The sequence below is a fragment of the Dipteris shenzhenensis genome, chromosome 19 (assembly GCF_047967505.1).
Source record: "Dipteris shenzhenensis isolate YYH24624 ecotype China chromosome 19, Dip_SZ_1.0, whole genome shotgun sequence".
In the NCBI taxonomy this organism is placed as follows: domain Eukaryota; kingdom Viridiplantae; phylum Streptophyta; class Polypodiopsida; order Gleicheniales; family Dipteridaceae; genus Dipteris; species Dipteris shenzhenensis.
The window spans coordinates 19308469-19371604 of NC_141614.1; the positions used below are offsets into that span (position 1 = coordinate 19308469).

A 63136-nucleotide genomic window follows, 5' to 3' on the forward strand; every position below is an offset into this window, starting at 1 on the left:
ATTTGTTTCATGTTTCATGCAGGAAGGGGCTCGGGCTGTGCATCTTTGCTGCTTTTTTTTAAAATATGTTGTTGTGAAATTTTGTTGCTTTTACTAGAGACTTGTTTGGTGCTTTCATTAGTAGTGGCTATGGTTATGGCAGCTTCTGCTCATCCCTTCATCCACCCTCAGCCATCTCATCATTGGTTCACCCTATGGCCCCGATTCCTCTCCTCTTTGCCTTGCCTTTCTAAATTGGTCAGAAGTTTGTAGCTCCTCTAATCGTTCCGTATTGACAAAGAGAGGCATGCCTTAAAAGTTAGGCATAGGTTGTAATATCTATCTATGGACCCAGCTTATCAAGGAACTCCTCGGTTACGCTTTCAAGACCGTAGTCTTCATTCCTCATGAAAATCAGAGTCTTCATTCCTCATGAAGACCAGAGTCTTCATTCCTCATGAGGTCTCTCCAAAGAAGTGGCTTAATGCCTGAAATGGTACAAGTTGTTGAGGACTGTGCAAAGAAGAATCGGTTGTACTATGCTTAAATTCAATGAAGGAACCTAATCTATCCAACTCAGGATTCATAGAATATACACCGGGAAGAAGACAAATACTTCTATATGTGATTCAATATCATCTCGTCGATTCATCCTTGCTTTGTTTAAGGAAGCTACTACGAAAACAAACTTGTCTCCTTGCCACGATGGGTCTTGTTGGAAGTGCTTGCAATTCCAAGGGAATATGCAAACATTAGCTTCTAAAGCAAGTAAATTTTTTGTGCAAAGTAGGGAATTCTATAACAATTCAAGAAGGTGGTTTAACCCTTCAAGAGGTTGACATAACCAGTTTCTCAAACAACGCAAATCATTGTCTATCAATGAGACGCCTAGCCCTGCATGTGAGAATAATCCGTAGCTGACTATAGCTCATTGCGCATACTCAGTGAAGCCACGTTGAATCTTTTCATTATTGAAAAAGAACAAGTATATAATGAGTTTCATATAGGAGGAGGATCTTGAGATATCCAGCAAGCATGTGCAATGGAGGAGTCATTAGTCAATCTATAGAAGAATCGCCAATAGAACCCTTTAGGACTATTGTATGAGACATTTCTAATCACATACACATACTACAGCAGAGTGCTTTAGGACTGTTGTACGAGACATTTCTAATCACATACACATACTACATTAGGGGCAAGATAATAGCATCTTGAGGTTCCAAGATTAATCAAAACAAAGCTTGCACTCTCTCAATTAGAACACAAGAGACGGTGACTTAATGGGGGAAGGTGAGGAATTGGGGAAACACGTGGCTTAAAAAGAGTAGGGGGAGTAGGTGGCTACTTCTATGCAACAACATTCCCCTAGATTACCTTTAATAGCTCAATGATAGACTTTGGAGCATGCTGGCATCTCTCTCCATTCTCATAGAATGGTGAACTATTGTTTCAAAGGATTGATCTTGGTTTAACATGATTGTCCCATTCTGTTTTTGTGTTTTTTTGTAAAAAGAATTGATGTAAACTCTTCCTTTGTGCCTTGGAGTATATACTAAAGTAGAACTCAATACAATGCCTCGGCTTCTCATTCCATTATGGGATATTTATACAAGTTGGAGAGCTTCTCTCTTTGCATTTAGGAATTGTAAGACATTCTCTCTCTTACATGTAGAACTTGCATATAGAAGTTGCATGTAGGAGTTGCAAGTTACATGTAGGACTTGCATGTAGGAATTGCATGTAGGACTTGCATATAGAACATGCATGTAGGAATCGCATGTAGGATTTGCATGTAGGAATCACATGTAGAACTTGCATATAGAACACGCATGTAGGAATCACATGTAGGACTTGCTTGTAGAACACGCATGTAGGAGTTTCATGTAGAAATTGTATTTCCATAGGTTCTCTTCATATGGCATACTAACCATCTATGTATTCATGATAATGTTATGCTATGGATTTAGCCCTTCTTCTTCTTTTTGCATACAAGGGGCCAACTTCATACGTTGCAGTATTTGTGCAAGGATTTGTTGACATGGATTGAGTATGTGTTCATAATTTTTTGAAAAGAATTGACACAAAGTTCTCCTTTCTACAAAGTTCTCCTTTCTACCTTGAAGTATTTCCATGAGGACTTGCTTGTATGGGATATTGGTAAACTATGTGTTACTTATAATGTTGTGTTGCAGATTTGACCACAAGGTGCCACCTTAGTATCTTGGAATATTTATGCAAACATATTCTCACATGGTATATTTGTTAATCACCACCACATCTTACCTTTGATTAAGAAAACTAGAATGTACCCTTTTTTTCTTCTTCTTTTTGAACTCAAAGTGTCAACTTTCATGCTTACTATTTCCTATATGTGCTTCAAATCTTTCATCCTTGTAACCTTTGACTGATAGGTTCTCATGTGAGATTGATGATATTTTTGAAGAATCATAGGACCAAACATTATGGGAATTTCAAACTCAAAAAGGTCCTTTTGCATTAGGCCCTTAAGATATCTCCATAAGCAAGATTAGCAAACTAGCCTATAGGAAGGTTTGGCATGTGAGATAGGTTCTCATGTGAGATTGATGAGATTTTTGAAGAAGAGGAACAATCATAGGACCAAACATTATGGGAATTTCAAACTCAAAAAGGTCCTTTTGCATTAGGCCCTTAAGATATCTCCATAAGCAAGATTAGTAAACTAGCCTATAGGAAGGTTTGGCATTTAAAGAATAAAGGATTCCATATTGGCTTGTCATTGGTGGAGAGCCTTCTCTTGGTCCGTAATCCCTCCCACTTGCCTCCCTCTTTTCCCCACCACCACTTGGGGCATTTAATCATCACCATCACTTACCTCCTCTCAACCCCACTACCACTTGGGGCATTACTTACCCACTTGACTTTTGGCTAGTCCCTCATACCCTCCTCCCTCTCTTAGGGGCCTCATATCTTGTAGAAATTTTTCTCTCCAAAAAAGTAAAATTTTCCAAAAGTTTCCTCACACTCCAAACATATCCCAAAAGTCCTCTCAAGCTATCCCCATTCACTCATGACCTTTGCTTACACCAAAAGTGCTATTGTTGTAGTGCAAAATCCCATCGAACTTCTTTTTTCTCTCAACTTTCTCCCCTCAACATATTCCTCCTCTAAACCTCTTCGTCCTCTCAACGTCTTCCTCTTTGCTTGCTCCCATTCTTTTTATGATTGTGAAGCACTCCTCTTCTCCTAAACTAAAGCTATTACTTCATCTTGTGTATGTCACATTTTGAAGGACACCAATGATGTTTGGATTGCTTAAGAGTTTAGGCTAATGTTGTGGGTTACAATGCAACCTTCTAGAATAGGTCCAATCAAGGTTGTGCACAAATGCATTAGTGTGTGTGTGTGCGTGTGTGCACGCACGCGTGTGCGTGTGTGTGTGGGCACACACGCATGCATGTGCATGCATGTATGTGTGCATGTACAAAGAGGAAGATTCATGGGAAGATGCACTAAGATCTTTGCAAGAGCAACCATAACTATCACTTGGAACACAAAACCCTCAAGCTACATTGAAAATAGAGGTTCCCAAGCATGTACAATAGTCAAGAACTTGACAACAAGTAGGTATAATAGAGGGATTGCAATCAAACCAATTCACATTCATTTCTCTGAAGGCATGTGCTTGCATAGCAGCCTTAGATTAAGGAGAGTAGATTCATACTTGCATTATTGAAAGTGACCTTGAAAGTGGCCTTGATATAAGTAGCCTTACATCAAGGATAGTAGATTCATACTCGCATTATTGAAAGTGACCTTTAATGTGGCCTTGATATACTTGCCTATAAGTAATTTTCCTAAATGCACCTTAACTTATGAGACCCCTGTGTGGTGCAAGTATCACTCACACTAATATTGTCAATAAAAGTCATAGTAATCTACTTTCTTCCTTGTGAACATCATGATATTTTAATTTATTAGGAAGGATCCAATTATTAAAAAAGTAGCTCTAGTGATGATTGTTGTGCATTTACAATAAGCGATATAAATATTATCCATAAATTCACCTGAGGTATATATCAAAGCACAACGATTGATTATAGATGGGTTCTTGAATATGATTTTGAATTCATGTTTTCTTTAGATATTTAAAAAGGTTCACCACCCAAGGGTTAGCACTCCTAATTGTGGTAAATGTTCTACAGATAAAACCTTTCACACATGCCACGAATCTCATACACCCAGCAATCACCATATTTTCACCCATGAACATTCATGATAGTTTAGCATGGTGGATTTGCTCACATCCAATCACAAACAAGACACATGGATAAGCTTAATGAAAATAATTTAAGAAAAATCCACTTGAAGCTTATGTAGTAAATGGGCTCCAATATTCCATCTTGTATTGTTTCATTGTACTATCCACACATGCATGATTACAATTATGGGCACACTCAAGCCAGTGATTCTATTCATCTAACTAACCACCAATATTCATATCCTTTGTCATGTCTCTCCCCTTTGAAGAACCACTCTGTACCTTATAAGTTCTTACTCTCTCTCACCCTTCACTTCTCCCATCATTTAAAAGTAACTCCTCCACTTCTATTGCATCATCTCATCACCCTCCCATATATATCTTCACTAGCATGAAGCAACAATATCATAAAGGTGACAACAACAAAATCTAGGAAAAGAAGAAGATGGAGCAACACTAGGTGATAATGCCTCAACCATGCATATCAACACCATGATCTAGTGAGTGGCTTAGAAGGCATACCCAAAGGAGTTTTGCAACTGCCCATTTCTTGAACAAAGTGGTTGCAAATCAAGCCATTGGTTCCTTTGATGAGACCACTTCCACATTCATGATTCAATGGATATGTGATTGTAACCCAATCATCATTTTAAGGGAAACCAATTCTTGTGGTGTTAGACAAGGGGTACAATGCTTTTCTCTCAGGTAAGCTTGCAGTTCCATTTTTAAAATTTTAGCAAAAAACGTGTAAGTGAAGAGACTTGGCAATATGTTACTAAGATCTCTCTCATTGAAAAGGCAATTAAATCCTCAAAAATTACAATAGCCAATTCGAGAGAGTTGGTCACAAATGATATCAAGAGTAGGCAAACAAGGTTAAGAAATCAATTTGTGTTAGCCCGCACCAATGCCTTCTTACACAATTCACTCTTACAAGCAATGCCAAAAGCAACAAGACAATATAAATGCACAACAAGAATGAGAAATGTAAATCTCACGAGTACATAGTACTATTTCTTTTAATTATGCCACTGGTAGTTTCTTCAAAGCATATTACAATTATTTCTTTGTAAAACTATTTAAGTATTTATACAAATAAACAAATTTTTTACTTGAAAATACATGTAAAATTTGTAGTAGAATTCTATGTCAATAATTAGTGAAAACAATTCTTTAGTCCTCCAACATTAGCTCTACCATTGTACCGTGACTTCAACATGACATTTAAAAAAATCATGTGAACAATAAACATAGATTAAGGATGACACTTATGAAGTATAAAATAATAAAACCTACATCCTTTATCATCAAATGATTGTGGCTTATAAAGAATTGAATCCCAAGCATAGCCAAATCGAGACCCCATGAGACCATCCTAGCTAAAAGTTTTAGTACTAAAGATTCTCAAAAGTGCAATATTTTGAAAAGATCAAGAAAGGGGACATAATGAATGAATTCATTCTGGTCTAAAACCTCAAAATCTAATCCATATATCCATTCATCACTGCCACTCCAAAACTCCATAAGACCATATAGACCATGCTAAGATGTGGGAGTTTGAACATTCTACTGAGGGTCCTGAGAAGAAAAACTAGACTAGCTAGTCTAGCCCTTCATTTCCTAAATCTTTAAAGAAAAATTAGCTCAAATAAACAAGACGATCTAAAGCCTTGACCATATCCTCCTCAAGATCCACAAATTTTCATATCAATTCTACTCCCTCTAGGCCCAAATGATTGGATGATAAAGAAAGTGAATAATACATAAAACAAAACAAATATTTCATGGTTCCATATGTGGGAAAATTGAGAGTTAAGATTACAAGATATTCAGACCAAGAGAACTTTCTCATTGAAATCTTGAGGGATTAGATGTGATCCTTGTCATGCCTTGGCACCACTACAAAAAAGAAGTATATTCCCACGATGAAAAAGATCATATTCCAACATCGTGAACATCTAACGGTGATTTAGACTAGAGTAAGTGGGGAACCAATCCCTATTGTAATTTATACTCTAGTCAAAAAGATTATTTGCAAAAGTGTCCATGCATTTTTGTTAAAGGATGTTTTTAACATCAACCCTATATTTGTAGTCAACACTAGCTCCTTAAGTCTGTCCTAAACCCTTTTCTTTATGATCTTCCCAAAGGACTTCCTCTTGACACACCTAGGGATTAAAGGATAGATCTTGTACTTTCCACTTCATCTCCAAATATTCAACCTTAAGGTCTCATATAGCCTTTGCGAGAAGAAATCAGACACCAACTACAAGATCTTTTGAGTCAAGGTCTTATTCGGCCACTGTCTTTTAGAGCCTTGGTCCTTTTACTAAAGGCAAGAATCTTCTTGGACTCTTTCAATTTGAGGAAATTTAGTCGATTCATGCTCTCTAGATGATGTTCCCCATGCTCCTTATAGTCATGTACATGCCTCATGGATACTTTTTGGGAGACTCTAGCATAGCATTACAACCTAGCATATTTGGAGATCTCGATGCACATAGGCTTTTAAGATCCACCTATCACACAATTTGGCCAATGTTTGGATAGATATATACACACTTTGATGGATATTTGGGTGCACATGTAGAGTACTCCTGGGAGGTTTGGAGGATTGTTTTCCTCAGGGTATAGTCCCTGGCGGCTAGGAGAATTGTTTTCCTTAGGGAGAGGAGGGGCTCCCCCTTTCTTCTCAGATTTTACCGTAGGGTTGAGGAGACACTTTTAGTGAAACCTTGGTATTTTGCTAGCTCTTTTGGTGAGAAAATTTTGGCCCATCTATGGATTTATTTTTTCATGCTTTATAGGATGTATTTCCATCATGAGCATTGCTCTTGGAAGACACTATCTCTACAAAACTTGAAGAGTTGCATCTTTTGAATTTGATTGTGCCTCATTCTTCCTTTGAAGCATGTGCAAGATTTAGCACATTTTGATTCTCATTAATTAGTTTTTTACAATTGCAACCAAGATGTCAGAGCCATGCTTGACAATGCATGTTAATATCCACAGAGTACAGTCATCACAGAATGTAGGGTAATCAATGATTAGAGGTGATTAGGCTTCATGATTTACTTGAACCGTTGCAACCATGGAGGAAGTACAGTGCAGGCTCCATAGGGTTTGAGCCACAAATAACCCAAGCGATTCCAGGCCTCACGGGTTGAGCCACAAATAGCTCAAGATCGACCTTGTCACTCCAGGTTTTGAGCCTCATATATAGGTTTTGAGCCTCAAATGGCTTAGGACTTGGAGGCGTGAGGCTAACACAAGTGCTATTTGGCGCTCTTATATGGTTAACACAAGTGCTATTTCTGACACACAAGAGTGGAACAATAGAGGAGAGATGGAAAGGATAGTAGAGATGCCTTGGCACCCTACGAGCCCAAGAGCCTTATGAATGTAAAGAAAGGGAGAGTGCAAAAAGGAAAAGGGTTGTATAAAAGGCCAAATGGTTGACTTTGGTCTTCATTGTTGTATGCACAAGTTTGGAATACAAGCTCCCTCTTCTCGTCCAAGAGTGTCTTTGGGTGTTCTCTTGTTTGCTTTGTAGTGCCTTTGTGTCTGCCACTCCATCCCCCTTCACTCTCTCCTTCTCCCTTCCTTCTCCCTCCCTTATCTCCTCTCTTCTTCCTTCGCCCCCTTCCCTCTTTCTCTCATGGAAACACATTGCAACAATCCGGGAGCCGCTTGAGTAACACATGTGGACGGCTCGTGCCTTGCCTTGCCCTCACAAGGAGTAGCTTGGAGTGGAGGCTCCATTGGCATTCCTTCAAGATCCCCACGATACATTAGTCACCGTCGAGACCACACATTTTGGGCACCGCTGCTAGGGAGTTCAAGGTATGCTTTTGCATTGCATTTGCTTTCTTTTGTAATCTACCCATTGCACATGGCTTCAAGCTTAACTTGGAGCTTTGTTAGTGGAGTTTTAGGAGAGGAACGAGGAAGGAAGTGTGAGTTGGATGGAAAAGACAAGGAAAACTATCATTTTATATTGAAAAGCAAGGTTTGTTAGTGTTTTTAAAATGATAGGAAGGTAGTTTCTCAGATTGCTAAGGAGTGTATGGTGTCAAAACTCACAAAAAACAACCAAGAATGAATGCTAAAAATCAAAATCATTTTGAGTGTTGGCAATCACCTCTTTAAGAAATCTCTCATTTTGCACTCAAATGTTGTTTTCTTTCTTGTTTTTTGCATTGTGTAGGTAGACTAGGTAGTTTAGCATCCTGCCATCACAAAAAACCTTGAACAGAAACTCCAAAATTGTCAAGAATCATCAAAAATCAATCGACAACATAGTGTATTCCTATCCCCACGGGTTGGCACGTTAGCGTTATCCCCACGGCCGTCGCCGTAGCACTATCCCATCGATCAAACCTACATTGACCCATGGCCTTAGCCCTTATCCCCACGACCTAACTTCTGATCCCCATCTAACCCACCGCCCTAATTAATGTGTCAGAATCAGGTATCCTGTCGGTCTGATAGTCGTTGACCCATGGCCTTGAGCTCATGCCCACGACCGTCACCATAGTCTTATCCCCATGCCCGTCACCATATTTGTAACCTACCAATCGGCGCCTTAAGCTTACCCCTGCAACCATTGTCATCCAGTATCCCACCGATCGCCCGACTAGCACCTTAAGCTTATCCCTATGACCATTGTCATACTGCCAACCCCGCGCCCATCGCCATACCATTATCTCGCCGACCTTATCCTCCCTTCGCCCATAGTCTTAGCTCATCCCCATGACTGTGGGGATATCACCTGTGTCCTATCCCACCGACACGTCACTTCCCATCCCTACAACCGCCATCGTCTTAGCTTTATCCCTATGACCATCGCCATAATCCTCTCCCTACAACTGTAGGGATATCTCTGGGGTAGTCCAAAAAAATACAAAATTAAAGTTTTAGCCAGAGTGTTCCCTTTTCGAGGTCTTATACAAGGCCCACCTCACAATCCTCTCAACTGTAGCTTGCAAAGATCCACCACATGATTCTCTCAAGTTGTGTTTGTTTGTACCTACTTTACCAAATTTATCTTCATGTATATATGCCTCTATGTCTCAATGCTTATGAGTCAACTTCCCTAAATCGTTCAATACTCACTTAGGCGTTAGGATGTTTGAGGACTTTTAGAAAATACTAATGCTCGTCCAATGCTTCTACTAAGCACTAAACATTACTAGATGCAATTAGTGTTCCTTATAAGATATGATGCACTTGAGATTTGGAAGAATTTTGTCCAAGGAACCCACGCCAAAGGACAGTGCTTCGAGCTACGCTCAACCCACCTTTCACCCCAGTTGGGGATTGGTCCAAATCGAAAGCTTGGTTCCTAGCTCCCACTCCATAATAGGACGCCGACAGGAGGATCTATCTAGCTCCGACGAGACGAAGAGCTTGAACGAGGAGATGCAAGACCCCGCAAGTCCGAGGGCTTTCGAAGCTCCCTTTACTAGCTCGGCTCCTCCCAACACTCTTGCTCCTGTAGAATCCCAATTAAGAGGTACAATCACCAACATGTTTGGACGTTTAGGCCGAATAGATTCAGCAGACATGGAGAACCCCTTTCCCAATATGTCTGTGGGAAGGGAAGGATAGCAACAAACAACTCTTGAACCGTAGATAGAAACTGAAACCACCTTTGTGGACCCAGGGCCCACAACTTTCCCAAGGTACCCTTAGTGGGAATGCATGGAGGATGAAGACCCATGGATGAGGGACTTCATGGGACAAGACCCCAGCCGGGGAGATGCGAGAGGCTCTCAAGGGGGGGCGTCTTATGAACTCCCAACCTTCCAGGTGCCTCCGACCTTCGTCGACTATGTGGCACCCCAAGTTCCATCGTATCGCCCAATGCAAGGAACCTCCATGCAAATGCCCTGTGATCCACCCCCTTTGGGAGCCCGATTGTTCCCTCCCTATGTGGCTATAGCCTCCCGTTGCCTTGTACCGGGGCACGCTGCAAAATTGTATGGCCTCTGCTGTACAAATTACACCCCTTAGTCATACAACATCTGTACTTTAAAGCTGGAAAATGAATCAAGAGAATTTGTGATTAAAATTGCAGCAGCTACATTCAAACACAGCAATTATTAAGAATTACGGTATCAAAAGGTTTGGTAAACATAGTGATGACACAGATTCAGGAAGTGGGGGGTATTTTTAATATACTGCCTGTCTATGAGGAAATTTATTGCTTGCTTAGTGTGAACAGCACACTATCAAATTGGTATACACTCCAAGCGGGGATGGGTGGGGTTGGGCTGCCTTGTTTACTCAAAAGACAGTCTTAACACATCCCCAACTCTTTCACAAGCCTCCTTTCATAGCACTTCCAAATAGACTGGCAAAATGCATTTTAAGGCCACCAAAGAAGACCTTTCCTTGCACTGCAGCAACAGCGAAGAAGATGCTTTATCAAGTACCAAATGTTTATGCTTGAAGATAAAAGTATCCTATTGATTCAATGATTCCAATCTCTTCTTCCTCCTCATAACAATTTCAGCAGCCCAAGATTTCCCAAGATCAGTTTGGAACTTCCCTACACATTGTACAAAGGCATTCATAGTCAGAACACTTGTGATTGAATCGCATAACATCAGCAGACCTTTTCATAATCTTGCCAAGATTTTAACTTCCCTTAACAAAATACTATCTTCTAATGCTTAGAAGTACATAATTTTTACACATCTCCTCATATATGATTTTACTACAATCATACAGGAACTTACCTGCAGTCGACTGATAGAAGTCGTCCAAAATCTTTCCCTGTGCTGTACAGCTCAAAATTATAAAGTTAGAAAAAACAGCCTGTATAAAAGAAGCATTCAAAGATGCTGAGATTGATAAAAGAAGCATCCAAAGAGCTGGATTGATACATCCCGAAAATAACATAATTTAAAGCCCAGATTAGGACTTGAACGACATTACTTCAAAAGGTCATGTATCAATTATCTCAGGAGTATAATACTTACTTGTTTCATATTCTAGGGCTTGTAAGATCATCTCCACCTGCATAAGATCATGGGAGGTATTGGAGACTTCTTTGTGGAAATATCATTACTTCCGGCTACCAGAATAGAGACTTAACAATCAACAACCAGAACAAATACAGCTACTATCCCAGTTCATAGAGGCATGTACAATCGCTCAATGATTATTTTGTGCACAACTGATCAGGCACGCACAACTGGTCAGGCATGCACAACTAATCAGGGCACGCTTTGTGCTTCTAAAAGGTAGACAATGCACCCTTTGATATACAAGCTCTAGATGATTGTCTTGTTGTCTCCTACACACTTTAGATCATAGTACCAATACAATGGTTCCATTAAGGTGAAGCTCTTGTAAAGGTCAATTAGGGAAACCTCACCAGCCATGAGAGGATTTTGAAACAGTAACCTTTTTTGAGTATGTGAGAATGTTTAAACAAAAGATAGGGTACTGGAGAAGTGTTTGGCTTCTATAGGAAAAGTCCTTGCATAGGTTGCAGATCTACCAGTGATTGTCTTGTGCATGGACTAGTCAACACAACATATCTGTGGTTGGCTTGTGGCAAGTACTGGATGACATGGGTCTCAATGTGAAGAACCACACCACATTCTATTGCCTCCCAAGCTTTGGGGGGAGTACTTGGGAGGTAGAGTGTACGAATCCCTCTCTATTGTGGTGCACTTCCTCTTCCAATGGTTAGCTACTAGTAATGTATCCGAATTGGCCAGGCAAGTGCGAACTGCACTAGATGAAATTAGAACAAGAGTAGTGTTAGCCTTGTCTGGTTAGTAATATAAAGGCATAATTATTGGCCTTCGAGACAGAACCAAAAAAAAAAAGGAAATCTAGTTATGCAGCTTGACCTATGAAAATCAATGAAGAACTACAGAAAAGGGAAGTTGGCCACTGCGAGCAACCAATCAGTTGGCATGAGAATTGTCTTTGCTTCACAACAGCAAAGAAGTGCTGGCACCCTATAGTACGCCATATACGCTTACGAGCTGCATGAAAAAACCCCAGCTACCCCCTTCTACTCCTCTTCTCTACTTGCTCAAGTCCCTTGGCCCTCATAGAGGGCTTTTTGCAAGGCTATGGAGAAAACCCCCCTTCCGCAAACATGGGTTCCGACGAACAAGTCAGCAAGGCTATTGATCAATATGCGTGTATGTGTATGTGTTTGTGTGTGTGTTCACAACAAAAAAGTGTGTATGTGTGTGAGAGCGTGCGTGCGTGCGGTCTTTGGTGATCCGTCTCTTGCCAAGTATCACTTCTCCCGGGCGCCCACAACGAAGCCTCAAAGCACATGACAAAGACAAAGCAGTGATTCAAGAACTTGACTGAAGTTATTGTTGGATTATCCGTTAACTGTGAGGGACAATCAAAGCTGCCCAATTGATGGTCACCATCCTAGCTGTGGGGGTGAAGGTCTCGTCGAAGTCAAGTCCTTCTGAATGTGCATAGCCTTTCACCACCAATCTCACTTTGTACTTGTCCAAGCTCCCATCTAACTTGAACTTAAGCTTGCACACTCATTTAGTCCCAATTACCTTCCGCTTGGTCCTTTTGGGCACTAAATCCCAGGTGTCATTTTTCAAAATGGCATCCATCTCTGACTCCATGGCTTCCTGCCATTCTAGAATATCCTTCACTTCCTCAAAGGAACGGGGCTCCTCAAGCTGAGCCACCATAGCATAGTTCACGGAGGGAGTCTTCATGTTGCGTTGAGGCCGCCGCACTCAAGAACTGCTCTCGGGAATGTCCGTGACTTGAGAATTTGCTAAAGTCTTCAAATACCACTGAGGTAGGATGGAGGTGCCTTTGCTGGAGTTGCCTTGGGAGCGCTCCTCCTCCTCCTCCTCCTCTGGGTCTTCAATCGTCTCCACCTCTTGGATGGTGACCTTGGGTGGGGGTAATGACGAAAGTTCAAGAACCTCTTCTGCAGGCTGTGGCTCTGACTCCTCAAAGATCATGTCCCTGCTGATAAGGATCTACTTCTTTTCCGGGTCAAAAAGACAATAGGCCTTGGATTCTTCATTGTATCCCACAAAGAGACATCTTCGGCTATAAGAATCAAGCTTCCTCCACTTATCTTTATGCACATGAACAAATGCATTAGAATCCGTAAATGAGATATTGTTGGATTCTTACCATAATAAGCTTCGTATGGAGTCTTGTCATCAACAACCTTGGTCTTGGTTCTGTTGAGGATGTGAACAACAGTGTTCACGGCTTCCCTCGCAACATGGTCAAACCTGTCTCTATGACGGTCCTATGCTTCCTCTCAGCAACTCCGTTCTGTTGAGATGTGCGAGTTGTCTCTTGATCCCGTGCTTCTTGCAAAATCCATTGAACTCGGTAGAAGTGAACTCCCCCCCCTGACTGTGCAGAAGGCTCGCCACTCTCCTTCTCTACTTGGGCCTTACAATCTTTGAATTTCTCATAAGCCTGAGACTTCTTGGCCAGATAGAATACCCACGTCATGCGACTGAAATCATCCACAAATAAAACAGAATACCGCAAACCTGCGAATGAATTTATTGACATTGGGCCGCAAATGTCGGGATGAACCAACTCGAGCGGGTTCTTGGTTCGTGATGAGGCCTCCTGTGGGAACTTATCCCTATGTTGCTTGCCCTCCAAGCAAGCCCTGCAAACACGATCATTGCCTGCAATCGGTGTAAGTCCATCCACCACCTTTGACTTTTGCATCTCGGCGAGAGTGCCATAATTGACGCGATTGAACCGCTCATGCCACACTTTGGATCTGCCATGGTCCCCGTGCACCAACAGAGCGTTGAGCCGATATAGCCCATGCTTCTTGACTCCTTGAGCCACCACCTTTCCATTTGCCTTCGATGTGGCAGTAACTTTGCGGTTGTCGAATAAGACTGACATGTTGTGCTTGTCCATCTGACTGACTGACAAAAGGTTCTTGCACAAATTCGGTACGTACACCGAAAATCAGCTCCTCGTTTCCTGTAGTCGTGATGAATGGAACACTACCAACACCCTTCACAGGGCATGTTTGGTAATCGGGATGTGTACCTTCCATGGATTTGAACCACTCCTTCTCGTTGGACATGTGTTTTGAAGCTCCACTGTCCACGTACCAGCCTTCCATTCCTTCACTAACTGCATAGGCGATAAAGAGAGCGCCGATCGTGACATTTGCCGATTCAGTCTTTGGCTCCTCCTTGGATTTGGACTCCTTTCGGTTGAGGTCCACCTTCTTGCGGCACTCCTTAATGGAATGACCAAGCTTTTCACAGTAGAAGCACTTCATTTGTCTCTTTTTCTCTGCATCCTCAATATTGTTGCTCTTGGAGTCTTTGAACTTACCCTTGCCGGGCTTGTCCCTTGCCAGGAGACCCTTCTCGTCCGATTGAGTAAATAGCTTTTCCCGAGCCTCTTCCTGTAATAGTAAAGGGTCAAACTCTTCGAAGGTGAGAGGCTTGGTCCTCTAAACTGCAATGACCGTAGTCACGAAACTCTTGAAACTGCGAGGTAGCTTGTGTAACGTCAGCAACGCTAAATGACTTGAGTCTACCTTCTGACTAACCGTTGTGAGCTGCTCCCTTACCACCTTGACTTTCGTCAGAGGGTCATGAACATTGTCCCCCTCATTCATACCCAGATAGTATAGTTGATGTTGAAGAAGCAAGATACAAGATGTGTTGTCTATTTCGTACAGATCCTTCAAAATAGCCCACGCCTCTACAAACGTCTCGGCTATCTGGATGTGCGGAAGAACAGAGTCCGCCGTGGTCCCTATGATTAATGCTGGGGAGTAGACATCTCTATCTTCCCAACTTTCAAGCTCCTCTCCATCTACTGGAATGAGAATCTTCCCCTTGTTGTCCAACAGATCTTCCGGCTTTGCCTCCACTCCCGTTGTCAACTTCCACAACTTCCGAGCCACTAAATGACTCTGGATTTTCACCTTCCAGATTGGGTAGTGTGACCCATGTAGATTCCCTAACTCTCCAAAGTTCGAGATGGTGAAAGAAAGAAATCTGGGTAAGGAGGAAGGAAGAGAAGGGGCTGAAGAGGCAACAGTTGAATCCTTGTCCTCCATCCTTGCTGTAATAGCAAACAAACTAAAAAATGAATTTGCAGTAGAGAACTGGACCACGCAGCAAACTTGTGTGTTGATTGGAGTCGCCTTCTTGCTGAGGAACTCCATTCTAGAGCCGGAAACCCTGCTCTAATACCATGTTGGAAAGTAGAGGATCAAATCACTCACTCCTCACACTCCTGATCACAGCTCAAACAACACTCAAAGAGAGATAGAGAGATAGAGACAAAACTCAGATATATTCTTCCACAACAATGGGCTGACAAAAGCTCAAGAGGTGAGCAACGAACAACAAAGAGATGCTGAACCCAAAAATGAGTCTACTCCTCTCCCTGCACGCTTGCTCGGGTGCTGGCGGTCAGTACTGGTGATGAGGAATGAGGGGGAGTGGGGGGGCACATGCTCGTGGTGGTTTATGGCAACCCTTTTGAGGAAGATCTAATTGTTAGTAACAAAGTCCAAAAATTTGAAGATCGTAGTCCCATGACTTTTTCCCTATATTTTAAAACAAATAATGCTTTAAAAAAGCCAAAATATACTTGATATACCCACTTGACATACAGAGTAATCCAGCTCCCATTATTATATTTTCATCTCTTTGAAAATAATATTGCTTAAAACCAAAATGATGCATGAGAAGATGAATGCTCTTTTAGAGAGGTGGCATGTCACACACACACACACACGCGCGCGCACACTTTTTTTTAGAGAGTTCTTCCGGGCCTCATTGCGGCAGTCCTTATATGATGCCTTGCATGAGGAAGATTTGGATATTTCTTGCATTCAGATTTTCTTTTCTGATGGATAGGGCATTGGCTCTTTTCTCGAGCACTGCCCTGTTGTAAAATGGATGTTTCATAACACACACACTTTTTTTTTAGTGAAATCTTTATATTTCTGTGTGGGAAACCTCAAAAGAGGTAAAAACCCACCAATAAGTACAAGAAAAAAGTTTTTACAAGTAAAACCTCAGAGCAAAAGTCATGAGGTAGCCAAGTAAAAAGTTACATATCAAGCTGGAGGAGAGTCAAACACAGCATCCTCCAGCTTCAAATTGTTCTGCTGTAAAAACTGATGCAGTGATGAAACCACACCATCAATAAAAACAAGCTGTTTTTTGCCCTTGTGATTCTTCTTGATATAGGCTGGTACCCGAAATTTTTGAATCAGAGGGTCAAAAACCTGTTGTAACATAGGATGAAAAGATTCCAGTAAAAAAGGTACTTCTGCATCCCTGACAGAAGAAGACTCTGGCACAGGCATCAAAGGCAGAGAAGCTAAATCAACATCCGTATCTTCCGATGAAGAAGCTGCATCTGATGAAGCAGGGTTCAGCATTTGAGCTTCATTCGGAGGATCAATCTGAGTCAAAGCAGGGGCAGTATCCTGAGAGAGAGCATGCATGTCATCCTGTAAATTGCCCCTGCTGAGTAGAAGAAAACTGATGGTGCTCAACAATGGTGCAATCCTGAGCTTCTTCAGCAAGAGGAGGATTTGCCTGTGATTTATCAACCTTCCTCCAGTAGTGCTTCGGAGCAGTAGAGGCTTCGCCAAAGAAGCCATAGCAGAAACCGGAGGAGAAGGGAGAGTAACCTTGATAGCTGAAGAAGGAGCAGGTGGTATGGGCCTGAACATAGAAGGGCAAGCACGTGCAAAATGACCAACCTGTCGGCACCGATAACATGCAGTGGGGAAAGATGCAAAATGGAGCTTGATGCGCATCGGATGAGCAAATCCCAAATCAAGATTCAAAGTAGATGGCACGGGCTGCGTCATATCCCACAGGATGCAAAGACGAACATCACGGGAGGCTTGCAAGAACTCCTGTCTCGGAATATGGAGAGGCCTTCCCAAAAAAGCTGCAAGAGTTGGAAGATGCTGAAAAAGAGGCACAGGCAACGCTTTGAGAGTAATCCAAACCGGACAGTGAGTCAGAAGTGTTGCAGAAGGATCGAAAAGCAAATCCCTGGGCATAACATAGACGAAGAAACCCGCTCCAGGAACGCCAGCATCATTGACAAGGCGCTCTACCACCTCAGTCGAAGTGCATTGGGCATAGTAAAATCCTTTGCCTAGAAAGACAAAGGAAGAAATACAATCCAGACCCACTGCAACATCAGCCCAATGACGAAGCTGAGCTGAAGATAAAACCCTGCCCATGAAGTATAGGCAAACTCCAAATTGCTGAGCCTGTCGAAGACCAGAGACCAAAAGGGCAGAATCCAAGGAACAAACAAGCGGGAAACTCAATGAAGGAACTTCTGTAACAGAGGCAGAGCACAATTGTCGAAGAAGATCCAGCTAGAGAGAAGAAGAAGGGCCATCAGAATTATCCAGCTTTGCTGATTTGATGAAAGGGGAGGCAGGCAGACCACCATGCTTTCGCCGAAGGAACACACAAGTAGGAGCAGAGGCAGAAGGAGGTCCCGAGGCCGAGAAAACAAAAGAGAGAGGGGACTGCACAGGGGACTGTACAGGTTGTTCGGTCTGCCGTACAGACTGTACGGTCGACCGTACAGCCTGTACAAAAGTCCGTACAACAGGAACGGAGGGTTGTACGGGGGGGTCCACAAGGTATGGAAAGAGTACGGGAGACTGCGCACGAGATTGTACGGGCGGCGGTACGGAAGGCAGCAGCCTGCACGTCAGCGGTACGGAAAACCGTACAGTTGACGACAACTGAACTGAAGACAGAGGAGCCGGCAAGGTTAGGGATTGTACAGACGACGATGGTACGGACTGAAACACGGAGGGAGAGAAGGAGGGCTCCATCGCACCACACACACACACACACTTCATAACACACACACACACACACACACTAGGAGGGCTTGGAGCCCTCAAACTGGCCGACTAGGGAGTGGGCTCCCTGTCAAGAGACCAACTAGGTCTGAGCCCCCTAACCAACCTGTTTGGTCGATTATTTGGGGTTGTATATGGCTGACCAGACCAGGCTGGTCTGGCCTATAAATAGGCCCCTTTGTGGGCCTTTTGGGCTGCTGATGCCAGGCCCAAGTGTCCTCCATATGCTCTCCAGCCGCCCCTGTGTCTGCGGGCACATTTCCACGCATATAGCCAGGTATGTCTTCCTCCATCCCCCTATTGTCCTCTGCTCCCTTGTCCCCTCAAATCAGGGGCTCGCTAGTGGGGACAGTGACATTCTAGCATGTGTATGTATGTATACACACAAATTTATTTATTTATTTACTTATTTGAATTTATATTGTGTGTGCGCGTGTGCATCTGCGTGCGTGCATGCGTGTGTGTGTGTGTGTGTGTGACTTTAATAATGCGCCTCAATCGGGTGACAACACCTCAGGCCACACTCATATGTTGGCTTCTGAAACACAAGCAGCCTGATTGATCTCTGGAAGGAATTACAGCCCATGCTTCCGGGTTATACCTTTTAGCATAATGCTCAATCTTCTTATCAGGCACGCTTGGACAGATGGTATCAGATTGATCCACAGCATTGTGATGCCTTTACTTGTCAAATTTGGGTTAATCATGCTTTCACACATTCGGATCATGCTCCTCTTTGGTTGAGGCTTTCCTTACATGAGTTTCCCACTGACAGATTGCCTTGCCGAAGGCTTTTGCTGATTAATAATAGTTATCTGGAGCATGCTAACTTTAAAGCCTTGGTCTCTGATGCTATTCAGCCTCTCTCTCGTCAGATACGCATTGGTTTGGATTATGCCTGGCAGGCTTTTGTTGCTCGGATGCAAGCAGTTATTCGATATTATGGCAAATCCTATATGCAAGCCACAAGGGAGACTGTAGCACATGCCAAATTTACATGTCAGAGTTTGACTGAGCTTGCTCATCTTCGCCCTTTGTCTTCAAAGGAAAGCATGCTCTTATGTCAGGCTCAATTCTCTCTTCAATCTAATGATCGCAGAAAGCTTGCTAAATGGGAAACTCAATCCAACAACGGGCATTTTTGGATAAAGGCTGCTCTTCCAAGCAATTTTTTAAGAGTTTACACTACAAAAGACAGGCTGCCAATATATGTTGGATCCGGATGCCTGATGGTTCTTGGTCAACATCTCGTTCAGAGCTTGCTGATTTATGTGCGCAACACTTCTCCACTCATTTTGGGCATCTGGAATCTGGAACTTTCTCCTCGGGTCGTGTCTGCACGTCAGCTTCTTTTGCAACATATTCATCCAATTCTGTCTGATGCTCAGGCTTTGGAACTTGAACATCCCTTCACTGAAAGGGAATTGTCTGATGCACTGAGATCCTGTGGCAGATGGAAATCTCCAGGATGGGATGGTCTCACTATTGAATTTTTTCTTGCATTCTGGGATCTTCTTAAATTCACCTTGCTGCAAATGGTAAATACAGCATGGCAAAATCAGCAGATGCCTTTGTCATGGAAAAAGGGTCTTCTCAAGCTGATTCCAAAAAAGCAGCTATGGGATTCACTGGGTGATTGGATCATGCTCATGCCAATCATTTAAAAGATCATTGCCAAAATGGTGGTTGATCGGATTAAAGGTTATTTGCATGATGGGTTGCATCCCTCCCAATATGGCTTTGTTCCACGTCGCCATATCACAGATAACATTACCAATGCTTATATTGGGATTGAATATGCCAAATACACGCAGCAGAATGTTCTACTCTTGCAGGTAGATATTGCAAAAGCCTTTGACACAGTTCAATGGGATTTCATCTCGCAAACTATGCGAGCTTTGGGGTTTGGACAAAAAATGCAGCAGGTTATTTACTGGCTTTACAGAGATAGCAATGCGGCTTGCATTATCTCTGGGGATATCTCTGATGAGTGGACTCTTCGTTGTTCGGTCCGCCAGGGATGCCCTCTCAGTGCTTTACTGTATGCCACTGCTACTCATCCTATGCTGCAATATATTGATCATCTTGTGGCTATAGGATCACTTCATGGCTTGGAATTGGATGCTAATCGCAGCATGGTTGCTCAAGCTTATGCTGATGATTCTTTCTTTACCCCGAAGAATATGCCCCATGATCTTGGTGCCTTGATGCAGGCCCTCTCTATTTATGGTTTGGCAGCTGGTCTTCATGTTAATTTTCATAAGTCTAAGCTGCTCCCTTTGCATTCCAAAGACTGGCATAATCTATTATGGCCCGAGGATATCATTCCACCCACTCAGTTTGTTCGTCATCTTGGTTACCCTTTGGGGTGGGAACTCACTCGCCGACAACAAACTGATTGGGTTTTGGCTAAGCTTCGGAAAAAGCTTGAGTATTGGAAACTGGCAACCTGGCCTTTGCACGTTCGTCTTCGAATGGTGCAGTCCATCCTTGTGGCATATATTCAATTTTACTTGCCATTGATCATGTTCACTAAGGCAGATCTTACATCTTTCATGTCTGTCTTTATGGAACTCTTTTGGCGATCCAAACATGGCAGAAAAAGTCTCAGGCTGCTTTCGATGCATCACATTTGTTCTCCCAAGATGCATGGTGGATTGAACATCACGGATATTCATGTGCATATTCTTGCCCACAGGGGGAAAATGTTGCTGCAATTTCTGCAAGGTGATCATCCTTGGGCTCTTATGATTAGGACTCTGGTCACTCATATCAATATTTCTGTGTTTGGTCATTGGCAACTCGATCACTGGGATTTCTTTTTTGGCTGCACTGATGGCACTTTGCCTGGATGCCCTTTTGTCTCCCGCTTGCTTCTTGACTGGAAGCATGTTCTTTCTCATCTGGAATGGAATGGACGGCAATCTTTGCTTGGGAATTCTTTGAGACCTGAAAGCATTCACTGGTCGAAAGTCTTTCAGCCTCCCTTGGCTTTACAGGAACCTCAACGTTCCTACTTTGTCTCGTTTAAAGGCATCACCTCGGTTGCTGATGTTATAGATGATGCTGGTACTGTGCTCCCCTTTTCTCTAGCAGCCACTACATATGGATTGGGCTCTCATTATCGTCCTTTGTGGCGACAAATTACTTCTATGCTTTCGCCCTTTGTTCCGATTCCTCCTTTGGAACTCCAGGACCGACTAGAAGATTGGACTTTGACTTCTCCAGGGTCCTCTGCTCGTCCTTTGAGGCTATCTCAGATTATTGTACCTGCATTGTATAAAATCCTTTTGCCTCAACCTTGGGTTTCAGAGAGAGGTGATTCTGTTTGGCGAATGCATCGCCCAGCCAAGTGGTGGAGGAAAAGATTACAGCAACTTTGGGCCTATAAAGTACCGTTTCGGCAACAGGTTTTCTTTTGGCGAGTTCTTTTGGGAGTGTTTCCATCTGGACAGCTATTAGCTCATCGACACATTGCTCCTGCACTTTGCCATAGATGTTCTACTTCTTCGAAGACTGTGCCTCACTTGTTTTGGCATTGTCCGAGCTCTCGTGAGTTTTTTGATCTGCTTCGACACAGCACCTGCGAGCGAGATTCCCATCTGTTCCGTTTGGGAAGTTCTTCTGGCTATTTGGGTTTCATCCATCTAGACCGGAGTTTCATCTTTTCTTCGTTTGGGTTCGCTGCTGGGCACTATGGACTTTATGGACATATAGGAATTGTAAAGTCTTTGGTGATCCTACTTTCTCTCTGTTTGGCTTTTTTAGGCGTTCTCTGCAGCAATCTTTCTTTGATTGCTTGCAAACCCGCTGCATAGATCATGAGGTCTTTTTGACATATACTGAAATTTTCAGTTGATGTTATTGTAGCACCTTTTTTTGAGGTTGCTACTCATATAATATAATCAATCAAAGATTTCACCCAAAAAAAAAAGTGTGTGTGTGTGTGTGTGTGTGTGTTTGAGATTGCTAATGCTTATGTTGGGATAGAATATGCCAAATACACAAAACAAGATGTACTTTTATTACAAATAGATATTGCTAAAGCTTTTGATACTGTTCAATGGGACTTTATCTCGCAAACCATGCGTTGTTTGGGATTTGCAGAAAAAAAGCAGCATATTGTATATTGGCTTTATTGTGATAGTAAAGTTGCTTGCATACTATCTGGGGGCATTTCTGATCAGTGGACTCTCCATTGTTCAATACACCAAGGATGTCCTCTTAGTGCAGTCTTGTCTGCAATTGCTACACATCCGATGCTTTGCTATTGATCATCTTGTGGATACAGATGCTTTGCGTGGTTTAGAGATTCAAGGAACTGAACCCATGATTTGCGCAAGCTTATGCTAATGATTCCTTCTTCACTCCTAAAAATACTCAGAAGGATCTTTCGCAACTCATGAGTGCTTTGTCTCTATATGGTTTAGCTGCTAGCCTACACGTCAATTTCCAAATGTCTAAGTTGCTGCCACTGCATGCTAAAGATTGGCATCATCTTTTGTGGCCAGGGGAAGTTGTTTTGCCTACTCAGATTGTTCGTCATCTTGGACATCCCTTGGGATGGACGGTCACTTGCCGCCAACAAACGGATTTGGTATTTGAAAAGCTTAAAAAGGAATTGGAAAATTGGAAATTATCTACTTGGCCACTCCATGTTCGACTTCGTATTACTCAATCCATAGTGGTTGCCTACAAACAATTCTTTTTGCCATTGATGATGTTTGGCAAGAAGGATATTACATGTTTTATGTCCACTCTTATGGAAACCTTCTGGCGGTCAAAACATGGTCGTAAGAGCATAAGATTGTTCTCCATGCAGCACCTCTGTTCACCAAAAAAATGCATGGTGTTCTGAATATTCTGGATATTCACATACACATTTTAGCACATAAAGGCAAGATGATGCTGGAATTTATGCAAGGAAACTAGCTCACATACTTATCCACTCATGCAACCTTCTCAGTGGGATTTTATGTTTGGATACATTGATGCAAAGTTAAGAGCTGTCCTTTGTTTCCCTATGTTTTCGTACTGGAAGGAGATTCTCTCTCACCTTAAATGGCAAGGTCGTGATTCTGTGAATGGTGATTCCCTAAGGGCTGAGAGTTTACATTGGTCCAAAGTGTTTGATCATTCATTGGCCTTGCAAAAGCCTCGGTGCTCTTATTTTATCAATTTTAAAGGGATTTGGACTGTTGCTGATATTCTTCAACCTGATGGTACCTTGCTATCTTTTCCTTCTGCAGTCATAAGATATGGTTTGGGTCTACATTATCGACCTTTATGGCAGTTCCTGACTTGAACTTCAATATCGTCTTGAAGATTGGGCTTTACACTGTCAGAGCTCGCTTACTCGTCCTTTCATGCTGGCTAAGCTTTTTAAGGTTTTGATGCCTTCACCTTGGATTTCAGATAGAGCAAATCAGATTTGGTGCATGCATGGTGATGCCAGATGGTGGCGGAGGAGATTAAGACTGCCAAAGTTCCTCTTCGACAACAAGTTTTCTTGTGGCGGGTGATGCTTGGTATCATTCCATTTGGTCAACTATTGGCTCGCAAACATATTGCTCCTCCTATTTGTCACAGATGTCAAGCTCCCCAGGAACCTTTGAGGAACCTTTGGCTCATCTTTTTTAGCAATGCCCAGACAGTTGTGACTTTCTTTATTTCCTGCAGCAACGCCTAAGGGCTTGCTTTCCTACAGCTTCCTTTGGAAAAAAAATTCAGCTGTTCGGAATCCACCCAAAGCGGCGAGGATTTGATCTCTTTTTCACGTGGGTTCGTTATTGGGGACTCTGGAGTCTTTGGAAAGACCGTAATCATAGAGTCTTTCGAGATCCCACTTTCTACAAATTTTCCTTCTTCCAGGTGTCATTGAGGCAATCTTTCTTTGATTGCTTGCGTGCTTGTCAAATAGATCATACTCTTTTCTTATCTTATAATGAGATTTTCTGATCTCGTAATTGTGACCCCTTTGTTTGGGGACTGCTCATTGTAATATAAAGCCTGATAGATTTCACCCCAAAAAAAATAAGTGTGTGTGTGTGTTTGTGTGTGTGTGTGAGATGTAAAAAGTTTTTCTTATTATAAATTCAGTGGTTTCACCAAAAATATGTGTGTGTGTGTGTGTGTGTGTGTGTGTGTGTGTGAGAGAGAGAGAGAGAGAGAGGAGCACTTGGAGAGATCACGTTTCTGATTCTCCCGGCCCTTGTTTAGCCTTGGCATACCCCTGCCATAGCCTGACGAGGCCACTTGATCAGTCCACTTACCTCTAGAGCCTTTCCCCACTATGCGCTCTCTAGATACCCTCCTTTTTTTTTGTCTGTTGCCACGTCGATGGGCTGTCTTTCCTTCCCTTTTTCCTCCACTTCTCTCCACCTGCTCTGTGTGTGTGTGTTGGGGGGAGGGGGGGGGGGTGTAGGAGACAGTGAGATAGAAAAGGGCTTGAATTTTGGTGCTCGTTTTGCAGCACCTTACCTGTTCATTTTCAGCAAATGCGTTTATATATCTCGGCTAACCGTGTCCGTTTCAAATGCATGTTTTCTGTTCATATCCAGCCTCTGCAGTGCCTATCCTATCTCCTTCCATAATTCCACCCTTTTTTCAGCTGGTTCTGAGTGCTGTTTTTTTCCTTTGCCAAGTTTCCTTTGCTATGATTTTACTCATTCTGTGTGTTTCCGTTACAAGAATGTGTAACAGGTGGTGTGTGTCAAAATGGCTGCAGCCTGCATAGACACAAGTTACACTGGGAGAAATCATCACAGCACAAAAAGCAGAAATTTGTTGAGAATATGGATAACCCTATTCATGCCTTGCATGAGTCAATTGTTCTACATGAAGGGTGTCAAGACACGAGGAAAGGTTGGATAAAGCCTGCCCCCACTATTGGCATTTCAGTGGAAGTGGGGGAAATAGTTGACTTGGTTCTAGTATATGCAAAGAATGCAGTCATTATTTTGTTTCAGGTTCACGAGGACTTTGGGGGGCGGTTTTGTAGAAAGAAAGAAAGTTTATTAAAATCTTCGAAAGACCGATGGGTCTATGAGACTGTGAAACCCTGGTACAATCAAGCTGTGAGGGTGGAGCTACTAAATGAGCATCCACACCAATGCATAATGTAAAAATAATGCAGAATGATAGTTCTAAGTATTAAGTACAACATAGTCATGTCGGTGATCGAACTACAAATCAGTCACATCGTCATCATCATCATCCTCATCAGGACATCATAGGTGAATGAAGCACTGGAGGCAAGAAGTCGGCGATACAGTGCTGTCAGCCACTCGAGAGTGCGGTCCTGTGACGTCTCCTGGTCATAGCTCTACGCCTAACAAGGGCTACAGTAGCCCCTGCCGGACAGGCTCCGATGGTTAACATGGAGGAGATATCCCCAAGTGTAATCTGTGCGTCTACCCTCTGTCTGAGCTGTCGAGTCATTGGCTCTGAGTCCCAATCATATCGAGGTCTCGTCTCGGGGGGGGCCAGGAGATCTGGCTGAAAGAACACTGTGATAGAGCTTTGGGAGGAAGAAGTCTACCAAGGAAGAAGTCTGCTCATGTCTCCGTAATCGAAGTATCCTCTCGCGGTGCCTAACTACCTCATGATTCATGAATGAAGCCTGCCAAGCATCTCTGATCTGGATAGGAGAGGAATCGGGATAGGGCCTCATAACTATCTTTGAAGAGACAGTAGAAACGCCCGCGGATCTTATAATAGATGGGACACTTGAAGATGAAGTGCTCCTCTGTCTCAACCTCCTGCATATCGCATAATGTGCATAAGCGCCTCTCCCTAGGTAGACGCTCTGCCCTGCCGCTCTCTATATGAAGTCTATGTGAAGAGACCCAGAACTGCCCAATAGAGATCCTCAATGAGTGGGGTAAGTGGATCCGCGTGTACCCTGGTGGATCAATGAAACCCCATAGAGAAAAAGCACTTGCACAGCCAACGATATTTTTGAGATTATTCTGGCTGAGGAGAAGTATAAACAAAAGCTTTTGGAGTATTCTTCTTTATATTATGGGCAACAGATGGTGCATGTCCTGTCATGGTCTCCTACACACAATTATCAATAGTTGATCAAGCATAGATGTCCTATATGGGTTGAAGATGTGGACTTACCCCAATGCTTGGAACTTTGTTCCTAAATATTGCAGCTTCATTGGGCAAGGTTGTTTGCCCGCCTCACCAGAATCGGAATTCCAATCGCTTTTGCATCTTATGAGACATGGATATCCCCATGCCCCAATCATATTATGTTGTCGTCAATAATGTTGTGATGTGAAGTGCTTTTTACAAGCTTAAATGGGGCCTTTTTGCTGGTGCATGTTCGAATCTCGCAAGTTTGGGCACATGACATCACAATGTCCTTCAGCTCTACATAAGATGCCCCCTAAGGCAATTTCTGCATTGGTACAAAATAAGGATGTTCCTGGGCCTTCTGCGCCTAAAAATTAAATCTAACCAGTCCACCTCTGTTGTTCAATGACTACCATGACCTGCACTGGCCCTGTTTTGACCTGCCCTACTACTCCCACTTGCTGCTGTTGCAGCCAGACTGTTGGCAATGCCCCATGCAGTCTGCTGCTGTCTGCAGAGCCTATAAGGCCTGCCTTTCAGCAGCCTTGGAACTGCTATTGTACATTGTACCTGCCCCTTCTGTGGGCCTTTCTGCCCACCATGTAGGGCATAGCAGCAGCCTGTTCTTGCTGCCCACATGGCAGCCTGCATGCTGCCAGCCCTGCTCTCCATACCAGATCTGCCTCCATGGCAGTCTGTCTCTTTGCCCATGTGGCATCTCTCAGACCTTCACATGCCGCTAGTACACCTCCCTCATGTCCTCCTCATTTGGGGGTTCACAAGTGGGGAGGTGACCCTGATAATCCAACAAAGTCTTAGTGATCTATCTTGGCTTGCCTCCAATCAGAACAGCTTGTCATATATAGGCAAATTAAATTCTAAAGCATGGCCCTTTCCATAAATAGGCAAATTCAATAGCAAGTGTGGCCTTTTCCATAACAGCCCCAACTATCTTCTGGCAGATAAATTATGGAGGTTCCCCTTTCATGTCTTCAATCACCCACACCCAGTTTGAGATTCTGCAAGAAGTTGCCTTCCTTCTCAAGAGTCCTTATAAGGATTCTCCACACAGCGTCCTCCGAGGACCCTCTTGCTTGAGAAGTATAATGCACTTACAGAGTCTTAAAGCTTGTTTGCCAGTCCATCAGAACATGCATGAAAGGTTTGCCTTAAACATTGCAAGACATACTTTTCAAAAAGTTTTGCCCATTACAAAGTGACTCCAGTTCTAACATGGTCAGAATCCTATGAAACTCTCTTTCAAAGTCAAAATACTTACCTTGTCAAAATCTTTAACAAGATTTGCCTCTAATGAAGCATTATTTTCATACTCGAGCCATAACTCCTTCACTTCTTCAGCTGCAAATGCAACATTAATTTCATCAGCTTGAAAGATTTGATTGAATGTAGAACCAGTTCATGTAAGACAACTTTAGATAGTAATCTCTGTTTGAAAGAAAGGTTCAACAATCACACAAATCAACTAAGTACAAAACTGAAAATGAGCAACTGCAGAGAAAAGCAAAAGCAAACTTAAAATCTACTCCTCAAAAGAGAAAGACGTATGGGTATATGTCCTGAGAGTTTGCTGCTTTCCAATGTACACCATACACACCACAACAAATGCTGTTTCAGAATGGAAAAATATAACTTTGATTGAGATGGCATGGTGCATGATGAAGGGTAAGCCTTTGCCCAACAAATTCTGGTTGGGTGCCATTATGTGTGCAAATTATGTCTTGAAAAGGTCATGAACTAGGGCATTGAAGACTATTACTCCCTATGAGGCTTGGACAGGTCGTAAGCCAGTTATTTCACACATGAGACTGTTTGGATGGCTTGTTTATGCACATGTTCCATCTCAATTGCACAAGCTTGAGGACAAGGCCCTTAAATGAATCTTGTTGGTTACAATTTAGAAAGCAAAGGCCATCTGTTGTACTAGCCCAAGTATTGGGAAGATTATCAGTTTGATATTGTCTTTGCTTCTGTTATGCCATTGTTAAACTGTCAGCTATTCATCTACTTACTGAACAGTGATTCTCACGATGGAAGCTGTTTGGGTTGTGTGAAAGGAAAATGGAGCCTTTCTTTTTTGTTTGGGGTGGGTGAGTAGGGTACTATTTTGTACGTTATGGAGGGAGGCTGGAGTGAGTTGCCATTTACATCACAGAACTTTTAATTTTAGGCTAGATCATAGTAGCTTTCCATTCCTTGTAGAAATGCAAAACAGGAAAAAAAAGGAACACTGCTTATTCAAGCCTGCAGGTTGCCAGAATGATTTGCTGGCATTGTGTCAGCTGGAGCACCTGCAATTCTTGAATGAACTCTCATAAAAGAAAACACAAATCTATCTTCCCTTGCCAGTTTGGGGGGATATACAACCAGGACCTGCACCCTCCCTGTCAGTGCGGGGTGTGACCAGCTTGTATCCACTTTCATTCTCAGCCATAGCAAAAAATGTTTGAAGCATGTAAAGACATCTGACTTGGATTTTAATGGATAAACCCAAGTATGATGGGAGAAGTCATCCACAAAGTATGAATATCCACCAATAGTCCACATTGGACCAAACACATCACTGTGAACTTAAATGCAACTTGCCAGCTTCATCCACACTTCCATCTTTAGGGAACGAAAACTGATGCATTTTTCCAAGTAAGTATCCCTCACAAATATGTTCGGATAATGCATGCGTCTTGGGAAGATCGACAACATATTTTGTGAGTGTAACTTGACCAATCTATCATAGTTAAAATGCCCAAAACGTTCATGCCACAAATGAGTGTCTGCAATAATAGAATCCCCTCTTGCAAGTGCTTCTGCGACTCTCTCTCTCTCTCATAGGCATCAAGTCTATAAGACCTCTAGTCAATGTTCTAGCGATGGCAATGGTGTTGCCATTTCTGAAATCATAAATGGCACAACAGTAACCATAAAAAATGACTATATATCTGGATGTAACAGTAGCTGAATGGATATGAGATTCTTTTCAATTCCTGGAACATATAAAACATCCTGAAGAGGGTCTAGATCACCAGATGCTGAAGTAAGCTCAACTTGGCATAAGAACCATTATTGGCACAAGTCATAGTGCCTCCCTTAGGTGAATCATTTAAAGAAAGAAACAACTTTCTGCACGAAGTTGTGTGCTTGGAAGCCCCAATATCAAAGTACCCAGTACAAAATACATTCAGTATCAGCCATGCATGAATCATGAACTCGAGGATTATACTTGTGTCTGACAACGGAAGCTCAATCATGATGAGAAATATTTGATGACTCATCCCTCTCACATGAAAATGAAGCATGAGTAACTGCAAGGCTAGATGCTTCTTCTTCTTCTTTTCTGATTCAATGTGTTTCTTGCATTCAAAAATGTCATGTCCTGGTTTTCTATAATAGGTCCATCTTTTCTTTTTCTTATCTGCATTTCTATTCGCATCCAAGAAATTGTGGAATCCTATTGCAAGTTTTGAGGCTAGACATAGAGGTACCTGCAACTACATCTGTCACTACGGGTGGTGGTAACATTGTTAATTCTTCATCTTCCAGCACTACTACTCTTTTGTCTCCAACTCTGGAATAATCCAAATGGGATGGCATAGATGCACAGGCTCATTCTTAATTGCATTGTCAGTTAAACGAGTGATAACTCTTCACATCAGGTCTTGCAAAACAGCACAAGATGCATGGGATAAATTAACCTTCTTTAGTTAGATCCACAATGAAGCAAGAGTTGCATACTTGAACAGCAGTTGGATGCCTTGAAAATGGACGAGGGAGACAGCATAGACCCCTATTTCACCAAAGTCAAGGACTTGAAAGAGCACTTGGCCAACACTGATGCAGTTGTGTTAAATACTCAGATTGCAGCCAATACATTTAGTGGACTTTCTAACTCCTATCAATATCAAGGGTTCACAACCACGTGGCAACGGGTAATCCAACCACTATACCTTTGATCAGCTTGTCACTTTGTTCTCGTAGGAAGAGCAACCAACCACTCGACCTTTGATCAGCTTGTCACTTTGTTGTTGTAGGAAGAGCAAAGCTGTGAATCCAGGCGATGAAGCAGTTCCTCCTGCAGGTGATTATGTCCCAGAAATCGAAGACGATTATGTTCTCCTTATTCCTGAGCGTATTCTGGACCATCGACAGCGAGAGACTCGACATCGACTTATCACAGAATTCCTTGTTCTTTGGCAAATCTGAACGACTCTGACACTACTTGGCAGTCTGATGAAGACTTACAACAGTACCTTGACATTTTACAGCAGTATTTTCAGAATTTACCGTGATATTTTCTACATCAGTTCATTATCTCCACCAGGGTCTTCTTTTGAGTGGGAGGGGATGTCACGATGTGTGACGCATTCCTTTCTCTATTTCTAGACTTATGGATGGTTTGATGAATGGACACTTGTGGAAAGGTATGCCCTTTCGACGGGACACTTCCTATGAGGCACAACCCTTCACAAGAGACATCCTATTGAAGAGACATTCCTATTGTAATGTACCCTCTCATCAAGGGTCACACCCTTCACAAGGGGTACACACCTCTTCATGCACATACCCTTTGGAGTACACACCTTTTCATGTGTGACTCTTCACTCTCTATATAAGAGAGGCCCAATTGTATGGATGACACACAACATCTAGCCTACAGACATTCAAGCAATACAATTATTCCTTGTTCTCTGCTATCTCAGTCTCCTTTCTGTTCCTTAGCACATTTCTAAATATAGTAAATCTAGGATTTCTTACACAGTTGTAGCTTGAATGAAGAGAATGCGGACTACTTTTTGATTAGCCTTCTTCTTTAGTGCTAGCCTTTATCACGGCTGAGTCTGCCCTTGACATCCGGAGTGTCGACAGAAACTCATTACGAAGACCTTTGTATAAATGGATGCTCAAGTATGTGTAGGTGTGTGGATTTTATGTGTGAGAGCACATGTTTATACGATGTCTATACCCGCTGTTGGGCGCTAATGGCGTTGATGGGGATGTCATAGTAGCTAGTCCTTGCTATGCATGATGAAGTTTATGGTTTTCAACCTTATGAGTGACTAAATGAGATTGAAACTACAGAGTGTGTTCTATTTTTAGAGGATGAGTTTGGGCATGTTCCTTGATTCATCTATATATATATATATAAGTGGTTTTTGTTGTGACCTATGATAGTGTGATGTTGTGATCTATGAGTGAGTTAGGTATGTATAATGTTGTTTCTAGTATTCAGCTCTCCGAGGAGCATATAAATAGCTTGGTAAAGGTTGACAAGGCTCGAGTGTAATTGAATATATAATGAATGTGCATATCTCTTGCAATACATATTGATGTCTCTCAGTTGATATCAGAGCAACAGGTTGAGGGCAATGGAAATTGAGGAGTCTGTTGCAAACTGCTACAGAAATTTGAGAGGCAGAAATTTCTAATATGACAAGTTAAAGCAAGAGTGCATAACATCCTGACGGAGAAGAATCGCTGGTGTGTTGTGTTAGGTTGGGGAAGTGAATTGGAATTATTGGGTTTTAGATTCTTGGAAAAAGAAAATCTCCATGGGTGACAGCACATACTAGGGCAAAGGTTGAGGCTAAGGAAGAGCTATAGGGTTCCCTTGATTATCGATGGGATATGGATTTTGTAGGTTCTATGTGTTTCCTTTGATTCTTGGTGGCCTGTAGAAAATTTCCACTATCCTGAAGGGCTTGGTCTTGGCAATGAGGATTGTTAGCCATGGGCCAGCAAGTCCATGTTACTTCTTGTTAGCTGGGAATGATGCCACGTGTTAGCTATGGAGGTGCCATGTGTGGGGGGGGGCGGAGGGAGATTTATATTTATTAACATTTGCAAAAGACCAAAAAGGAATATGAAACTAAAATCTGAAATACATCATGCTCAAATGTAGTGGAATGTAGAGGTCAACTCCCCCCTGTGAGCCCCCATTTGAGCAGGACAAGGGGGAGTGAGATCTGTAGGAAGGGGGGATTGAGAGAGGCTGCCACAACAGCAGCAAACAGCTCTTTATTTTAGGGCTACCCAAGCATGCGTCTAGGGCTAGCATAGGCTGTGATTGAGGGCTAAGATGGAGGCTGGTGCAGGCCTTGCAATGGCTGGTTGGCAGTTGGCCATACACCTGATGATGAAGACCTTGCTAATGGTGCCAAAGACATGCTTGACGATGGTACAATAAAAGGGCAAGTTTATGTGGGTGAGGATTTTCTGTTTCCTGATGATGTGTTGCCTCTAGATCTAATTGATGAGCATGATGGATGCCATGAGGAGGGGGTTCTTAAGGATGATCAATATTATACATAGCTTATTGGCTTGTTCAGGCATGAAGAAGTTTGCCAGGTTGATCTCTGTTGCAAGACCATGAGTCCATGGGATGTGTGGATACCACATGGTTGGTGCTTGGCATGTGTGTTCACGCTGGTCCTTCTTTGCATTTGTGTTAGGAGGTTGTTGCTATAATGTCATCTATGCAAGAAGCTTCTTTCTTGGGTTTTGGTGGTTGTCAAGAGGAGAGAATGTTGGCATGTGATGTTTCAGATTTGGACATAGATTCTTATAGTTTGCATTGTGGTCTAAGTACTAATGATGTTGATGATGGCCTAGCTGAATGAGGTCTTGGATGACTTTACCTTGTTGTTTAGCAAGCATAGTTCCAATGGACGAGAACATGTTGAGAATTCTCATATTGGCTAGGTCGTACTAGGATACACTACTCGAGAATGAGGGTTTCCTTGTATTTTATGAGAACGAATTGAAGGCATCTCTTGAAATGGTATATGCATTGGATGCAACCTCTAGAATAGAGGATGAAACACTTGGGCATCATATCCACTCATATAGCACCTGGTTCTCATGTGCATTTGGAGGAGGGGTTTCATTATAGCATGTGGGCTTACTTGGATGATGTGACCAAGTTTGAAATTGGCTGTGTTTAGGCAAATTTCACCTTGTGAAGTTTTCGTCCATGTTGTGGCCTGCTGGTTTTGTGATAATTCTTTCTATCTTAAGTGGTGCGTTGCCCTATCAGCTAGATTCAAATGCTCGTCTGGGAGAGACTAAAATGAAATCATTTAGTCTTCACAAGCAGTTGTAGCTTGAATGAAGAGATTTTGGACTACCTTTTGATTAGCCTTCTCCTTTATTGCTAGCCTTTGTCATGGCTGAGTCTGCCCTTCACCTCCGGAGTGCTGACAGAAACTCAACACGAAGACTTTGTATAAATTGATGCTCAAGTATGTGTGGGTGTCTGGATTTGTATGTGTGAGAGCACATGTTTTTACTATGAGAGTCTACACCCACTGTGTTGATGACGTCAGTGGGGATGTCATAGTAGCTAGTCCTTGCTATGCGTGATGGAGTTTATGGTTTTCAACCTTATGAATGACTATCATGAGATTGAAACTGCACTACGTTGTCTTTTTAGAGGATGAGTTTGGGCATGTTCTTGTACTCATCTAGGTATATGTGTTTAGGCATAAACGCTAAGGGATGGTGTCTTTGGATGGATCTGCTGCTCGAAGTTAAATGTGCGGAAAACCCTCTTGAGAAGAAAGTGGGTCAACATACGAGCTTCATAGCTATGCATACTCAACAATGCATACAAGTTGTGACATAGTCTTTCATACAGAGACACATTAGAGTCTAGAGCGTCCTCTATCCATAATCAGCGGATATACTTGGGAGGTTGCTTACAGAGATGAGATGAGGGACATAGGAGGAGTATGAGGGTCCAGAGGAGTTGCAGCGCTTTACAGGTCTTCTCTTTGGGGGCCCATCTCAGTAGAGAAGAGAGACTTACACTCCATATTTCTTTGATCTAGATTCGACGCATAGATGGCCAGATTTTGCTTGTAGGAGTATGCTACTTCCCCCTCGAGACCTCACACTTCGCCCGAGATATTCAAGAGGAGACTGAGACATCACCGAATGCCACTCTGTATCAAGACATGGTTGATTTCTCCAGTTGTGGGGAAGTTCTCCTGGTTGGGGACTTCAACGCGAGGACATGGGCACATCAGGTACCACTCCTTGACTTCAAAGATGATCTATTATGCTACCAAACATTGACCTAGAGGATGTAGGTATGCTGCAAGTCAGCTGATAGGCAGGCCGTGAAGTGTCCTCTATCACCAATCTTGTTTGGCCTCTACATTGACGAGCTTGAGACTGTTATGCAAACACTAGGGGGGCTAGTTGCTCTCTTTCCGATATTTTGATTCAGATCTTGCTATATGCAGGTGATGTGGTACTCCTATCGTCCTCAGCAGAGGGCCTCCAGAGGCACTTAGATACACTACAGTCTTCTCATGATTTGAAGGTCAACCTTGGTAAAACCAAGGTTATGATCTTCAATACATCTCAAGTTGCTATGCATCGGAGGTAGTTTACTTTTGATGGGTCACCGATTGAGATTGTTTCATCATATACATACTTGGGGGTTCTCTTTTTTGGCTCTATTTTCATCATGAGACCGGCCATGCAGGCTCGCTTGAGCAGAGGGTATGCCATTGGCCAGATTAGACAGGCAGTGCTTCCGCTTACACTTTCAAGATGCTCAGACCAAGGGCTTGCTCTTTGACTCCCTGGTTCAACGGAAGGGAATGTATGGCAGCCCTTGCTGGGGGCCAGGATCTGTTAGATATTGTGTGGGCTCGTGTGGAGCGACTACATGTTCTCATGTTATCACAGATGATTCACAGTAAGCTGTCAGTTCCTCACCAGAGCATCCAGGCTGAGTTTGGATCATCTCCATTGCAGCTCGATGCAGCATTTCAGGTTATTACCTATCTATATCGAGTCAGGGCATATGGGGATTGTACCTTTGGACGCAGCAGATTACCGTGGCTAGCATTGTCCTCTTCTATGGCACTATCAGCTACTGCAGGGGATTAAATATGCTGGTTTGCGCACACAGTGAGGTGGTTTGAGGGTCTGGGGCTCCACATGGACAGTCTTCCTCCCTTCTAGTATAGCGTTGATGCGCCGTTCTCCCCACTCGAGTATCATGAGGTCAATCAGGTCATACGTGAGGATCTTCTGCAGCTACACACATTCTGGACTTGGTTGGAACCAAGTGAGCTCCTAGTGAAGCTCAGCTTCTACAGAGATCATTGCCTACATATCTCAGATGAGGGGTTTATTGACCCACCAGGATATACGCGAATTCATCTATCCCACCCACCGAGGATCTCTATTGGGCAATTTTGGGTCTCTTCACATAGACTCCTATTGAGAGTGGTCGGGCAGAGTGTTTACCCAAGACGAGACACATATGCACCTTATGTGACCTACAAGAGATTGAGTCTGACTAGCATTTCATTTTCAGATGCCCAGTGTACTATGAGATTCGAGGACGCTTCTATTGTCTATCTAGAGATAGCTCTGGATTGTTATCCTGCTTTCTCTCTTTTCCAGATCAGAGATGCTTCGCCGCGTTCATTCACGAGGCAGTTAGACATCTTCGAGGACGCTTCTATTGTCTATCTAGAGAGAGCTTTGGATTGTTATCCCACTTTCTCTCTTTTCCAAATCAGAGATGCTTGGCCGCGTTCATTCACGAGGCAGTCAGACATCGTGAGCGCCTATTTCGATCACAAAGACATGAGGAGCGTACCTTGATAGACTATACTCAGAGCATGATCACGGAGTTCTTCCAGCCAGACCATATAGGCTCCCACTCTATAGGCCCTAGACATGATAGAGACCCAAAGCTAGTGACACAACAGTGCAGGCAGAGGGTTGACACACAAATTATGCTTCGGGACATTCCCTCTTGTTTCTAGAGGGGGGCTGCTATCGACAGGAGTCATTGTCGCCCTTGTTAGACGTAGAGCTATGACCAGCAGACACCGCCAGACTGCGCCCACAGGCAGCCGGCAGTATTCTATCTTTAATTTTATGCTCTCGGGCCCCCACCCTTGATGAGGGGAGATAGAGTGGTCCACAATTGTGACCTTGGAGCATATTCCACTTGAACGCAGATGACAGAGGATCTGATGATGAAAATGATAGTGATAATGTAGAGGTTTATTATTCTGATAGCTTTTTGCTTTTTGCATGGGTGTTGATGTTTAGCTAGTAGCTCCATCCTTTCAGCTTGTTTGTATCAGGTTTCTTTGAGTCTCATAGCCCCATCGGTCTTCCGAAGACTTTAGTAAACTTTCTTTCTTTCTTTCTTTTCTTCATAGGGCTTAGCTATATGGGAAACCAAATAGATGGAGTGTTGCCATTTTCATGGATGAAAAGTTTCCGCTTTAGTCGGCTACATTGGGTGCCGTCTAGTCGCTATTTCTGTTCTGTTGGTCGCCGCCTCAAGTTGGTGTACCTAGATGCATCTTCACGTTTTCTATTAGTCATTGTCGCCACCTCTACACAGAGCTAGTAGCTGCTAGCAGACAATATATCAGATCTATATTCTTCTGTCTTGCTGGTCGAATCTGTACCTTGCAGCAGACATTTCTCTAGTGTTCGCCGCTTATGCCTAGGTGAGCTCCTCGAGCAATAGTGCACCTTCAAGCAGTCCCTGCCTCTGTTTTAGGAAAATTTCTTTTGCTGCAGCCATTGCCATCAGGTCTTGTAGCGTCATTCAGTTGCCATTGGTTTGGAGGAAAGGCTGTCCAGCGAAAATCAGGTCGTGGCCAGCAGTGTGCTGTTGCTTGTGTGTAAAGAAAATCTTCCCAACAGCTTCAAACGCGTCGCTTAAGTCAGGTCTTGTAGCAGTCCGTACAGTCTGTACGAAATCTGGTCTTTTTTAGGGTTGCATTTGCTGCAAGCTGCCACTCAGGCTTTTTGCTAAGTTTTGGATGTGATTTACTTTGTTTCTAGCACATTTGCCATCTCAAATTTGGGGCTTTTGCTCCATTTGTTTCGGCATTTGGCCCTTGTGCCTCGGGGGTTTATTTCCAGGTACTAGGTGCATTTGCACTTGAATTAGTGGAGTCACTTTGTGCAGTCAGATTACTTTGGGATTTGTGCATGTTACTTTTTTTCCAGAGAAAAGGACTTCTATTAATGCTTGAAAACCCACCATACAAATCACCAAAAACGAAATGTGCTAACCATGGGAAAATAAGCAAGACCGAACTTGGTTGTCGAAAGAAACCAACCTATTTCCAGAGAACCCAGCCCATTGCCAAGGAAATCTCCGGAACAAGGGCTAACAACCAAGGTGGCAGACTATACATCTAGTGATGAATACTCTCGTAGTGAGAACATAAAAATGCTTGCAGAAATGCTCTCACCTTTTTGCGATCACTGTAGAATCCTGAGTCCTGTGCTTCCAGATGGGGCACAGGGTGTAAATAATGTTCTGCCAGATGCGACAAGTGTGACTTCCGGGGAAACTTCGTGTCCTCCCATCACCAATTTACAGCGGGCAACCCAAATGTTCCAAGCATTGATGCTGAACACCGTCTCCCATACACTATCCTCTGGCACAGGCGGAGGGCGTAGGTGGGAGGGAGGCACTGCATCATGTGCCTCAATCCTAACCACATGCTGGCCTTGGATCCGGTAAGATGGGAGGCAATTTAGAAAGCATGGCTCCCCTCTATAAGCCACACGACCATTCCCCATGTGAAATCTCGTTGGATCCGCTGCACACTAGCCACAATCTTGAAAGCTGTTGACCAAATCCTCTGTGCTACTGGGCATCCCTACTCTGTCTGTGTAGCAATGGCAGCCTCCATCATCCGCATCTGCTCCAACCAGGCACATTAAAGTGATTTCTTTGGAATGCTTGCCCCTCCAAGTACCCTATGTGGTCCTACATGATGCATGAGGCATTCTGATTTTCACAGCTTTGCTCTTCCTACAGCAACAAAGTGACAAGCTGATCAAACCAGTTGATCAGCTAGGGCCACTCGATGTTGAAGTACAAAATTCGTTGGTACAATCGGAGTGTGTCCATAAGCTCCTTGGAATGGAGTCATGCTGATGGCACTATGGAAAGAGTTATTATAAGCAAACTCAAGGAGTGGTAGATACTCTTCCCAGGCTACTAGGCGTGACTGAATATAATGTCGAAGCATTTCTTCCAGAACTTGGTTGACTCTTTCAGTCTGGCCATCTGATTGTGGGTGGTAGGCTGAACTGAACAGTAGAGTTGTACCCAAAGATTCGAACTGTGAAATCCAAAAGTGACTAGTAAACTTAGGATCTCTGTCGGATATGATATTCTTGGGCAATCCATGGTGTCAGAAGATGTGTTGTATAAAGAGTTTGGCTATGTCCGGAGCCTGTGCACTGCTTTTGCAAGCAACAAAGTGTGCCATTTTGGACAATCGATCAACAATTACCATAATCTGAGTGTTACCTCTGGAGGATCGTGGTAGTGTTGTAATGAAATCCATGGAAATACTTTCCCACCTTTCAGTTGGAACTGGAAGAGGCTGAAGAAGTCCTGTTGGAAGTCGTGGGCTTGCTTTCATTTGTTGACAAGATAAGCAAGATGTAACCATTTTGATGACGTCGCTTTTCATCTGAGGCCAGTAGTATGTTGCACTGAGTAACCGATAAGTCTTGTTGATGCCTGGATGGGCAGCATAAGGAACTACATGATGCTCTTTTAACAAAAGACGTCGAACATCCTTGTCATGTGGTACACAGACACGATCTTGATAATACAGAAGGTCGTCCGTATAAGAATAGGATGAGAAAATCTTCTGTTCGGAAGTCAAAGGTTGATCTTTTGAAAGAACTTGTACTGCAGTGCCGAAGTCTTTATCATTGAAATACTTTTCTTTGAATGAATTCGAAACATCCACAGAAATGTAGAGATTACCATAGCTGATGCGAGAGGTAACCTGCTGAGAGCATCTGCAACTACATTGCGTAGTCCTGGAATGTACTCAATGGTCATGTGAAAGTTGGCCAGAAACTCAACCCAGCGTGCTTGTCGAGCGTTCATGACTGGCTGAGTAAAGATATACTTTAAAGAGTGATGGTCTGTTTTGACCACAGAGTCGGCTCCCATGAGATAATGTTTCCAAGAGCGATAAGCATGTACAACGGCAAGAAACTCCTTATCATAAACCGGGTGTCGGGTTTGGATATCAGAATATTTATGGCTGTCAAAAGCAATAACTCTGCCTTCTTGCATCAAGACTGCTCCTGTAGCGATGTCGAAAGCGTCGGTCATGACCTCAAATGGAAGGTTTGGGTCAGCAATAGCCATGACTGGTGTGGTAGTGAGTGCTTGCTTGAGTTGTTGGAAACTATACTCTATTTCGGGAAGCCACTAAAAAACTGCTGTGCGTTTCAATAATTCGGACATAGGAGCTGCGATTTCGAAAAACTGATAGACCTTGGTATGGTAGAAGTTTGCCATCCATAAGTCTAGAAATAGAGAAAGGAATACGTCACAGATCGTGACAAACTGCTTGTGACGACTATTCAATTTCACTTTAGTCTCTTCCAAACGACTATCTAAGCAAAGAGATGCTTAGACAATCTAGACCATTGCCTATATGTTATGAAAGGTGGTTGCTGCCAAAGATGCTGACCACCATCTTTAGCAAACCCACTGTGTCAATATTGTCCATTGGAACCCTGGAAGAATGTAGAAGCACATAATGATAGTCAATGAACCAATAGCCCTACATGTCAAGCGTAAAACTCGCATGTAAAATCGCCACGTGTTCCATATGCAAGGATTGACATAAAGTAAAGATCACCTCCATAGACACATGTGCATAGAAACTTTGAGAGAGGACGCTGAACACTATGCATTCAATGCTGTCCCAAGATGACAGATTCATGAAGGAAGATAAGTATTGATGACAAACTCGTGAAGGCATAAAAGTATCGATGCTCATGAACCATTGTGCATTCCCTTGGAAATTCAGTATTCAAGTGAAGGATGGGGCATCCCCCTTCAACAGGTCTCAAAGGAAGCAGGCTGGTTACCTATCAACCTAACTATGGTAAAGCCATATGCCTGAACCCTCCACCAAAAGTAGGTCCAGAAGAAAAATATTGGTCTGTTTTTGGGTGACATTGTGTCATCATATGACGCATCATAGATGAGACTTTAGTACGTGGCAAAAGTGCTATCATGAAAAGCTGCCATACAAAGAAATGCTTATGCATATGAACTCAAGGTTTACAATTTGTGAGAAAATGAGAATCTAGTGCCAAGGACCTAGAAGGCATTTCAACTTACCAAACCAGATTAAAAGAATGGGGCTTCACTAAATATGGGCCCAAACAACACTAAAAACCCATAAATATCATTAACTTTACTATACAAATATATACCTAGGTGAATCCAGGAACATTCCCAAACTCATCCTCTAAAAACACAACCTAGTGCAGTTTCAATCTCATGACAGTCACTCATAAGGTTGAAAACCATAAACTCCATCACACATAGTAGGGACTAGCTACTATGACATCCCCACTCACGTCATCAGCGCCCAACAATGGGTGTAGACCATGTACCTAGATGAATCCAGGAACATTCCCAAACTCATCCTCTAAAACCCCAACAGTGGGTGTAGACCATAGTATAAAAATATGCTCTCACACATACAAATCCACACCCCCACACATGCTTGAGCATCCATTTATACAAAGTCTTCATACTGAGTTTCGGTCGTCACTCAGGAGGTGAAGGGCAGATTCAGCCATGGCAAAGGCTAGCACTAAAGGAGAAGGCTGATCGGAAAGTAGTCCAAATCTCTTCATCAAGCTATAACTACTTGTGAAGTCTAAACAATTTCATTTTAGTCTCTCCAAAACAAGCATCTAAATCTAGCTGATAGGGCAATGCACCATTTAAGATAGAAATAATTATCACAATACCAGCAAGCCGCAACATGGACGAAAACTTCACAAGGTAAAATTTGCATGCCCGCTTATACGACAGAAGCATATACCTAGATGAATCCAGGAACATTCCCAAACTCATCCTCTAAAACCACAACATAGTGCAGTTTCAATCTCATGATTATACAAACCCAAAAAGGCATATGAAAGCACTAACAGGGAGCTTCATTTGTATAAATCGAATCTCTCCATGTACACAGTAGGAATCAACACATAAAACTTCTAATAGAGAAAGGGAGAATGTTCTCGGTAAACAAGGGTCTACCTGCAAGACCGCCTCCAAGTAAACTACACATCTCATCAATCGCAGCCTTCTCTCGCCTACTTTTTTCTTCTTTTGGGATACCATCGGAAGGAGTTATATCACCAACTATGGCTGCAAAAAGAGTCAAGTGAGCATAGAACTCTATAGACCTTAGACAATTAAAGACGTTATACAAATAATTGATAATATAATGCAGCCAACAATCTCCCCCCCCAACAATTGGGCAACAAGTACATGGAGCCACAGACAGGTTTCTCCAAAACATTATTGAAACTAGGCAACTTGGCAAAAGAGAAATATCGTTACAGAACACTACACTACGAATTTGGCCAGGTGCAAGACAAGTATTTGAAGAATATTCCTTCTATTCTGAATAATCGTTTAAATCAATAAAATCTCAGTCAATTTGGACCATATGATGTTGACTCTGCAGTTATTAAATATGCCTGTCAACATGAAGAGCACATTTGTCAAAAGATTAACAAAGTTATAATGAAGCATATCATCCTCTGCCACAAGTACATTTAAATCATGCACATGCACATCTAGAGCAACATCATGTAGATTGGAGCAGCAGTATGCATCGCTGGACACCCACAGCATGCATATCTGGAAAGCAGCAACAGCAGCAGTCAACATTGCAAAAGCAGCAGACTAAAAAACAGATCAGAAAACACAGAGCTGACTTTTTGGTCAAACTGACTAGTCAAGAAGTTGATTTTCTCGTCAACTTTGACTTGTATGTCAAGGTCAACCTTGACCTTTTTCCCAGGCTGACCTAGGGAGGGTTTCAATATACAAAGACCCCATTCATGCATGGTTCATCACCAGCTCTTCAGTCTTCAGCTCCAGCAGTACCTTCTCCAGCAACAGTGCCAACATAGCCTCTACAGCCAGCAAGCCATGTGGGGTCCACTTTCTAAGCTAGCCCTCTTCAGCCTCTTCATTTAGTCACTCAGGATCACTTACAATTGCACACTTTGAGCACTTATGACTAACAAGGCCACAAGCAATAAATTAAGTGGATATTATGGATGTGCATGGGCTTTATCTCTCGTCTCAGTTAGCACCCATGCTTCCACACACAGTAGATAGCATGGGCAAGCTTGAGGAAAGAGTCTTTAGTCCTTATGCCCATTACATAGCAATACATTGCTTTGATACCCACATTGAAGACAGAACAGAGCAACAGCTGGACGTAGATGTATTGGAAAATGCACAATCATCATGATTCTAATGCAGCAACTGTCATGAATCAGCGTTTACCTTCAGCAATATCGTGAACCACTGCCATTTTCACACACCTGCAAAGAAACAGTCCATACATAATAGCACATGAGCTCCAGGTGAAAAGAAGTCATTACCAAGCAATATTCTGCAAACAATTCTAAAGCATGCCGTATGAAAGAATAAGTGCTCACTCAACAAACAACAAAGGAATTTACCAAAAGTCAAATGTAATCATTCAATAAAAGCTATAGCCCAGATGCAAGACGGTTTTGAACATATTTTGCAAAGAAGGCCGTGTGCAAAGCCGGTCATACAATCGAGAGCACACAATGTGTGATATTGTAGCCTGCTTATAGCCCGTTTCAATAAAACTACAAAAGTGTACACATAGAATGCCCACCGTTGGAACTGATGTAGGTGACAGCAGAAGCAAAGCACAATGCTCTATTTTAGCATGAAATACTAAAGCATATACCTAGATGAATCCATGAACATTCCCAAACTCATCCTCTAAAAACACAACATAGTGCAGTTTCAATCTCATGAAAGTCACTCATAAGATTGAAAACCATAAACTCCATCACGCATAGCACGGACTAGCTACTATGACATCCCCACTGACGTCATCAGCGCCCAACAGTGGGTGTAGACCATAGTATAAAAGTATGCTCTCACACATACAAATCCACACACCCACACATACTTGTGCATCCATTTATACAAAGTCTTTGTACTGAAATACTAAAGCATGCATCAAAACAACCACAGACCAGGAAAGAATCACCTGTCTCTGTTAATGCCAGGTACATCGGCTGAAATAATGGCCATAACAGCCATCCGATACATATGATCAGCAATGGACTCTGTCTCCTTCAATCCATGATTAACCCATCCTGTCCTCTTTGTAGTCTGAAATACATCAAGGACTCTAGATCACAAACATAATCATCAAAATACAAAAAATTGATAAGGCATCGTTATTTGCCTGTCTTTTCAGGCTGGATAGTGACATGGATACTTATTCTAACCTGACTGACGCGGGATCATTACACCTCCCAATAAAGCAGCACAAGCAAGATCAAGATTAATTTAAGCGTACTCATACCTTTGGCTCTTAAAAAAGGCTCTTCAAAGAGCAAAAAGGGTCACATTGATAATGGTTAGTTGAGTATCAAAGACCATAAAAAGATAATAGTTTGCTTTGCACCAAGAAAGGCCTCTTTTCCTAAGACTATCCTTGGACAACAAAGCACAGGCAGAAACCAATGGCATCACAGACAAATGTCCCAGATGAAGAAATCTCTAATTGACTTCCTGACAGAATCTCACGATCAAAACCTGATAGATTCATAAATTGAAGGTTTCCAAGAGGAGCTTCAAAAGCAGCACAAAGACCATCATACGAGAGAGAACTTATTATCTGTACTTCATACCTACTGTGTCTAACACACACATGTAGATGACAATCAAGGACTTGTGTATGCTAATTATTGCTTTATTGCTTATGGCCCTGACAAATCATCAGCTGCATGCTAGGTAGGAGGTAGCTATACAACAAAGGCTAGCGCTGCCTGCTCTGCCGCCTCCTTGCCAGCCCATCCCCCCTTCCTGCCTCTCTTTCCCTCCCGCTCCCCTCATCCTGCTTGCCCCCTTTCCTCTTCTATCCCTTTCCATTCCCAGCGTGCTTCGGGCTGTGGTTTCTAACCCATATGGCCTTTTCAGGGCTGCCGCCAGCAACTACATATTTTGACCGTTTAAGAGCCTTCACCTCTGAGTTTTTCTGTTACACCACACCCGCTCAAAACCCTTACCATGTCTGCAAACCAATGAACCTAAATACACGCTTATTTTGGGGGGTAAAACTTGCTATTTCAATGTAAAAGAAATTTACATTCATAACTTCCCCACAAGGGAGCAACTACTACGCAAGAACTAGAAACGGCGATAATGATCTCCAAGAAAGTAAGCATCTTGGAGAGACTCATGCAAGTAGGAACAAAAGAAAGTATAAACAGCCACGAAGGAAATAAGGACCACAGAGCCTAGTAAAAACACTACTAAAAGAACTGATTAGTCTGGTATGGAGGCATATCCCCCAAACAATTATAAATGCCTGCCAAAGGAAATCTTGGGCAACGGGCATGAAAAAATGCTACCAATCTTAGAAGAAGATCACGAGCAATAGGGCAGGTCCAAAGAAGACGCAGCACACTCTCTCTTGGATGCAAACATGTAGGACAAGCCGAGGAAGCAATACGCTTAGCAACCAGAAAGAGCCCACTAAATTGCCGCATAAAGACTTTTTGGGAAGGCATACTGAGCATATCCACCTGTAAAGCCATGTGTGAGGAAGTGGGCTTATCAGTATCCCACAACATACAAAAACGATTAATTATTCCCAAGAGAGCGCGGGGAACAAACCACTTTTTTCAATGCTCTACAAGAAATGGGAAAGCAGACCTACAATACAAGAGTAGGTCCACCACCTCTACGCAGACAAGACATTTGTGCCCAATGTCATGAGGACGTGATTTTTGTATGCAAATAGACCCGTGGATAATTTGGCCTTGGGGGACTGGCCTAGAGGAAGTGCTAAACTCCTAAAAAGTCCCTAGGAATCAATGTTAAAGTGGGACCTAGTTCTAGACACATTTACTAGGCCCAAATGGTACATTCACTAGGCCCAATTGTTAAGCCCAAGGCAAGGAATAAGTGTGACCAAAAGGAGTGGGTTAGAGGCATCAATGACTTGCCATGTGGCAGTCCAATTGATTGCATGTGTTTACATGCACATCTTTCTCTCTTTAACACGCATTTCGAGGCTGCTCCCTAGCTGTACGACTCTTCTCCATGCATTTTCAAGGCTCACGGCTGGTTGTACGGCTCATTGCTCCTATCCGTTCTCATTTCCACGCTCCTTGTGCTTGTCCGTGATCATTTCCACGCTTAAGCTCGTACCCGTGATCATTTTTGCACATCGAATCTTGCTCCTCTCTCTACCTATATTGGGTCAAGGGGTACGGAGATTGCACTTTTGGATGTAATAGATTACCGTGGCTAGCATTGTCCTCCTCTATGGCACTATGAGCAACAGGTGATCAAAGATGCTGGTTTGCACGCACGGAGAGATGGTTTGAGCGACTGGGACTCCACATGTATAGACCCCCCCCTTTCCAGTATAGCATTGACGCGCCTTTTTCAGCTCTCCTATCTCATGAGATCAACCAGGTCATTCGTGAGGATCTTTTGCAGCTACACACATTCAGGACCTAGTTGGGACCAAGCGAGCTTCTGTTGAAGCTCAGCTTCTACAGGGATCATTGTCTACATTTCACAGCAGAGGGTTTTATTGACCCGGCAGGATATACACAGATCCACCTACCCTACTCACTGAGGATGTCTATTCGGAAGTTTCGGGTCTCTTCACATAGACTTCAGATCAAGAGTGGCAGGGCTGCGGGTTTGCCCAGGGAGAGGTGCATATGCACATTATGTGATATCCAGGAGATTGAGTCGGAGGAGCATTTCATTTTCAGATGCGTGTCATACTAGGAGATCCAAGGACGCTTCTATTGCCTCTTCAGAGATAGTTCTGGGATATTGTCCTGCTTTCTCTCCTTTCTAGACCAGAGATGCTTTGCCATCTTCATTCACGAGGCAGTCAGAGACCGCGAGCATCTACTTCGATCACGGAGATCGGGCACACCTCCCTGATAGACTCTTCTCAAGGCTCAATCACTGAGTTCTTCCGGCCACACCATGTGGGCTCCCACACCACGAGGCCCCGCCATGATCGTGACACAGCCAATGACACGACAGTTCAGACAGAGGGTTGATGCACAGATTACCCTTGGGGATATTTCTTCTCTGTTTAGAGTTGGGGCTATCCGACAGGGGTCGCTGTAGCTCTTAGTAGACGCAGAGCTACGACCAAGAGACGACATAGGACCACAACTGCAGGCAGCCGCCAGCACTCTATCTCTGACTTTATGCCCTCACTACCTCATTCCCCTGACGCTCTGATGATGAGGATGTTAGTGTTGAATAGGCGATCATCATTCTAACATGGCTATGTAGCACTCAGCACTTATCATTTGCATTTTGCATTGGAGTGGATGCTCGTTTAGTAGCTCCACCCACACAGCTTGTTTGTATCAGGATTTTTCACAGTCTCATAGACCCATCGGTCTTTTGAAGACTTTAATAAACTTTCTTTATTTCTCTCTCTAGGTGCCGTTTTCTTGTGGCCGCCCCTTGCTTTGATCATCAGCTGCCTCCTTGAGGTGTTCCAACCAGAAGCCGACCCCCCTGAGAGCTGGTTCGACACCCTTGGAAGCTGATTCGACTCCTTTCCTGCTGTTCCTCGACTCTCTCAGGACTGATGGTCATCTATGCGTCGTTGCGGGCCTGGATAGAGGATAGGAGAGAGGTCAGAGGTCGCCCCTCTTCCATAAACAATGGGTACAGAAAATCTGACCTCCCTTCGGATATTTTTGACCATGTTTGAAGCTCTTTGTCCCTTCTTGTGATTCAAATATTTCCCCTGGCAAATTCGAGCTGCAAATTGATACCCAAACACAGAGGGTATGCCGAATTTGGTCCCAGAGGGTCAGTTTTATGAATTTCATCTTGCCTTGAGGTCACTTGTGCATTTCGAGATTTATGTTGTTGCTTTGTTGCCCTGAGAGACTGGACACTTGATCTTGGGACTGCCAAACACTCTTTTGCAAGCTGGATGCCTTGTGGAATGCATTAGACAGCTTTCATTTGGTCACAAATACTTGGAATGTCTTAGCCTTGCCTTGGTAATTGGGTACTAGTTGTACTTGGAATTGGATGCCTACTGAAGCCAGGAATTGTGGCTTGGACAGTGGGATTGCCAGTGAGGACAAGTTCAAGGGAGAGCCCTTGTTGTAAAAGAGCACATTCCATTGACAAAAGAAATAAAGAAATACCGAAAGGAGTGCCAAAGCATTTAGGGCCAATCTGTGTCTCTTGTGTATGGTTTATGAGCAGAAGCATTCTAACCTCCCTTTCAGTGTTTTAAAGTTTACTTCTCAGTGGTTCTAACTAAAGAAAGTGCTTACAAGTGATGCATTATGGTTGTAATGAATGTGGATGACAAGTTAGTTGTGGATTACTGCCATTTAGTTCGCTAAAGACCACTCTTCTTCTTCTTCCCACCATGGCTTATATTCAAAAGACTCTAAGTCCTCCTCCCCATCACTGGGTGTGCTCACCATTGTGGCTGAACTTTTCCGTTGTAACGCAAATGCAATGAAAGCTTTCTTTTCCCAGCACTACCAGAGCTCACCTCTGTAAGAAGATGGTGATGATTCCAGCAATGGAACCATTGAAACCAGGATGATGACAAACAGCATGTTCCCTCAGAGCATGCCACTGAGGTTTCCCAAGATGAAGCGTATGAAGTTGAAGAACAAGATGCAGAAACCCTCTTTAAGGTACAGCTGGCAAGTGACCTTACTGAGATTTGAACACACCTCCTAAAAATAAGAAGACGGCTAAAAAAAAGCAAAAGAAACAAAGGCATACACATAGTCATGCACCCCCTGGTGGACAGCACCCGTGATACCTTCAGTGCCCGAACAGAGTATTCCTCAGTCTACATTTGGTCCTGGAATGGGAAAAGCCCAACAAGCCAATGATTTTCAGTCAGTCAACCAAGGACAGCAAACCTTTCCTCACTCCATGATGCATCCAGAGGGTCTGTCTTTCAAGCAATGGTTGGACAGGCCACAGAAGGGATGGCAATGCCTGGCACTTGTTAAATAAGCAGCCATTAATGTAAAGTTTTCAGCAACCTATGATGGGGGTATGCAGGCTGGAAATGCGAATATGATGTATGCTAACACAGGAATGCAACCCGGAATGCAAATGGGAATGCCTGGGATGATGGGTGGTTCAATGAGCATATCTCAAATGCAGGGAATGGGACCAGGAATGGTCAACCCAACCATGGGAAGTGGCAGTAATGGACAGAGCACGGGACAAATAATGCCACCTCCATTTTTGCGGCCACTTGTATACGATAATATAGCACCCAAGGGTAAGTTGAAGGACTACAAAGAAAGTGGGGCTGCAGTAATGTTTTGAGACTTTTAATGGAATGCAGGATAGGCTGAAGGCCTTAACCTTTGTGCAACAGTTTGATGCACCTTATGCTGGTGAAAATTTTCCTGAGTCATCAAAGGTAAGAAAGGCAGCCACTTTTTTGAGCCTCCTCAACTCATATTCCTTCTTCATTTATCCCCAACTTTAGAGAGTCCGGGAAGCTAGATGGGACGAACTATCCTATCTAGAAAGTGAAGATCCCAAGTTATAGATACGAGAGGATCCAATTAGAGTTGCAGGCGATGTAGATCAGGCATGTGGGAGTACTCTTACCAGTCCTCCAGAGCAAGACTTACCAGTCCTCCAGAGCAAGATGGGAGCAGCAAGGGAACAACATGAAAGGACAGTTCTTTTAGACCTCGCAAAGGTTGAGAAATGAGCCTGACCTCCGCTTGGTCTGCTAGCACCTCCAAAGTCTCCTTCTCTGCTTAAAAGAGCTACTAGTAAAAGAAGGTAGTCATCTCCAAGAGATCTTGCAGTCCAAGTGTATCTGGCCTCCGGTCCCTGGAAGACAATGGTTCTCCTCCAAGCACAGGGAGGCCTAGGTATCATTGATCCACAACTAGAGAGCATAGCCATGTTGAGGAAGCTTTATTGTCAAGGGGCTGGCTTTGGATCTTGGAAGCTTTATTGCCAAGGGTCTGGCTTTGAATCTTGGAAGCTTCTGCTCCAACATGGGCTCCTAAGGAACATGCTCCGCATAGAAGGACAGTGGCAAGAGTCTCACCGATGGATCTTCACAACGGCCTCTCTCATAGGGAAGGGATCGCCATTGACGTGGAGCTTGATGAGAGGGTGGCAGCATCCCTTCGGCAGCCTCATCCAAGCCCGCTCCCCCAAGAGCAGAGATAAGTTCGAGTGGCAGACCCTCATTTGGCACTTGGACATTTGAGACCAAGAGGGTCATATGCTGGGGCAATGCATGTATATTGGGGTGGGCACAATGGGACACTAGGTCGCAACACCCCTAGGGGTATGGGGTTGGCTGGCTGTTCTAGGCAGGCCTTGGGTTACTCTGATAGATGGTCATACGTATAGATGCAAATGGATGGAGCTACCACGCCAATCTGCTACTCCTGCAAAGGACAAATTTTGCACAGTGTTCACTGCAAAATTTGGGCCTAAGACTCTTTTAAAGAATGCGATTCTAAATTTCAAATTCTTTCACCTGACCCAATTCTAGATGATGGCCCGCAGGACAACTCCTAGCTTCTAGGAGTGAGCATTGCTGATACAGCCATCTCCTCTCTTTGTGAACCCCCCCCCCACCCCCTCTCTCTCCTCCTCCCCCTCCTCTCTCTCCTAGCTTCTAGGAGTGAGCATTGCTGATACAGCCATCTCCTCTCTTTGTGAACCCTCCCCCCCCCCCCCCCCCTCTCTCTCTCTCTCTCTCTCTCCTCCTGCTACCCTGCGCTAGCTCTCTGCTAACCGTGCGCTAGCCCTCCCGCTAGCTCTCCGCTCCCCTCCCGTTATCTCTCCAGTCCCCTCTGAGTTTCATCAGCAGCAGGTGGCACAGGCAAGCGCTTCACCTAGTAGCAGCAGAGTGTTCACGGGAGTAGTCAGGTCGTGGGAACAGCAGCAGAAAGGAACAACACATTTAAATCAGCCCCTGGCTCAGCTTGGAATGTTAGACTCAGCAAAAGGAGTTTTCAAATTCACGAAGGCCAACATGGAGTTTCCCAAGACAACTGTTTGCTTCTGCCCCGGTCAGCAAGCCCTCAAACTCTGCTATTGCAGCATCGATGTACAAGCAAAGGATTGGTACAGATCCAAATGAGCTAATTTATTACCTATAGCAAGAAGTAAGAGAGCTGAGGCTTTCCATGGCAGCGCTTGGAAGGAAAGTGAAGGAGATGGACAGCAGCGGCAAGAAAGAAATCATACAGGAAGTACTACATACACAGTGATGCAGCACCTGCACCAGAGTTGGTGACCAAAGTCCAGGACATGGTTACCAATCAGGTCAAGTCGATAAAAGAGGAAATCTCAGCAACAATGGACAATAAAATTAACAAAAGCAAAGTACATGGAGAAGTACAAGAGCAGGAAAGCTGGGACACAAGCTAAAGTGATTCTCAATGATAGGAGGGCAAGACGCAAGATTCTCATGAAACCAATAAGCTGAGAGGTCCCAAGATATGGATCTCAGAGGAGCTCACCCCGACTAGCTCAACCATAGAATTGAACAAAGTGAAGGATGCTCGCAGAGACGGAAAATGGGTTGTCTACAAAAATGGAAAAGCACTTATCAAAGACTTTAAATCCAAATCCAAGGACTCTCAATACAGGCCGATTATCTTACTTAGCTAATCTATGATAAATTTGGGAGTAGTAATGCACTTCCAAGAGACCCTCAGACTATAACTGATGTTGGTGTTTATCCTTTTGTGTGTACTTTGTCTCATAGTCCCGTGAGGGCTGCTGGAGACGTTAAGATCTCTCTCTCTCTCTCTCTCAGAGCCACGACAGCTGCGCCAGCGGACAGACTCACCCATCCGGGTCCATGACATCTCGTCTCTGCTCTCTGCCCGCCCCACCGGGGTTACCGTTGCCCTCATCCACAGGGCCACCCGCCGCCCCCGACGACCGAGCTCGACTAGGCCGCGTGACGTCAGAGGCCAATCATCTTATCGCAGGGTTTTTTCCGGCCTCCCATTTGACGGCCCCTCTCTATGATTGGTCTCTGACGATCACCACCTGCACATATATATTGTATCTCCCCCCTCTGCCCCATTTTTGGTACCCCCTCCTTCTTTTTTGTATCATCTGGAGGTAGACACATATTTTTTGTATCAGGACTAGACACACCGTCCTTCATAACCTCTTTTTTGTAGAAACGGTTGGCTGGCCCGTTTTGAGACCACCACCGTTATGCTCATTGTATCAGTTATCTTTAGTCTCATAGACCTTCACAGTCTCCCGAAGACTTTAATAAACTTTCTTTCTTTCTTTCTCTCTCTCTCTCTCTCTCTCTCTCTCTCTCACACACACACACACACACACACACACACAAGTACGCATGTGTTGTGTGTATGCAGTCGCATGTGCATGTCGATGTATAGATGTGTTTCTATTCATGTACACACATGCACGTGTGTGTATACCTTTACCATACCTCTATCTGAAAAAGGAACCTAATGTCTTATGCCTTGTAAGATCCATACAAAGACCAGCTATCTGCTAGGGTGCTGATGACTAAAAGAGACTGGCTGTTTTGCAGCCTACAGCTCCTCATTGCCTAAGGTAACCTTGAAGATGGCGCCAGCTCGTGTGGTGGACTGTATACAACCAGCGGATTCCTTACCTACAAACTAGGCCTTGGAAGTTGGAAAAGCAAGCACAAAGCTTGGAAGCTTACTTAAAGCTCTCTTACCTTGCTCCCAAATTCAGAGCCGAGCCTACATTTGCCTCAATGTAAAAAGCTTGTCCTCCCTCTTTGAGGTAGACTACCATGCCCCAAGTAAAAACTTGATGTGTGCGCCATTGTCATGAGACAGTCTAGACTGTGCACCTCCAGATGCCCTAGGATGGACATTGCCATACATAGTACCTGGTGTCATTTATGCCACCATGTCACTGTTTCATCATTAAGGTGCATAGTGGCCAGAATACACCTGATACAGCTTAAACAATAGGGCTGGATTGCAAAAATATAACTAGACTGCTAGCTGGACTTAAGCTGGTTGCTCAATGAAGATGGCGAACCACTGTCATCCTGTTATAGGCCTGATGTGTTTGTTGTAGGCCGATGGCCAGGCCATCCTGTTGCTGATGTAGCTGACCCTGGACAGGCGGACCCTGCTGTTGATCTGGCCCTCTGTATATTGCTGCTCCATGCCTGGCTGTTCCCTGGTAGCCCTAGACAAGAGAATGACACGTCATAACTGCAGTGGATGTAGATAACAATGTCAGCCGCACAGGCCACCATACAGACGCACCTTAAGCACAAAAGTCCACAGACTGAGTCTGAAAGATCTAACGACAAAGGGTGGATTCTCAGTCAGTATGAAGACTAGCACTTAGAGATGAGGCTTGCCAACATTTGGTCCCCGTTCTCCCCATCCAAACTACGTAGTCCAAACAACTACTTGCAAACGCTTATTTATTTATTGCAATCTCTACGAGACAATAAGCTCTACGCAACATTCCCTCAGAAAGTAGCTGCTCCCTCAGAAAGTAGCTGATGGGACACACTCAACCATAACGATATAGATCAATAGAAACCTATATAAGGGCTGAATACTGTATTCGATCATCAAATTATGCTAGAACCACCCAAAAAGATCGTAAATTCAGTTTAAATCATGTCCACATAAACGTTATAACAAGGGGGATCGTCGAATTTGTGAAATCGTAATACCGTATAGCATGCGAGAGAACCTCTTATCCCCTGTCATCCTGATGAATTACAAGCGTCTTCCTTTACGTTAGAAAACGAGAAGAGGGTTCCGCATACGGAAGACGAGTAACCCACCACGTCTGTAATTGATCATTGAAAATGCGAGGGACATCTTTCTCTGAACGAAGCGGCCTTCCAAAGCTATTGAATCTTGCTAGCAAAAGATCGTACTAGGAAAGTTATGTGCGCAACTGATCAGCGCACAACGTAAATCGCCGAAGCGAAAGCTCACCTTGAGTCGTTGGCAGAGCATGAGAAAGTCAATGGCCGAGGCAGCGCGGGGAGGGGAGGGTTGCGCGGAAGCGGGGGGGGCATCGCTGGGAGAAATCAAAGTGCCGCTAGCGGAGGAGTCGGGGGTTGCCATGATGGGTGATATATGGTTGGCGTGACCTCGAAAGGGATGGCCGGCGTTCTTGGGGGTGGAAGCCAATAAAGAAGTGCGTGAAGGGAGGTTACAGATGGAAGGGATAGAATGGGAAGCTGAGGAAGAGGAGGAGGGGAGTTGGGCAGAGAAAGAAGAGGAGGAAGAAAGCATGGAGGCTGTTCTTCCGGCCTCCATGCCCAAGACCCAAGATCAATCTCCCAGTGCAGAGCAATGGGCAAAAGGATCTGCAGCCTTTCGTTGATGAGTGGTGAGTCTTGGATTGATCTTCTTCTCCTCCAATTTGCTTCTGCTGCAGGATTCAGTTGCTCAAGCTTAGGAATCAGTTGCACAAGCTTCAACAGACTGTGATCATATGCAGCTTCTTAACTGCAGGAATCAGTTGCAGAAGCTTAAATCTGTTAATCTTTGGACAAATTTTAGAGAATGGTTTCTTTGAGCTGTGACTGTGACCGTTGATTGGATCTGCACAGAGACCAGTGGAAAAGCATCATGCTGAGCATCTTTTTCTCCCTTGTTTCTGTCATAGTGCTTTGTTGGGATGCCATAGGATTCACATCCAAGGGACCTTGTTTTTTCTCGCTCCTGATATTTTTCTTTGCTGCATGCATGCCTGCCCCTCTTCCAAAGCATGTTCACCAAAAACCTCAAAGATAACAAGTCGAATGACTTTTGTCATTCATAAGGCCTCCCCAACACCTTGGTGAAGGAATTTCCAAGAACAAGAGGCAAAAGCAGCAGCAAGAATGCAGCTTCTTGAGGAGATGATGCGGGAGTGAGGTGGAGAGTGGGGGGAAGCTAGAGAGAGAGAGAGAGAGAGAGAGAGAGAGAAGGGAGTGAAATAGTAAATTCAAAGTGGACAAATATAGAAATAGGAAAGCCCGACTTGGACCGATACTCCTAAGACAAAAATTTCAACCAAAAGCATTTAAAAAAAACATATATTTTGTTTCTTGGAGGCTCCCTTCGACAGGGCAGGCCAAAAATTTGTTAAGTTGGAAATGTTATGGGTATGCTATATACATAAAGGTTTAATGTTGTAGTATATAAAATGTTTGCAATTATTTCTAGAGGTGCCAATGCATGAGTTCTTCTCCAATTAAGTGCTAATGCATGAGTTGTTCAGCAATGGAGCATAGCTTCTTTTGCGCATAGTGACAATGCCAAAGGTGTTTGTTATTGGGTCCTCCCAAGTTGCTTGTTCTTGGCTCCTCCCAAAGTGTGAGCTCTTCAATGAGATAGAACAAATGTTCTACATTCTATGCATCCAAGCTCAAATTATGCTTTGCTCCTATGTACTCTAAACTACTGGCAATAGACATAGTAATTTATCCTTCAAAAAATGTATTGCCCACTAATCTAGACCCACAACCCTTTGTCAATAATAGGGATTTCTATATATTGGAATATCAAGGCTCTAACACATCTGTGAATCTGTCAGCATCACTTTTGAACTTAAATAGGATTGCCTTGTTTACAAGGCATGTTGCGTTTCTTTTAATTTGTGGGTCGCTCAACAATAGGTTTGATTTGTTCTTTCACCTTCATCCTCTGTTTTTGTGAGAAAATAGGAGAGCCACACAACTCTATCATATTAACTGTAGGGAATTACTAAGCAAGTTTTAGCAAGATTAGATTTGGCTAGCATACAGAGTCATGGTGATGGCTTAGTTTGATGTTGACATTCTTATTTGGTATATTTATATAGCGCTACTCAAGTTGCTCTCTTGTTCTTCTTTACTCATAGATAGTATAAGTCACTCTTTTCATCAAGTTTCTTTTTCTCCTCAAATGTATTCTATGTGCATGCCTTTGGCCTTTGATCTTTTGTTGTTGCTCATTAGTCATTAGTTGGCTTTGAGTAGTTAAGTTTCTTAGCATAGTTCTTCTTGCTTTAGGCTAGTATGGTACTTGTCTTTCAAGGGGTGTTTTTGATTGGCAATCTATAGCTTTATAGCCAATAACAGTCTATAGTGGTTGATGCTTATTATTACTAGATCATGTAAGGATCATAAGATCTGTCATTGGTCATTTCTTATGAGATATTGGCTCTACTTGAGTCTTTTTCATGGCTTGTATGATCTCTTATGCTTGCTTAGATTTGAATAATGTGGTTTGTTGATAGACTTTTATAGTAAATAAAAATTGCAACAAAGGCCAAATTTCCTTCTGGTATCTTCTCTAAGCATTCATTACAAGAATCAGACAAATAATGATGAGACTTGGTAGCTCTTATGCCAACGGATTTTGGAATGGCTTGTTGGATTCTTCATTCTAATCTCATCCTCAAAGATGTATTTTTACACTAGGTCATTGATGTTGCCATTTGGTTACAACTTGTAGGACTTCTTATGCCCTAAATGCTTTTCGAATGATACATGTAAATGCCAAAGTCAAATGCCAATGCTAAATATATATGAGGGTGCTAAATGATGGATGTTGTGCATATGTGTGGAGGAGATAGCATATCAAAGTATTTGCAAGGTTTACTCGTTAATAGCAGAGGTGATTGTGAGTGTTCCTAGACACTAAGAATCACATCCATACAATAGGTCTTCCAACACGTGAGTTGTCTCAGATAATAACAAAAGTTTGATGGAGATTATATGTTTGCATGTTTGATGGCCATGGTTTATGGATTTTGTGCTGCTTGTATTTGGATCTATAGGCATGTTATCCCACCATGGATAGAGAGCCAAAAGAAGAGAGTGATCTTTCTATTCCTGTGGGATTTCCAGAGTCTCCTCCAGAAGCACCTTTGCCTTTCAATAATGCGATGCTTATGTGTCACAATATACTTTTTATCTTTCAATGGCACTTAACCTAGATTTAGGACACGACATTCCAAATAATATAAAAGGCATTGATTGTTGAGTAGATTTACTACATATGCAGTACATGGCACATTGTATTATGTAGACTATTTCTTGGTGGATGTAGATCATATAACAAGAAGATTGTTGGATGATTAGTGTGGCTCCCTTTATATGATAGTTTCTAGAGCTAGCTAGAAAGCATGGTTTTTTGACAAAGCTATGGTGCTTTGCTAGCTTGTGATAAGGCATTATCGTTATAAATAGGCCCTCTTGATGACAAGATCTCAAAAACTTGCCAAACTAACAACCTGGGAATGGCATAAGGGCATAATCCATATAGGGGTAGGCATTGTTCTATGGAATGGCATAAGACCATTAGCCATCTACGGATAGGAATTACCATGCGGAATGGCATAAGGGCATTAGTTGTATATGGATAGGAATTACCAAAGGGATTTTGCATTACCATAAGGTCATTAGCCATAAAGGGATTGACATTACCATGATCCATTTGCATAGGCCATATAGGGATTAGCATCAGCCATTTGCATGAGCTATTTGCAAATGTATTGAAATATAGGGCATTAGCTGTATAGGGATAGGTGTTATTGTATACAGATAGGCATTAGGGATTAGCATATAGGGATATGCATTAATATATAAAGATTGGTTTATTGGGATTGACATAAGGGATTTGCATATAGGAATAGGCATTTAGGATTCATAGATATGGATATGCATTAGGGATTTGCACACAGGGATACATATTAACATGTAGGAATTAGCATATACAAATTGACATAAGGGATTTGCATATAGGTATTAGGGATTTTCATATAGGGATTGTCATACATGATAGGCATTCCATATTTGCATATAGGGATTGGCTTAAGTATAAAATCTCAAAGGCTTTTTTTCTGCACAATTCCACACGACCACGACTTCCTAGAGTGGTCCCTTCAGCTCCCTTTCTTTCCTTTGTGGAGCCTCTCTCTAGAAGTCTCCCCCATGCCCAATGCATGCCATGTGGACTCCTTTTGATGCCAAGTGTCATTTCAAAGGCCCTTACCCTTTTAACCCCTCTTGGCATCCCTCTAAATGCTAGACCTATTTTGCATAGGCATTAATTTGTGTGTCCACCGTTGCACTGCCAAGCCCTCTTGGTCTCCTGCCTCAGACTTACGCAATTATGGTTGATGTAACATTAAGGATATGTGCATATAGGGATAGGCATTAGGGATAAGCATTAACATATAGGGATTGGCATGAGTGATTGGCTTATAAAGATAAGCATTCGGGATGGGCATATAGGGATTGCCATAAGGGAATCGGCATTAGGGATTTACATAAAGGAATAGGTATTAGGGACTACCATGAGGGACTTTTCTATAGGGGTCCACATATATATATATATAAGTATTAGGGACTACCATAAGGGACTTTCATATAGCGGTCCACATATGTGGATAGGTATTTGGGATTGGCATAAGGGAATAGGCATTAGGGATTGGCATATAGAGATATACATTATGGATTTGCATATGGTGATAGTCATTAACTTACAGGGATGAGGGATAGGCATTATGGATTTGCATAAAGGATAGGCATATAGGGACAAAGCATTAGGGATTCACAGAAGAGATTGGCATATAGGTATAGGCATAAGGGATAGGAATTTAACAGTGATTGGATAGGGATAGGCATATAAGGATTGACATATAGGGCTATGCATATGGGTATATGCGTATAGGGATTGCATACTGGGGTAGGCATTGGGGAATAGCAAAAGTGAATAGGCATAAACATTAATCAATAACATTAGGGATAGTGGTGAAGCCATCTAGCTATATTGACCTTGTTTAGGTTGACACACACCCTTATCTTGTTGTTCTTTCTAAGTGCAATTATGATGAATTAGTGCACTCAATGGCATAAATTAATCCTACATCAATGAAATTTTGCAACTTTTCTTTGATAATGGTGATATACTTTGGATTCATTGCATAAGGAAATTGTTGTGCTAACTTGGCCTTCTCAAGAAGGGAGTTATATGTTTTACCACTGTAGTAGGTGTCCCCTCCATGTCTGTGTACTTCTAGGTGAAGCAATCCTTAAACTCTTTGAGGAGAGCTATGAACTGTTCCTCCTTTTTTGGTTTGAGATCCTCGGTAATGTAGACCGGTTGAGAACCTTCTCCTTCATCTACCAAGTTCACTTCTTTTACCTCAGTTGGTCCATCATAGGAGCACTCGTCTTGCTCACCAGCCCTGTGTTTGGATTTTTCAAAGACAATCTCACGATCTTAGACCATGTAGGCCTTGTAATAAGTAGGAACCTGACTGAGGTCCTCCTTTTCATTCTTTGTCCTTTGACATCTTCTAGGGCTGTGAGCTTCTCTATTTTTTGGGCCTCTTGGGTGTCCTTGCTTTGGGTAGCATCAGGATATTCATCCCCTTCTTCTCCATAGGATTCGATCAAAATAGTTAGCCTGTTAGGTTATAGGCCCCAATTTGGTGAGGAACTTCTGATCATGAGCGATAGTGGCTCATACGTGCTCTACCCATTTGGAATTCAAGTCCATGTGTACAACTCTTGGTTTTGACTGAGAGACACATATCATGTTCCAAGTCACATTGGTGCTTGACTTATCATCTCATGGTGGCATCGATTGCATGCTCTTAGTGTCAGTAAGTCTAACACCACTAGGAGATGCATCTAGTTTCTAAGTCTTCTAGCTTAGGGAGTTGTGCATACACTGGGATCCCAAATATCCCTACTTGGCATTGGTTGTATTTGCAATGTGTTCATCAAGGCAGTCCCCTCGTGGTCATCACTAACTCTTCAACAACAAGACTACCACTTACGGGGCATTACTTTCATGTGGCTAGATCTACCTTTATTGTTTCATATCCTTTCCTTGGTACATGTCCATCTCCCAATCATGCACTAGTCGAGTGAGTCTCATGAATGGAAGGTCTAGGATTACATCATATGATACAATTGATTAAAATACATCATTGCAAATGTGTTTCTAAAAGATAAGTGATATGTGGTAAACCTAACACTTTTGATTAGCCCAATTAGCTTTGTTGTAGTGCCATCTGCCAACTTAACAACCAAGAGATTTGTAACGCCCACACCCCACCATTCCCAAAATTGTCTTATGATTATCCTAAATCCAATTCCACCATCCAAGATATTGGTGGCCTTCTTGTCGTTGTGAATCAATGGAATCATGGTATTTGTGTCATCACTCTTGAAATAGTTCCCTAGCTTGTTCATTAGTACCTTGGGAAGACTATCATCTTCTATTGAGGTGCTTATTCCTTGGGCAATTTGGGGTTTTGCTTGAGGTTCATTCAGTGAGCCGTTCAGCCAATCCGAGATGTAAGGAAAGGAATAATTTTCATAATGCAGCTAGGGGGACAATTACCCTAGTGGAGAGCACTGCTACAAGTCCTACTACAGCCCTTGGAATTTCTATAAAACTCATTAATCTGATGTTGGTTCTTGGAAACTAGGGATGGAAAAATTCCCCCTACTCCATTAGCCCTTGGATCGTGGCAGTGGGATCCTCCTCAAAATCTTTCCATTAGATAGGCTAGAAGTCATTGGGTCCAAGTTTGTCCCTTCTTCCTCGACCCTTTTTGAGATAGGGAATGGTCTTTTGGGTAGGGTCCTCGACTTTGAGCAACCTCGAGTTCTCAATGAGGGGGTTGGAATAGACCTCCTGGTGATGGTTTAACATCTCCCTTTGGCCCTATTGGTTTGGCTTCTCATGTTTGGAGGATGACTAGGTCTCCCTCCAAGTATGCTCGACTTGATGGTCTCGGTGATATTGTAGTTGTGTCCTCCTTAGATCCGCGTTCAATAGCCATGCTATCCTTTCCCTTTCCTATTTGCACTACCTTTTTTAAAGCACCGATAGTCGTTATAAGTTCACTTGGACTGGAGTCAGAGGTACTAGCCTTGGCCTTGCGCTTTGTGGATGACTTATCCGATGTTCTTGCCTAAAACCAAGTTATTGCATTTAGAGGAACACTAATCACCTACCCCATTGCACACTCAAAAGATTGAGAGGCATCATGGTGGGGGTTGGGGGTGTTGTTGGCCTTTTGATAGGGAAATCTTTATATAGATGTTCAACTCTAGATCCATTAAAATATGAGTTTGATTCCGGTTGGAGCATTTTGCAATTTGATGTGGCCTCGGAAATTATAACACTACATGGGTCCTATCATAGCACCTTTGATTGGGGACTCAGCTATCCTATGGGGTCTCTTTGATAATGATAGCAGTACAATGCAAGTGGTTTCCCATGCTATGCTATTATGTCCCTAGGAGTTCGAGTTGGCGTTGCTAAGATTTGGAATACCACTAGAACATCATCCTAGATGAGGTAGTAGCTTGCTCATGATAAGCTCTCATCCTCTGGGGTGTAATCATTCCAATAAATTTTGATGTAGCACCATCCCATTATTGCATTTCTTTGATAACCAGCTGGGGTCACCTGGGTGGTGGAAGTTGTGGTGGCAAGACAAGTGGTGGTAACAAAGACTCATGAACCCTATACATATCTCAATAGGCTAGGTTCATGGTTTCTACACCTCACTCATTTGGAAGCATTGGTGGTGCTAGCAATGTTTTAGCAATGCAATAGTTTGCCTTGGTTATTGTATTATCTTGGAATATCTACATTGTGAAGTATCATGATCACCAAGACTTTGGCAACGTGCACAAAATAGAGTTGGTCTAGCCCAAAGAACCGAGCATTTGGTGCTCATGAGTTTTTTCCTACAAATGGCACACCAAACGATGCCATCCATCGCCTTGGCTCCCAAGCCCTAATCCACCCCCCCAACCACAACATCCCCCCAAATGCTAGGTTGCCACCAAGCTCTTGGAAGACCAATATAGTTACAAGGGCAAGCAGGTCATTTGGGTACCAAAGTTCAAATCCCAAACTGTAGGGGTTCTGAGGGTAGTAACACAAGAACCCATGTCAACCCTAGATGCAGTACCACAAGAACCTACCATCAAACCAGCTACCGCAACAACCAAATCCTAGAGTCCCGAATTTGCCCTAGTACCACGGATTGTACAACTCAACACGAGGATCGCCCAAGATCGCAAGGAAGCAACACAAGAACCAACCCCCATAATGCGAGGAGTTATATAAGAACCTTCTACCAAGTCTGCCATCAAAGGCTATTCCGCTCATACCATCACCAACGGCGCTGCGCAAACCACGAGAGCAAGTTTTTGTGTCGATGGCGATCACACAAGAACCCACTTATCCCACAACAACGGATCTTCCCGCAAAGGATTGTCACCACGCCATGCACCTCTAGCGACCAGAATGATGCACAAGTGAGACATGTGCTCTACATGGCTATTAACATGCTATGCGACATCGCGACATTCATCGCCATCGCATTCCACATGATCATCTAGTCCAAGTCTAGGTGAGTCAGTGCGGTAGGCATATCACCACAATGCACCCGCAGCTCACAAGTCACCTCCTTGCACATACACCCACACGTCTGCATGGTTAGCACTAGGTGATTATGGTTGGTACGTCCATTTTCCATGTTTTGTATTCTTGCATGTTGACCTCACAGTCCACCACACGCCTCACTCGTACACCTCACATTCACAACCACCCCTTCATAACCCTATCCCCCCCTCTCTCCCTCTTGCTCTTTTCCACTTTCCCCCTTCTTTCCTTCTTTTACTTCTCTCAATCAGCTGTCCTGCCGACCGTCGCCCGTTTCCATTTTACTATCCCACCTATTGTTGCCATTTTATTATCCCGCGGGCCGTTGCCATTTTACTATCCCGCCGGCTGTTGCCATTTTACTATCTCACCAACTGTCACTATTCTGCTATCTCAACGAGCGTTGCCATCCACTCATCCCCACGGTTCGTCGCCCTAGTGGTTATCTCACCAACCATCACCATTCTGCTATCGCGCCAATCGTCGCCATCCCCCCCGCCATAGGGATAGTAAAATGTATAAAAAGGCACCTTGTCCCCTCGGGTCATCGCCATAGCAGTTACAGTCAAACTCTATCAAAATTCTGTCAAAAATCTCCCAGTCCCTAGCCCTCTTCCAGACAGCAATTCAGCACTCAGTTCATGTCCTCATCCTCCTCCTCTTCTACAGATTCCCTCGTGACTTAGTTGCCCTCCTTCCCAATGGATCTTGAAAACGAGTTTTATGAGTTCGAGACGGAGCTTGGCCTCCATCCCCCAAGCCACCGGCCCCTTTGAGTCATAGAGCACGCCCTCTGCCACAATCCAAATGTCCTCCAACTTCCCAGTTGAAGATTTGTAAGCAGAGGAAGATATCTCTACGCAACAAGCTACCCAAGAAGTGCCTACAACAACAGGCATGCCCCCCTCAAGGACGTCAAGTAAGCGCACCTCGGCCCCCACACAAGGGGAATACAAAATTGTGCAATCACAAATGCACTCGCCGCTTGGAGAAGCATGGCTCCAACAGCTTGACAAATGTGCCATCCACTCTCGCTATGCATATGAGGGTCATGACTATACCCTTCATTACCACAACACAGTGGCGTATCAAGCACTTAAGGAGCCGGCCGTACAAGATGCGCTCACAGTGATAGGTTTAGGATCCGTGGCAGATTGCTTTCCTTGTCACGTGGATATGAGGCTCCTGGGAGAATTTCTCCAGGCCTACAACTCCAATATGAATGTTGGCATCCTTCACGATGCAACTAGCACTCCCCACTTCTACCACCTCAATGTGGATGTGGTGCGAGCTGCCTTCGGCCTACCGATCACATCGGCAACAAATACTCTATAAAGAAGAAGATGCCTGAGGCCCTTAGTACCATCTACCGGTACGATCGCAAG

General features: G+C 43.3%; 1 protein-coding gene across 1 annotated transcript; it reads right to left on the reverse strand.

Annotated features, from left to right (window-relative positions):
• Positions 1–10222: 10222 nt before the first annotated feature.
• LOC147890186 (uncharacterized) lies at positions 10223–53946 on the reverse strand. The gene is made up of 8 exons (XM_087390861.1): positions 53289–53946; positions 43310–43434; positions 42562–42599; positions 41296–41406; positions 27466–27545; positions 11209–11245; positions 10966–11007; positions 10223–10775 (listed from the first exon to the last, which is right to left on the reverse strand). Exons 1-8 carry the CDS (start codon positions 53613–53615, stop codon positions 10690–10692), a joined length of 846 nt encoding a protein of 281 aa, XP_087246987.1. The 5' UTR covers positions 53616–53946; the 3' UTR covers positions 10223–10689.
• Between the last annotated feature and the right edge of the window lie 9190 nt (positions 53947–63136).

Bases quoted from the DNA above. Each gene is read 5' to 3' on its own strand.
- LOC147890186 (XM_087390861.1), bottom strand. From the start codon at position 53,615: ATGGAGGCCGGAAGAACAGCCTCCATGCTTTCTTCCTCCTCTTCTTTC. The intron at 43,435-53,288 runs GTGAGCTTTCGC...GATGTATTTCAG, and splicing joins TGCTCTGCCAACGACTCAAG to ACTACAAAGAGGACAGGATG. The intron at 11,008-11,208 runs GTAAGTATTATA...TGAGCTGTACAG, and splicing joins AGCCCTAGAATATGAAACAA to CACAGGGAAAGATTTTGGAC.